At 31.8% G+C, this 72,089-nt stretch overlaps 5 protein-coding genes across 6 annotated transcripts; 1 reads left to right on the top strand and 4 right to left on the bottom strand.

The window, feature by feature from the left end:
* Positions 1–12,642: 12,642 nt before the first annotated feature.
* On the bottom strand, positions 12,643–17,605 carry LOC124911953 (E3 ubiquitin-protein ligase RNFT1-like). Its single transcript, XM_047452497.1, has 9 exons — positions 17,317–17,605; positions 16,564–17,225; positions 14,887–14,963; positions 14,600–14,768; positions 13,764–13,852; positions 13,362–13,526; positions 13,188–13,265; positions 13,005–13,108; positions 12,643–12,899 (listed from the first exon to the last, which is right to left on the bottom strand). Exons 2-9 carry the CDS (start codon positions 17,192–17,194, stop codon positions 12,794–12,796), a joined length of 1,419 nt encoding a protein of 472 aa, XP_047308453.1. The 5' UTR covers positions 17,195–17,225; positions 17,317–17,605; the 3' UTR covers positions 12,643–12,793.
* A 5,275-nt stretch (positions 17,606–22,880) lies between these two features.
* LOC124912185 (NADH dehydrogenase [ubiquinone] 1 alpha subcomplex subunit 1) lies at positions 22,881–24,389 on the bottom strand. 2 transcript variants are annotated; one of them, XM_047452748.1, is made up of 3 exons: positions 24,214–24,389; positions 23,988–24,090; positions 22,881–23,183 (listed from the first exon to the last, which is right to left on the bottom strand). In XM_047452748.1, the coding sequence occupies exons 1-2, from the start codon at positions 24,319–24,321 to the stop codon at positions 23,998–24,000; spliced, it is 201 nt and encodes a 66-aa protein (XP_047308704.1). In that variant the 5' UTR covers positions 24,322–24,389; the 3' UTR covers positions 22,881–23,183; positions 23,988–23,997. The 2 variants fall into 2 exon arrangements, with proteins under 2 accessions (XP_047308704.1, XP_047308703.1); XM_047452747.1 differs by having other exon boundaries at positions 22,881–23,123; positions 24,214–24,388.
* Positions 24,390–30,396: 6,007 nt separating this feature from the next.
* LOC124913056 (KH domain-containing protein At2g38610-like) lies at positions 30,397–31,655 on the top strand. Its single transcript, XM_047453679.1, has 7 exons — positions 30,397–30,446; positions 30,513–30,610; positions 30,716–30,849; positions 30,919–31,017; positions 31,106–31,222; positions 31,308–31,451; positions 31,566–31,655. Exons 1-7 carry the CDS (start codon positions 30,397–30,399, stop codon positions 31,653–31,655), a joined length of 732 nt encoding a protein of 243 aa, XP_047309635.1.
* Positions 31,656–49,993: 18,338 nt separating this feature from the next.
* On the bottom strand, positions 49,994–51,106 carry LOC124913055. The gene has a single exon (XM_047453678.1). The coding sequence runs from the start codon at positions 51,104–51,106 to the stop codon at positions 49,994–49,996; it is 1,113 nt and encodes a 370-aa protein (XP_047309634.1).
* Positions 51,107–64,925: 13,819 nt separating this feature from the next.
* Positions 64,926–70,290, bottom strand: LOC124911532 (putative zinc transporter At3g08650). Its single transcript, XM_047452032.1, has 6 exons — positions 69,997–70,290; positions 69,207–69,799; positions 68,052–68,336; positions 67,357–67,485; positions 66,848–66,945; positions 64,926–65,995 (listed from the first exon to the last, which is right to left on the bottom strand). Exons 2-6 carry the CDS (start codon positions 69,657–69,659, stop codon positions 65,179–65,181), a joined length of 1,782 nt encoding a protein of 593 aa, XP_047307988.1. The 5' UTR covers positions 69,660–69,799; positions 69,997–70,290; the 3' UTR covers positions 64,926–65,178.
* Between the last annotated feature and the right edge of the window lie 1,799 nt (positions 70,291–72,089).

The raw sequence follows: 72,089 nt of genomic DNA, 5'->3' as shown, positions 1-72,089 counted from the left end.
ATGATTTTAGATCTAGGATTTACTTTATATGATTGTTTATTAATATGTTAATAGCATAGTTAGGAATTTTAAATTTAGTTTGGGATCTAGTTGGATCACCAATTGATTAAATAACTAAGAGTAGGTCTAACACAAGAAAATTAGTGCGTTTCTACTAAATAGAGACACTTAGGACCGGAAAACTAGCCCTGGGATGCATTAGAAGAGCATTTGACTGATAAAACTACACTCTAGAGCGTACACGGGTGTCAATCGACCTAGGAGTTTCTCTACATGTAGAGCTCGACGCCTTCTCGACGCTTCGAGCGCTTCTGGATGCTTTTGTGCACATAAGACCGAGAAAGCTATTCTGGCTCTGCGCCTATGTTGGTTTTCATGATGCTCAGAACTCTCAAATTAGACCCAAGCCTCTTTTCTAATCGAGAAAACTTAGCCCTGGATTAACCTTTTGTCGCACCCGGTTCCTTTAGAAATCCCTAAGATTATTTTCTGTATTATGTTATTTTATTTCTTTTATTAGCCTCTTTGGGCTATAATTTGCACCCAAGAAGGACCTACTGCATGTTTAGGACCGAAAGGGGAAGTTGTTGTTGGCAAAGGACCGAGGTTGACTGCACATGGCAACCGAAGACCGGCATTTGTTGCACCTGGCAATCAAGGATTGTTGTTGTTTATTGTCACTGACCGAAGACCGACACTTACTGCACTTGGCGACCGATGATTGCTGCTACTAGCTGAAGACCGATGTTTGTTGCACCTGGCGAGCGACCGATGACTATTGTTGTTTGTTGTCGCTAACTGAAGACCGACGCTTACTGCACTTGCCGACCGAGGATTGATGCTACTGACTAAAGATCAACGCTTTCCGCACCTGGCGACCGATGTTGTCTGCATCCGACCGAGCCGGATCCAATTTTAGACCAAGGGATAAGTCCTCGACCGTAGAGGCTTAGCCACAAACCATTTTTTTAATTTTTTAATTTTCTGTTTTCTTTAGACTTAGGTTTGTTTGTTTGACTTTTTTTTATTTGCTTAGTTAAGAGTTTGTGACTTGCTTGATCCTAGGTTATGATAAATTTTAAAATTAAACCCCTTACTAAAATTGAACCTAACCCCTAACTTAGACTTATGATTTTTCTTAGACTTAATACTTTTTTCCTCTTGAACTACAATTTTTTTTATAAAAACCCAAAAAAAAAAATTTAGAGTCTTTATATAATTCACTAAAATTCCTAAAAATCAATCTATATTTAGGCCAATTAAATTTTGATTAATAATTTGCTTAGTTTTGGTTTTTAGAATAACTTTATGTGTGGATTATATGCTTAGGTTTTCTTGTTTTTGCTTAAATTTTTGTCTTTGTTTATTACTTCAATTTTTATCTAATGCAAACCCTTAAAATGTTAAAATTAAAAAATCTAAATTGTAAAGCGTAAGGAATTTAAAAGAAATGTCAAAATTAATTAGTAGAGACCTTAGGAGAATTGTGGGACATAGCGTCTAAAAAAATATTTCCCACACGTAACCAAATGTCGAACTCACTCTCTTAATTTCCTAATTTTTAAAATTAGGTGGAGACTCTCTAGTCGTAAGGTTAATTAATATTAAAAAAGTTAAAGTGGGCATATAATATACTTCCTATTAAAAAACTCTCAATCTTTTCTAGATTCGACGGAATGGTAAGATATGGAGTTGTCTACAAAGGCTCGTTTTATAAACTTAATTTTTTCAAACCTTAAAAATAATTCCCCTCACATTTTCAAAATAATTTTTTTTAGATCATCCCAGATTTTTCAAAGCCGTCGATTTTAAAAATGTTTTTTTTTTTAAATCGATCATAGTTTTTTGGCGACTCTACTAGGGACATTCGACATTTAGCTCCAAAGTAATTTTGGCAAAGTATTTAAATATTCTTACGCTTTAATTCATACTCCATGATAATATTATTTGACTATTTGCATGAGACTTGGAGCTCCAACATGGAGGTGTATGAGTATACATCGTCGGATGAAGCTCACACATCTATATTTTATATGCTAAGGGTAGTCAATGTGGATGACACCCTCAACCAATTCCTTGAAGGATTTTGTGAGATTTGAAAGTTGAGAAAAACTCTAGGAAAAACTCGGATTAATCCTTTATTCTTTTCAAATATCCCCTACTATTGAAAATGAGGGATTTTGAAATAGATGTGAGGGGGACGTCCAATTGAGAGTTCCTCTTACATCGAGAGATCCCTTTTAGGATAGTAACCTTATCGGTGGAACAACTATCTCTTAAGCCATTCCCAACTTTAGAACAAAAAGCCAAAAAGCCAATTTTGCCAATTCGTTGCCTCGTCACCAAGTCCTTTACTTGACTACTATCTATATGATAAATACATGTATGCATATAGATATATCTAAGCCCTCAGTTTATCCATTCAAAATTTTAAAATGTCATTAAACATGTGTACAATTTCGAAACTTTTAGGCTAAATCTAATCATTTTAAAGGAGAGAAAAATCGAGGAAACTTAGAAAAGCTAAAAGAAGAATCTAATTTAACTAGTTTTCTTTCTTTGTGTCTTTATTACTCAGATTCTAGGCATAAGAATGGTCAATAAAAATATCATCGAGAAACATAGACAGAATTTGAGCACTCAAAGGGAACTCGAAGTCATGAGATCCAAGTAATTAGCAATAGCATCCAAAGATCTCGAAGCATGGAAAAGAGACGCAAGACTTGCTCGGAGAAATGCCAAGAAAGATGAGCGAGGCATGATGAGATCTTACCCACTCGGAATAGTGCGGGATTACATCTCTCTATTTAAACATTATCGTTCTTGAGAGCGAAGCTAGTAATGAGAGGATGAGGGGTGCTTGTTTTCATTTTATGTCTTGAGTTTACAATTTTATCCACACACTTAGGATTTTAATAAAATAACTCATTCTTTTGTTAATCATCCTTTTCTACATGTTATATAATGTGAATGGGTAAATTGGGCATCTATTGCGTGTTAGGAATTATGTGTATACGAACAACGCATTGCTTGTCTTATTTCTCTAAAGGTTTCAAACTCATTGTATTCCTTTGAACATAGATCTTTAATCTATGGCCACTTCACGTGATCCAATCACAAATCGGTTACTCTATACGTGACCCAGTTTCCAGACGCTACGCAAGAGCTATGTTTGACTCGGAGGAGCAACCCACGCTAGGTCAAAAGACAAGTCACTTTACTAGCATCCAAGCAGAATCTATGGCCACCAAGGATGATTTGAAGGTTTTAGATCACAAGATAACACTTCTAATAGCACGAGTGGAAGCGATGGTTCCTCCTATTGATCCACAACCACAACCCCATCACCATACTTCTAACCTAAATTCCTCTAACAAAATATTCCAAACCCTAAGAATGATGAAGGAGTGAAGGCGGAAGATTGATATGATTCTGATGAAGAATCTAAGGCCAATGTAGATAGACAATTGGCATGGATCACCTAGATCAACAAAGGGAAAGCGCTAATAGAAGAGTGTGATGCTTAGTTTAAAGAGGTCAATAAAAGAGCAAATGCTAGAAAGAAAATGAGAAGAGATAGTTGGGTACCTCGGTCCTCTAATGGACAAAATGGTTCAATAGTTGATGTTGTTCTCAATCAAGCTAAGGAAATGAACGACATAAGGAAGATACAATCTGAAATCCTAAAGAAGATAAGTGATCAAACTACTAGAGGTACGTCCAGGGCCATGGAATCCTAGAGGTATAGTATGGAAGCTGCGAAAAATGCTTCCATACCTCATGGACTGAAATTGTCAAACCTTCCAAAATACACGTGAAAGAAGGATCATACGACCTTCATGAACGAGTATATCATAAATATGATGTCGCACAATTTATGAGAGCTCACGATGACTCAAATATCTCCTAGATACTTGGAAGATATGGCTCTAGAATGGCATACACATCAAAATATTGCAAAGTACCAGACCATGGAAGAATTGGCCAAGGTGTTCATTAGTCGGTTCGCTATGTTTGTCAAAGTTGACAATCCCGAGCAAAATCTACGTCAGATCCGCAAAGAGGCAAATGAAACTTTCAAAAGCTACGTGAACAGATGGAAAGAAGTTGTGTCTGAATTGGAAGAACTACCTAGTGAATAGGCACAAGTCGACATTCTTTATGTTAATATGACGTACAATATACAAAGAAACTATCAGGTCCAAAATATCGCTTCTTGGAAGACTTAACCAGTGTTGGAGAGGGGTATGATGCCCTTAGAAAGGAAACTGAAGAAGGGAAAAAATCATACTCGACGCCCCCAAGTATAATCCACATAAGAAGGCAGAAATTGGTAATATTGCCAGCATTTGGGAGGAAAAGAACAATGGAGTTGTGCGTCCTTCAAAACAAATGTTTCCTCAAAAACAATTGTTTCCACCGAGGCAGGCTCACACGCCACCTCAAACAGGAACTAGTGCTGCTAAGCCTCGCAGGACGTTCGTTGATCTAGGAATATCAGCATCCAAGGATCTAGAAGTGTTGTTGTCGAGAAAGATCATCCAAGTATTGACCCCTAAACTAGGGAATGAAATAATGAGAACATTTACTAATGAGTGGTGTAAATACCACCAAGCGAAAGGATACTCTACTAACTTCTATTTCACCCTCAAACATAAGATTCAGGATCTTATCGACGATGGTACTATCCCAGCACCCCAAGTGAAGTCCAACCCTCTACCGAAATACAATGTCAATCTTGTGGAATTAGACGCGGAAATAGAGAGGATGCTAGACTTTCCTTGTAAGATCAATAATAATAGTTGGATGATTGTCGCTTTCGATTTTGGTGATTTTGAATAACTTGACCAAGAAAATTGGTGGGAAGATGAATTGTTCAAGACTAATGAGAACATCCTGAATGACGGGTAGAAATATAAGCCAGTACAAGAAAATGTGGAATCTACAAACGATTGGTGGTCTCAAACTGACTAATGTGAAATTGTTGTAAATATGAATGATTTTTGGAAGATAGATGAAGATGTCAAGCCCAATGAAACTAAGGTACATGCGATACGAAGAGGCACAGACTATCAACCCACGTTCATGAAAAGAGAGCCTCTGGAGAAGCAAACTAAAACTAACAAAGAGAAGGGTAGAGAAGTTGATGTTTCACGCGCTCAGAATGCTGGCGACGATTTACTCACCCAACTAAAGAAGATAAATGACAATGTGTCAATGTGGGAACTTGATGTATTCTACTAAACACCGACAGGCTATACTAAACGAGCTTTCCCAAGCTAGCATCACAGTGAATACTTCCCCATAACAGTTGGTTGGAATGGTATGTGAAGTAGCAATAAAACTGAAAATAGCTTTTGATGATTGAGATTTACCTTCATACGGGGCAAATCATTCTAAAGCGTTATACATTTTCGTGAGTATGGAAGAGAAATCTATTCCGATGGCATTAGTTGATAATGGGTCAGCCTTGAATATTTGTCCATGGAGAACGTTAGAGAAGATCAGTGTTCACAGAGAAAGTGTTGTACCTTAGATATGTGTTCGCGGTTTTGATAGCGTGAAGAAAGAAATCATTGGTAGCTTTAAAACAATTGTGAAAATAGCAGGAGTATCATCTGAAGTAGAGTTTGTTTTCATTGATATGAAGTTGTCATATAATATCATTTCGGGTCGACCGTGGTTACACCATATGAAGATAGTAGCGTCAACTCTACATCAGAAGGTTCGATTTGTATCACGAGAAAAGTTGATCACGATAAATGGTGAGTCGTATATCACAGTAGGCACTAGCTCATCGCATGCTACATCTAAAGAGGTTCACCTCAACGACTTTACTGTGGGTATGATATCAGAGAAAGGTAACGATCCGTACAAGATATCAGTGTTTGATTATTTCTCTCCTCTAATGTTATATTTAATGAACAAGATGAATTATTTTTCGAATTTTGGTTTAGGTCCACAAGCTTCAGGAATACTGGGTTTAGTGCAGATGGTAGGAAATGTGAATCGTCATGGTATGGGTTACAAGCCATCTGGGCTCCATGAGGGAATCAAAGGTAAAATTCATACACTCAACCTTCAAACGTCGATTTCCAGGTTTGGAAATCTTTTCTAATTGTCTTCTTACTCAATTCCCTTTTTCCTTCGTGATCAGGGGGAACTAGACAATTAGCGGAATGCATGAACTATTTCGTGAACGTGAGCCGAGAACAAGGAACGACTCTGAAGACGGTGCATACACAAGACCTTCTGAGCCATTCAGGCCAGAAGAATTGATTCACATAGATTCTGACTGTGATGACATTATGGATAGCGAGGAGGACGATCCTTACCTGACGAAACATGCATTCACTAAAAATAATTTGAACTTACAATCTATCATTTCTGAATTCCATTCACATGCGGAACATTATTTTAATAACACTGAGTCCGTGGACACTTTGAACAATGTTTTTAACAATGAAGAATAAACTTTTGATTATATGCCCTCTAATGAAGCGTACAAGATATCGGTGTTTGATTATTGCTCTCCTCTAATGTTATATTTAATGAACAAGATGAATTATTTTTCGAGTTTTGGTTTAGGTCCACAAGCTTCAGGAATACCGGGTTTAGTGCAGATGGTAGGAAATATGAATCGTCATGGTATGGGTTACAAGCCATCTGGGCTCCATGAGGGAATCAAAGGTAAAATAGTTGACACTTACATTATGATCTCACCTACCTTGAATGACCAGTTTTTAAAACAAGGAGAAGGTATTCCTTATTTCTAATTCCCATAACCATTCATACACTCAACCTTCAAACGTCGATTTCCAGGTTTGGAAATCTTTTCTAATTGTCTTTTTACTCAATTCCCTTTTTCCTTCGTGATCGGGGGAACTAGACAATTAGCGGAATGCATGAACTATTTCGTGAACATGAGCCGAGAACAAGGAACGACTCTGAAGACGGTGCATACACAAGCCCTTCTGAGCCATTCAGGCCAGAAGAATTGATCCACATAGATTATGACTGTGATGACATTATGGATAGCGAGGAGGACGATTCGTACCTGACGAAACATGCATTCACTAAAAATAATTTGAACTTAAAATCTATCATTTCTGAATTCCATTCACATGCGGAACATTATTTTAATAACTCTGAGTCCGTGGACACTTTGAACAATGTTTTTAACAATGAAGAAGAAACTTTTGATTATATGCCCTCTAATGAAATGTACAAGATATCGGTGTTTGATTATTTCTCTCCTGTAATATTATATTTAATGAACAAGATGAATTATTTTTCAAGTTTTGGTTTAGGTCCACAAGCTTCAGGAATACCGGGTTTAGTGCAGATGGTAGGAAATGTGAATCGTCATGGTATGGGTTACAAGCCATTTGGGCTCCATGAGGGAATCAAAGGTAAAATAGTTGACACTTACATTCTGATCTCACCTACCTTGAATGGCCAGTTTTTAAAACAAGGAGAAGCCCTTCCTTATTTCCAATTCCCATAACCATTCACACACTCAACCTTCAAACGTCGATTTCCAGGTTTGGAAATCTTTTCTAATTGTCTTCTTACTCAATTCTTTTTTTCCTTCGTGATCAGGGGGAACTAGACAATTAGCGGAATGCATGAACTATTTCGTGAACGTGAGCCGAGAACAAGGAACGACTCTGAAGACGGTGCATACACAAGCCCTTCTAAGCCATTCAGGCCAGAAGAATTGATCCACATGGATTCTGACTGTGATGACATTATGGATAGCGAGGAGGACGATCCGTACCTGACGAAACATGCATTCACTAAAAATAATTTGAACTTAAAATCTATCATTTCTGAATTTCCATTCACATGCGGAACATTATTTTAATAACTCTGAGTCTGTGGACACTTTGAACAATATTTTTAACAATGAAGAAGAAACTTTTGATTGTATGCCCTCTAATGAAGTGTTTAAATCAGAAATAACCTATGAGATGAGGCATTATCTAGATAAACAAAATGAGGATTTGTCCATGGCAGAAGAAACAATTAAGATAAATCTTAACACTGAAGAAGATCCTCAGATTTTATTAATCCGTAAAACTTTAAATGATTTATAATGAGAAAATCTAACTAAACTTTTGAAAACGAACAAAGATGTTTTTGCATGGTCTTATAAAGATGTGTCAGGTATCGATCCAGAAATCATCCAACACCGCATACCACTTTACGAAGACGCAAAACCATTGAAGCAGAAGCTCCGAAAAATGAAGGAAAACATCGTTGACAAAGATCAAAGAAGAAGTTCAGAAACAGCTCGACGCGAGATTTCTCGAAGTGGTAGATTACCCATAGTGGATCGCCAATGTAGTCTAAGTCGCAAAGAAAGATAGAAAGATTTGAGTGTGCGTAGACTATCGGGATCTCAACAAAGTAAGACCTAAAGACAACTTCCCACTGTCACACATCGACGTGCTAGAGGATCACGCAGTAGGCCATCAACTCATATCATTCATGGACGGATTCTCAGGTACAACCAAGTAATGATGGCTCTAAAAGACAACGTTCATCATAGAAGTCAGAACATTTTGCTATCAAGTTATGCCTTTCGGGCTGAAGAACGTAGTAGCAAAATATAAACGAGCTTCCACGATGATTCTTCACGATATGATCCACAAGGAAGTAGAAGACTATGTCGATAATATGATTGTCAAGTCAAGAGATCGAGAAGGGAACATCCAAAATATTTACAAGTTCTTACCGCGCATCCAGAAGTTTCAACTTAGACTTAACCCAAAGAAATTCACATTCGGAATAACGGCTGGAAAGATGATTGGCTTTCTAATCACACAAAGAGGAATTGAGGTTGATCTAAGTAAGATATAAGCGATCACGACAATGCCACCTCCACGAAGCGAGAAAGAAGTACGAGACTTTTTAGGCAAGATCCAGTATATAAGTCGATTCATAAACAAGTTGACTATGACATGTGATCATTTGCTTAAACTTTTAAGGAAAAATGAAAAAATTGTCTGGGATGACGCTTGTCAGAACGCATTCGAGAAGATAAAGGGGTACCTCAAGAATCCTCTTATTCTACTGCCACCAAGACCATGCGTGTCGCTAATCCTATACTTCACAGTCACGAAAAACGCAATTGGTAGTCTACTAGCCCAAGAAAACGAGGAGAAGACGGAAGTCGCGGTCTATTACATACATAAGTGCATGACATGCTACGAACTTAATTACTCGCTAGTAGAAAAGGTGTGTTGGGCCCTAGTTTAGGTCACCAAGAGGCTAAGGCATTACATGCAAGCTCACACAGTCAAGTTGGTATCAAGACTTGATCCAATTCATCAATTATTCCAGAAAACGCTTTTATCGCTGAGATTAGCTAAGTGAATGATGATGATATCAGAGTACGACATCGAGTACACGGTTCAAAAATCTATCAAAGGAATCGTTGTTTCTCGCAGACCAACCAAATGAAGTTAAGGACAACGATGAGTTAGCATTCTCAAACGACGAGGTGATGACTATCAACCCTACAACCTAGAAGTTACTATTTGATGGAGCTTCAGGAAAATAAGGTTACGGCATCGGAATAGTACTCATCGATCATGTGGGAACATACAACCCAATATCAGTCAAGCTCGAATATCCTGGGACAAACAATGAAACAGAGTACGAAGCATGCATCTATGGCTTGAAGATTTTTCACAAAAAATGAGCGAGACGCATATAAGTGGTAGGAGACTCAAAAAGAGTCATTTCATAAGTTAATGGTGAATGGAAAGTCAAGGGAGAGAACCTCAAACCCTACCATCAACACTTATCGACTCTAATGGATAAGTTTAAACATGTGACATTCACACACGCTTTGAGAAGTCAGAATTGATTCGCAGATGCTTTGGCCACGTTAGTAGCCATGACGCAAATCCCAGAATGAATCAAGATCAATCCTTTGAAGATTCAATAGAAACAGAAACGAGATTTTGAAAGAAGGATGATAGTCAACACCAAATTGGCGCCCAAACTGTGGTTCGAATCTATACAGAAGTACGTCGAACATGGAGAGTATCCTTTACACTTCCATAAGAAAGAAAGGAGAGCTCTATTTCAATATGCAACCAACTACGTGCTACTCGCAAAAATCTATATCGACGCTCCTTTGATGGTCAGAACATGCTATGTATCGACCAACCTCAAGCATTCCAGATTATGGAGGAAGTACACGCAGGAACATGTTGCCCACACATGCACAAATCAGCACTCATTAAGAAGATCCTTCGCTTTGGCTACTATTGACATAACATGGAGTAGAGATGTGTAGAGTATGTTAAGAGTGTCATCAATGTCAAGTTTACGCGAACTTGAAGCACACTCTAACATCTCTACTATACAACATGACTTCACCATGGCCAACATGACTTCACCATGGCCATTCTCGACATGAGGAATAGATATCATCGGAAAAATCTATCATCACACTTCGAACGGACACGAGTTCATCCTTGTAGTTATCGACTATTCACAAAGTGGGTCGAAACTCAATCATACAAGGTGCTCAAGTCATCACATATTGCCAAGTTCATACGCAACAACATCATTACACGCTACGGAGTTCCTCAAGTCTTGATCTCAGACAATGGTGGACACTTCCGAGGAGAAGTACTCAAAGTACTAGATGAATACAGGATTGAACACCATAAGTCCTCACCTTATCGTCCTCAAACGATCGGCGCGGTAGAAGCAGCTAACAATAACATCATCAAGAAGATGAATTAGACGTACAAGGATTGGCACGAGAAGTTGCCATAGGCCTTCTAGGGCTACAGAACGACCATTCAAACATCAACAGGAGAAACGTCGTTCGCATTGGTCTACGGAATGAATGCAGTGCAACCTATCGAAATCGAAGACCCTACTCTAAGAGTTCTACTCGAGACACAAGTAGTGGAATAAGATTGGTGTAAGTCACGGTACAATCAACTAGCTCTTATGGAAGACAAAATGTTAGACGTGTTATGTCACATGTAAGCATACCAAAGAAGAATGACTATAGCTTTCTACAAGAAGCTGAAACATAGGAACATTCAAGAAGACAATCTAGTCCTAAAGAAGAACTTATGGATACTGGACCCTAAAGGGAAATTCCAAACACCATTGGAAGAACCTTACCTCGTCAAGAAATTATTTTCAGGTGGCGCCACGAGATTGACCACCTTGGATGGAGAAGAACTCTCAGCACCCTTCGACGTCGACATGCTCAGAAGATACTTCGTTTAAAACATGTGTGTTGAAATCTATACAACTAAAGTTCATAACTCACAAGTTGTGAACTACGTGAGACCTGATCTCTCTCGAGAGTACGTAGGCAGCCCATCTAGGGCGCGGTCACCACTATCAATTATCGAAAGAAGTTGATAGACATTTCACATCACATGCATTCATTGTTTATACATCAAAAGGGGAGTTAATCACACTCTGAGTTGACTCATAAACCAAAAACTCATAGTCAACACTAGGGGCGGTTTTATTAAAATAAAAATGACCACAAGATCCCCATAGAGTCCAAAGCTAAAGTATTTTTTTTCTTCGACTTAGAATCTCAAAAGATTCACACACAGGTACATTTTTCACAAACAAGTGTATGAATCTACGTTGGACCTGAATTCTCCTAGTTATGCGATAAGTGGGAAGCTTGTATGAGTCCGGTCCTAAACATTTTCAAAAAATTAAACCCATGTATCGATACTATGGGCATTTTATAAAAATGAAATGATTGAAAGATCCCCACAGGGTTGGCTTAAATGATTAAATATGACGCCTAACACATGGCTAAAACACGTTATTCTTCAACAGCTTAGGATCTTAAAATATTTGTATCTTAAGTCAATTGTCACTCCAGCAGACACTTAAGGAAATTTCCACAACTTAAGTCAATGGTCATTCCAGTAGATACTTAAGGAAATTCCCCAACTTAAGTCAATTGCCACTATCAACATACCCTTTAAGAAATTTCTCCAGCTTAAGTCAATTGCCACTCCAATATATACTTAAGAAATTCTCATAACTTAAGTCAAGTGTCACTCCAGCAGACACTTAAAAAATTTCTCCAACTTAAATCAATTCCCACTCCAACAGACACTTAAGGATTCCCACAACTTAAGTTCATGGTCATTTCAGTATACACTTAAGAAATCCCCACAACTTAAATCAATGATCATTTGAATATACACTTAAGAAATTCCCACAACTTAAGTCAATTGCAACTCTAACAGAAAACTTAAGAAATCATCCTCAATAAAATGCAAAATTTCTCGCATTTACTTTAACACTCATTTACATTTTCTATTTATGTTACCCAAAAAATAATTTATTAATATAATATCCACCATTAATGGCCAAATAATAAAATAAATAGAACTTTTATAGTTTATAAACATTTCTTATACATGTCAACCATTAACATTAACATGCCCCCATATATTATTTCATTTTTAACATAAATATATATTTGTAAATACAACCCCAAAAAATTGTAGTTGCAGACCATTTTCTTAAGTATTTAATATTTGAACATAATTGTTGGTTTTAAGAAAAAATAATGAACAAAGAGTAGCTAACAAATGTTATAATAGAAAGAAAAAAAAAGAAATGTAGTTGAATTCTCTCTATTTTGTTTCTTAAATTTAAATTATAGACGCCCAAAATACATACAATTGAGTTTCTCGATACAAACCTACCAACAACAATAGAAACAACACTTCAGTTCAATTTGGTTTGAAAATATAGTACTAATGTCCCCGTCTTAGAAAAACTGGAAAGACAGAGTTGTTGATCCGTCCCCAAATGACCTCAGATCCGCTGCTTTCACTAGAGCCCTACACAGGGGGCATGTTCTTTCCCTCTCAAACCTACAAAATAAAATTTTCAAAAAAACCCTCAAATGCTTTGTATTCATGCTTATAACCTATTCAATTATTAATATACAGCAAAAAATAAAGGAACAAATCACTAACCATTCTGATACACAGTCTTCGCAAAATATATGTTTACAACGCAGCATAATTGGGGCATGCATTTTCTCCTGGCAGATAGTGCACAAATCTCCTACAGCATTTACCTGTATATATATGGATCAAATCAATATCATTTTTCAAATGATTTCCGACGATATACCAAATGAATCAACTGGGTTTAACCTGTTCCATTGTTGCGTACGACCCATAATGGATCTCTTTATGAGACAATGCCTTTAACGCAGTAAAGAAGCATTGGACCTAAACATCACCATCCCAGAAAGTGTAACAGGTTAAATTAATAAATAAATAAAAAATAGAAGTATACATATATATATAAAAAGAAAAGAAAAGCACCTTCTCAACAATTGACGTTAACTTGAAAGTTAGGTAAAGCCCGGTCATCAACGACGAAAAGAGACTTCCGTATTCCTTGTCCAAGAAGAAACGATACCATATTGGTGCAGGCAATAATGCTCGATAAAGTAGTATTGTGTACTCAACCAAGGTTAACATTTGACCCTATACATTTAGGCCCATTTCAAATCGTCAACTAATATACCAAAATACCCTTAATTTATCTTTTATAACATTTTAAAGTATTAAATATAAAAGATCTATAATCATTTAACCAAAATAATCCATCTTTTCACAAAACAAGGTTTTACCAAAGAAAAGTACTCAAAAATAACCCACATCAAATGAACTCTTACAAACAACACCTAAAGTCTGAGAATTTTACAAGTAATAAGAACTCACCTGCTTGCGATATTTACGACCTTTGCTATTTTTATAATACATTAACAGGATGCACTTAATAATCATTGTAGCCTGACGAACCAAAGTATCTGTCACAAAAAAACAAATCAACACCAATAGAACCATTATGTGGTATCAAGAATATAAACAAGTAAACAACTGAATTGGACTTCTGTCTCGACACAATCCACAACATTTAAGGCAAATTTGAACAGTTGTGGTGACAGTTGTGCAAAAACCAAAAGGAATTGACCAAGGATGAGACGGGATGGTATTTACATGCCTCGTTCAGCTCCCCCATGTCACTTCCTTCAGGACACACATTCAAATTCCACCATTTTGATATACATATTTATAACGTTACCATTAAGATTTATATAATAGTACATCATTATTAACCATTATTAGTTTAATTGGGTCATTCCTGATTCTAGAAATTTCATTAGAGCAGCTGGATATTTTAATATAAAAGGAAACTCTTGTAAAATAATAATTTTATTCTTTTTAAATTTTGTTAAATAAATGAATTATGCTTCAATTATCACTATAGATATTGAAAGATTGTATGAAATTGATATAATGGTGCCCTATCAAAGGGAATTCAACAAGAAAAAATTTGGCAAATTTAGTGCCCTTTATTTTCCTTAATGAAACAATTCTCTTCTACTAAAACAAAAATCTTCCCATGAAAGCAAAAACTAGAATTAAAAAAGGCATTTTACCATGTAGAAGTTACACCGGCATACTATAAAAAAAAGGAAAAAGGAGAATATGTGGAGAAATATATGCCAAATTAAATAGAGAGAAATGGAGTATAATTTTGTTAAGGAACAAACCATTCACCATAATGATGAAGACAGCATGCCAAAACGGTGGAATAGATTTAGGAGGAATCATGACGAGTGGATAAAGAAGATCATCATTCTGATACAACCAATAGACCCCAAAGATGTGCAGAGCAAACACCAAAGAAATTCCAACGAGAACTATTATCTTTCTCTCCCCCTACAGACAGAGAAGAGAGTATTGCAAAAAAAATTATATAATCAGAACTTTTTATAAGTGTAAAAAGTTGACTTCTAACTGAGAAATAATTTCCTTAACAAAGCTACAAAAACAATACCTTCAAAGCTGTCTGCTTTTGTACAATACCATTTGATTTGAACAGCACAGCAGCAACCCAAATTGTGACAAAAAACCCTGCAAGTGATGGAATACAGTTAGAAATGCAAACCCAAAAAAGTATGCACGAAACTTCAATTTCTGCTGCAATGCAATGTCTAACCTTACAATATAGGAGGAATGTATCGGTGTTAGCAACAAAAACTACATAAACTGGATTTATTTTTTATCCAGACTGTGTAAATATATATCTGACACGACGTCACATCAAGCCACAAATGTGTTTGGCGCTAATGCAATACACACTAAGCAGCTTGTTTGATGTAGAGTGTTTTTTAAATAAACCAGTTTTTAGGAAAAACAAAAAACCTTGTTTGATGAAAAAATGGATTATTTGAGTTAAATGACTAAATATCTTGTATTTAATATTTTCAAATGTTATAATAAATAAATAAATAAAATAAGTGTATTTAATTGACTATTTGATTGATAATTGGATAAGGAGTTATTTGGATATAATCAAAATAACCCTTCATCAAACAAGGCCTAGGTTTTCATCAATGGAAACTGCTCTAGAGAACAAACAAGTCGTTGAACTGCAACTCGAAGTGATGAAGGACAAGTTTTTGTCAATCCCAGGTTATTGGAAGGCCTAGAAAATAAAACATAAGGAACAAGATCCTAATGAGGGGTTACAAGGAGGAGAGCATTCAAATGAAATTTTCTTTTAAACGATTGCTAAGAGAGTATGAATATCTTACGCTCAATTCACTTCTTGTACAGCTTGGGACAAAAAAAAGTTATTTAGAGATCATATTGTTGGCAATGGAAGGATTCAAGAAATTGAGTGTGAAGAACTTCTATGAATTAATTATTAACAAAAGCACAATAAGAAGAGCTTCAATGGGAAAGACTTTGGATCCAATTAATCATTCAAGGTATCTCCTCATTCATGATTTGTGTCGCATAAAACTATCAATTTGGACAATATACTACAAAAGAAAGGGCTTTGAATGTCAAGTAGATAGCCCCTATGTTAGAAACAAGAAGAGAATGAGTTGCATATGTGTCTAGGGTGTCAGAATTGGATGGATCATGGATGTTTGGAAGGCGGCATCAAAGGCTATGGGTTTGAAGTGCCGCTATTGTATCTCTAGAAGACTTCTTCAAGACATCGTTTTCTTTATCAAATACATAAAGGGAAAGAAGAAGATTTTGTGTGTACTTTATAGCATATTTGGCTTAAGAGAAATGAAAGAGCCATCGATGGCACTGAAAAAATTGAAGGAAGCGAAAGGATATCAGACACATTTCTATCTTATTCTTTAAAACATTATTACACTAGATTAAACTTGTTGCTTAAAATATAAGTAATGTTCCTCATAAACCTAATGAGAGACTAGCTATAAACATACTGAAATAGGTGAAAGACAAAACCAATAAAAATTGCATATAAGAATTAATCATCATTATTTAGTATGTGGATGCAGGACCTGTAGCTGATTGGATACGATGTTTGTTGTTTAAGCAGTAGGTCGTGAATTCGACCCCTATCATTCAAAGTAATTTTGTAAGTACAAGACCCTAACTACAATAATCCCCTTAAACTATATCCAAAGTAAAGAGAAACACTAAAGCAGCACATAGACATTCATATCAATAGAGAATAGAAGTATACCTTGCAGGTGCTGCCGGATGAAGACTATTAGCAGAAGCAATGAGAACGGAAGGACTTGTTCAATCATCCTAGCTGCTTGCTGTATATCATATCTTTGTGAAGAAGAATCCCTACTATTAACCCCAGACCCATCCATAGAATCTGCATCAACCCCTCCATTTAGTGACTGAGGATCGAGACTCTCTCGACCCCCAATATCAGTCCTTAAATCTCCCTGAGCTTCCAATGTCGACGATACAGATGAGGTCGATGCTGTTCGGCTCATGGACTGAACAAACACTTCATTCTCTGTGGAATCTAAAATTGACCCAGCTTGATCCCGTTCTTGTTCCCCAGCACCAATTATCCTAATAGAAACTTCCCCATTGTTGTTGTTCCTTGAAGCAGATGGATATTCATTTGAAGGATGATGATCTGTGAAACCAACTGATATACTATTACCTAATAAACTATCAGAATCCTGATGATTTGGCCGCGTTCTTAAGATACCAGCATATTCCAACAATGAAGTAACTGGAGAACGGAAGAAATTTGATGCAGATAAATTCATTCCATATCTTCTTGAATTACTAATTATCCTAGAAGAACCTCTATTATATGTATCAGGATTACCACCAACAGACGCTTCCATTAACGCAGAAGCCCTGGACCTAGGCCTAGCCCTAATCATCAATCAATCAATCAATGAATATTGATCATAAGAAAAATGAAGTCTGTGTAGAAAGAAAAGGAAAAGAAGTTGTTGGGTCTTACCTTCTGGATCGAAACTCCGTTGAAGAGATGGGATAAAAGGATGAATCAAGTAAAGAAAACAAAACCCTTATCTTGAATAATCAGCTATGAGAGGAAGAAGTAAAGAACAGAAGAGAAATGTAGAGAAGAGAAGAGGTGAAGAAGAGTGTGAAGGAGGCAATCGGATGAAGGAAATTGCTACGATGATGGACAATTATGGATTCCTGTTTCTCGGATTTGCTGCTTTCATTCTCTTTCTCTCTCTATCTGTCTCAAGAGGAAAGGTCCAAAGGCGCGAGAGAGGAGAGAAATATACACAAAAACAAATACACACATAGATATCAACTAAATCATTTTTAAATTGTATTTTTTTTTTAAGATTTTAAATGAAAAAAATTTTTGTTTTTATTTTTAAACAAATTCAAATTCTCATATTTTTATTTTTAAATAAATTTGTATCAATAGATTGTGGCAATCAAAACAAATATTTAAATAATTTTAAAGGCCTTTTTCGAATTCGGTTATTTAAATGATTTGTGATAATTTTGAGATAAATTATTTTTTGATAAAAATATTTAAAGGGTATTTTTTTTTAAAAAGACTTAATGTCATTTCATTAAAATATCCAAAAGTATTGGAAAAAAAAATTAGACAAACTATAACATTGATCAAAGAACATGACACACAACAAATAAAAGAGTACATAAACCAGAAACAGCATACAAACCCTATTAGTAACTATATCAAACGGAATATTCTAGTTTTGATCTAACCTTTTATAATAGAGGATATTTTAATATATTGATTAATGAATGAAGTGATTTGATATAGAAGAAGGAGAATGATCTGATATATTTTAGTTATACTTATTCAAATAAGTATAATGCATTCAATGTTAAAATGAAAATTTGATATGCATAAATTTTTATTTTTATTATTGTAACAGTGTGTAAGCAAAATCGATTGATCTTATAAAACCGAACATTCGAGTTCAATGATGGTCGAATTATTGTCAAAATTAAAAAATGTACCAAAGTTGAAACCAAAATTATACTTGTAAACAAATCAAATATAATATATATATATATATATATATATATATTAAAATATATTAAAATATATAAAATAATAGTAGTCCTTGTACTTTATTTATTTTTAAAAGACATTTATGTGAAACTAATTTAGATTTAGTTTATTATTATTTTTTTAAAGTAAATTTAGTAATAATTTTAGGTAAGCTAATAAATCAATTGAATTGATATAACTGAAATATAATGGAGATCAAACCAAAATTAAAACTTTCTCAAACAAATTGATTGTGATCAAATCTTATGAAAGAAAATTAAACATAAAATCACTTTAAACCTAAATATATATAAAAAAACATTTATTTTAAATCAGACATCTTATCATGAATTTAATACATCTCTGAGCTGTTGTGGCCTCAAAATTTGATTTATAATGTTTGTAGTGTTAATGAATCTTGAAAATATTTTTTTAAGCAAAACTATTTATAGTATTAAATTACAATCAGACCAAAATCCATATAATTAATTAAAAAAATTGTTTGATCACCTTACATTCCTCCCTCCATTGTTTCAATATACTTTTTATTTATAGATTAAAATGTATCAATTTTCATATTAAGATATAACCTAACAAATATATTTTTATTGTTTGTATGTTGGACTAAAAATATTTTATAAAAAATAATCACCATTCATTTATATTACTAAGTAAATTATTTACACACAAAATACTAATAATAAACTATTTATTCAATAAACTTAACTAATATATAACATTGAAATACAAATTGGTGATACATTAGAGCATCTCCAACGCATGACCTGTGCCCGCATCGGACAGTGTGGAAAAGGGCAGGTCATTGGTTTTTTTCATTTTTTGCATTGTAGATAAAAGGAAAAAGAGGGCAGTGCCCTCTATGCCGGTCATGCCCTCTTCTGACTTTTTCATGATTATATAATATAATATATTATATAATATAGGAATATTAGTTATATATTTAATTATAATATTTTTTTCTATTATTTTTAAGTAATATTATAATAATATTAAATAAATATATATTCTAAAGTTTTACTATAAAATAGGAATATTAATTATATATTAAATTATAATAATATTAATTATATATTAAATTATAATAATATTATAATATATTTTAAATTATAAAAATATTTTATATTTTATTATAATATAGAAATATTAGTTATATATTCTCAAATTTTCCTATAATATAGGAATATTAGTTGTATATTCTCAAATTTATTTAATATTAGTTATATATATATTTAATTAATAAATATATATTTCAAATAAATTAGTATATTTTTCTATTAATTATATTAACACGTTTTAAAGTTTAAATTCTTAAATTTTCCTATAATATAGAAATATTAGTTATAATAGTATAAATTAGTTATTTATTTAAAACACCTTTAAATTATTTAGATAAGAGGGCGGGCAGAAGCATTGGAGTGTTTTGCCCAAGTTCAATATGTGCCCGCTTTATGCTGAGGTGGAACATTAATTTGACAAAATAAGAGGGCAGAGGTCATTTGCGCTGCGGATGCTCTTATGCCTTATTCCATAGTGGACTTTTTGTTATTTTTTTTATCAAAATTAATTCTAGGGAAAATGAACACCATTATGTATTCATTTTATTCAGATATATTTAATTTGTTGTTACACTAAAGTCTTTCTTTTAAAAAGCAAATAGTCATTTATTTATGTTAGTTATGATTTATATTACATCAATGTTGATTAGTACTTCTTAAACTATTTGCTTAGTAAAATATTTTATCAAAACTCAGTCAATAAGAATACTTCTTAAATAGACTATTTGTTTAATAAGAATTAGTCATTTGTTTTAATATACATTTTTGTTAACAAAATTTATTTATTAAAGAAGGCTAACATGCACTAAACATCTTCTTTAGAAAATAAATACAAATAATAATTCATTTATGTTAGCTCTCCACAATATTGAAACTTCTTGAATAGACTACTTGTTTAATAAACTTGGAACTAGTCATTTTCAACATTCAAATACATATAGTATATATATTCACCTTTTGGAAAACAAATTTACCACTATTTATTCCAAAAAAAAGTTGAAATAATATTATATTTTTATATATATATAAAAATTAAAATGTATTCATTTCAATATTAAGATCTAACTAATGAGTGTTACTTTTTGTTTTTTGTTTTTTTATGTTTGCAAAAGAAATCTTTCTTTAGAAAAACAAATAATAAATATTCATTTATGTTACTCTTTAAAAAATCAATCAAATTGTCTTACATATATTATTCAATAGACTACTTGAATTATTCATCTTCCTAACATTCTTGAATTAGTCATCTTCCTAACATTCAAATATAATATCATCATATGCAAAGATATATTCAAAATTAGACCACATTATACCTTTTGTTTTATAATTTGATATTTTTTTTTTACATTAAGGTTTTATTTCTTAAAGTAGTACCCACCCCATATCTGCTATTTCAGATTTGGTGCTCCACCCTACACCACTTTCCCAATATATGTTAGACTTTTCATTCTCTCTTTTCATTAATTTTGACTTATCCCATAAAATAACTATTTTTGTGAATGTGGTGTAGGGTGGAGCACCAAATCTGCAACAGGAGATATGAGCCCATCTTCATTTTTACTTGTTTTTAATTTTTCTTTTTAATTCAGTCATTTTAGACCTTAGAATTTTAAATATTTTAGTTGAGGCATATGACATAAAAGATTGAGAAGAAGCTTCCATCACTCTTTAATTGACATTGTTTAGTTTAAATAGGGGCGAATGGCTGTCGTGGGTTCAAGCCAAACCCCGAAAAATAAAAAATAAAAAATTTTACTCAAAATGTAGCATGATTACCTAATTTTTTATTTTTTTTATTTAATTCAATATTTATTTTTATAATTATCAAAAATAGGTAAAAACTTACGATAATCTACCTGTTTCATTCATAAGTTTTCTAAAAAATTTAGCCTATTCCAATTTTTTTCAAACGCACCCCGAACTTCAAATCATGATCCTATGATAAGAGTTTTGCATAAAGTAAGTGTAGTGTGGAAGTTATATAATCATTCTGACTAATTAGATTATATGAGTGTGGACATAGTCATTTCGATATTGCTAATTGTAAAACAGTATGAATTCTATGGATTTCCAATTGTAAGTTTTTCTTGCAACCATAAGTTTGATGAAAAAATCTTAGGGTTAGTGTTTGATTACATAAATATTTAACAAATAAGCTGAATAATTTTAAGTTAATAAGAAAGATAAGTTTAACAATTAAGTGTATAAATATATTCAGAATTAAAAATTAAAATAAGTTGAATCATATCAAACTTATATTACCGCTTAAAGCATAATTTTTTTTTTTATTTCTCACTAAATATTTCTCTTTTCATAAATCAACAACATAATCAAACAAGCACCTGGATGAAAAAAAAAATTGATAAATTTTTAAATTAAGCTGCATAAATATCTTTATCCAACTTTTTTTTAACAAACATGATTTATTGAGTTTTTACCGAATGAAAAAATTATTGTTGCGCGTATGAGCTGTCACGTTGGATTTTGGTTTTTGTCACGTGGAATCAAATTGTTTTTATTTATTTACTTGTTTTATTGAACAGATTCAATTTTTGTTTAGAGACAAACATAGGTCTACATTAGACAGACAATCATTGCATTAGCATTGTCTGCTTGTTCTTGGTTAGCATTGTCTGCTTGTTCTTGGTCTTTAGTTGTTTATTTGGGTGGGCATCATTCTTGGTTGAGACTCAAGAAGAAACAATCTTCAAATTGACACTCTAATAGGGAGTTTATTGAAGTTTGGCAGCATTGGAGATAGCTATTCATTAGATCCTTCTTCCCTCATTCTGAATATTATATATCAAGATTGTTTATCATATAAATCAAGGAAGCTCCAACCGCAATAATGTTCTAAAACATAACTTAATTAGACGTACACTTATAAATTTTGTTGAAGTTTTCTAGTCCAAACCTAGCTCCTGAAAATATTTTCAAATGAGCACAGATGTGTAACAAAACAACCATTTTTACCATAATTTAATTTATATCATTTGTAACTTTTAGCATAACTTGACTAATTCCTATAAGATGCTAACACAACAATCTACTACCATAACCTCACAATTCAATCGGATATTTCAATGAAAAGCAAACCTTAGAACTCAGGATAGTAAAATCGTTGGTCAAAGTTTGGTAAGCGACCTAAGAACATGATATCTATGCATGTGATATGTTAATTTATCATCAGTCAAACAAGCTTTGATGTATGTCTATATACAAGTGTAGATTCTCACCAAGTATGATCCAGTTTCAAAACACAAAGAACTTTTCAACAATTTCATTTCTGTTTTTGCTCTAAGACATGGACAAGATAGATGAGTAATTATTCTTGGCACAAAGCTTGGCAGCCACCAAAAACACTCAAATTAGAATACAGCTCAAGTAAACAACTAGTGACGCAGTTTTGCATATCATTTCTAAGAGTAAAAGCTTGATATGATATCTTAAATAATCAAATGTATTTATTACCCACAAATGGTTACCATGTCATGTGGTAATAAGCATACCATCTGACTAACAACTCAAGCGATTTTATCAGAAAGAGGAATTACAATCTTGACAGGAAAGAAAGTGCATTACTTTTCAAAACACATTCACTAAAAATGTAGCAGCAATGATAACATGAAAGAAAATCAAAACCATCCAATGGGCACTTTATTCTTCACAAATCCATCCACTAAGTCCCTGCAACAAGATGTCAATCATAGCTTTAATCACATGTGTCTTATGTTTTTGTATCCGGATCTGAATGAAAAACAAACAATAAATTTAAGAATTTGCCTCTCACTATGTTTAGTTTTCAAACATAATCTTATCAAGATACGTTTTTGGATCCAGCAAGTTTGTATTTGGTATCTGGGTCAACAACAACTAATAAATTTCAATATGTATGTGATTAAGTTTAGTATTGAAACATAATCTCATCCAAATACTTTTATGCATCCATACTTTTTGTATATTCATGAGTTTCCAAATAGTGTCTGCCTTAGTGTTTCAAAAGCCAAAAGATCAAATGTGCAAGTACCCACCTTAGACATGGTGGCAACTAAAACCTAAAATTTTCAAACACAGGTTTTCGCGGGGGAATGTTCTTTGTTTTGAGATGAAGTAAAAGAAACAGGAAAGAATAGAAGAAAGATGGGAAAGGAAAAAAAGCCTGGAAAAAATGAAGATAACATCAAATCCGAAGAAACACATGAACACTGCCCCCACTTTAGACCAACTCAACAAAATCATAAAGTCACAAACTCTAAATACTTAGATATTTGACAATCTCTTGATATTATTAAGTATACATCAGTATTTTTTGGCTTCAAACTGTTCTTTGTTTGCATTCACATCTACATCAGTGTACACAGAATCATCTAGATCCATCTCACAAAATTTTAAACTAATATCAAAATTCTAGAATAGAACAAAAAAAGAATTATCCAAACTGGAGAGGTGATAAATCTCCAATATTTCATTGTTTTGCAAAGCGATATGCAGATAAAAAAACCCTAACTTTGAGCGATAAACAGAAAAATGAAAGATTTCAGTTTACATTACCAGAACAAGACTAGTTAGATGAAGGAGATGTAGCTTTCTCCGTTATCACCTTATCGCGTCTCTCCATAGCAACATCCCAAACATCGTTTCCGATGTGCTTCGGCTGCAATAAACGATTGAAACAAACAATAACAGACTGATTTAGTAAAGAAAACAAATCATAATCCAAAAAAAGTAACGGATCGTGAGGATTATCAAACTAAAGAGGGAGAGAAATCAAGGTTACCCTTCCATGGACCGATTTGTGGATGAAATATTGGGCATTACCCATCACGCACAACATCCCACCGATAATCCCCAGAGGCAATAATGCTTCCAACACTATCAATCCCATCCTCTCTCCTGGTGTTCTTCGTTCTTCTGAATCAATATATATAGAGAGAGAGTTTAACCCTTTGTAGTCGTCGAAATTGAGAACGAACACCAATTTGGGGATTTTTGGTTAAAACCCTAAGTTAGCATCTAGACTTATGTAAATTACTAACAATAACCCTTCAATGTTTTCATTATTAAAAATAATAACTAGACTTATATTTAAAATGTATTTTTAGTTTAAATTTTATTTAACAACATTACTTTATTTAATGTTTCTTTTTCAAACAATAAAATTTGTTTGAAATTCTTATTATATTGATATTTTTTTAATTTTTTTTATCGATAGATTAAAAATGAGTTTAAAACATGTTCAAATATGAATTATTAATATATATAATAAATAATAAAAAAAGTATGACCGAATTTAAATTTATCCAAAAATAAAATCTAATCCAATTGTGACAATAATAAAATTTTATTTTTTTATTTGGTATTATGTTTTGAATTATTTGGTAATTCTTTACTAATAGAACTAACTTGAGATAGTATAATTCACAATTTAATGTCTCAATACAATTTAGTTAAAATTTTGATTTATTTGTAAAATTTATTCTACAATTTCAAATGAGTTTAATCATTATGATTTAGGTAAAATTTTAATTAAGTTCAACTCTTATAATTTTAAATTAAGATTTTTAAGATTTTACATTTTTATGAGTTTATAAATTATTTAAATTTTATAATTTTCAATAAATAAAGTGAATTTATATATTTACAAAAAAAATAGATAACTTGTGTAATTGATTTAATAATTATAAATTTTATTAGTATTTGTTTATAATATAATTTTTAAAAAATAATAATATTATAACTGATATTATATTAAAATAAACTCTTAACATTTTGAATTTTTGACTCTATACACTATGAATAAAGATAAGAGAGCAAAGATTTAGAGTTACAACTTACAATTTTTTTAATATATATTAATGTATAAATTGTGACATTATCTTTAATTTCTTAAAAATTTTAATTTAATATATTATTTTTTTATTTATTTAAAAAAAAAAACAAAACTTACATTTTTCACTCTCTTTTTATTCATAATTTTCTCTTTATATTTTTAAGCATATTCCTAACTATTTTCAAGTCCACCCAAACTCAAATTACGGATCCTAACTATTATAATTGGATAGATTAGATCACACTAAGAGTTGATTAATATTAATCAGATCAAATAAAATTATTGTTGTTTATTAATAAATATATTACACATTATTTATTAATAAAATAAAAATATATATATAATTAAAGAGATTTAATTATAGAGAAATAATTGGGGGAAATAAGTTGGGTGAAGGACGTCCAATTATTTTCTCTTTTTAAATTCCCTCTCTATATCACTCATATTAATTATATAATTAAAATTTTAAAAAAACATTATTTATTTTTAAACTAAATAATTTAGTTATGGTTGTAACTCCAGAAATTAGTTCCCCTTTCGAGGCGTCCCCGTAGCTTAGCACGTGTCGAGGGAATTTCAGGGTGGCTCGAAGTTCGATGCGTTTCAACTTTCGTTTGCGTGTCATGTATCTTTTTAAAATAAAATATTATTTTAAAAGATTTTGAAAGTATATGATAGATTTTGAAATTAACTATGTATAAATAATTAATTTTATTCAAATTTTAATAATATAGGAATTTGTTATAATCAAATAATAACTGAAATCTAAACCCACCAATGTAGCCCAATGGTAAGAGTCATCTTAAGAGATCAAAAGATCACGGGTTCGATTTCATCTGAAAGCGCTTTGAGTTTAAGCGGTGGGTCAAGCCTGTAGGGTGTCATGCTAGTTCTCATTCATTCAAAAAAAATGATAACTGAAATCCGATTTAAACTAATCAAACATAATTAATTTAAGAAAATGTTATTTATTTGAAAATAGAGTCGCCAACTGATTTTAGAAAAAAAATAGTAAAATATACGTGTATAAACGTACTTTATACCAGAGTTTCCATAAGGGTTCGTTATTTGGTTACATTCGGAAAATGACTTTTGCGCTGTGTCCTCCACGCCCATTGAAGACAGTTTTATTTATAAAGTAAAAGTCTGGCTATTACAAGATTTATTTATAATATTTATTTTCTTTAATTAATAGTCCGGAGGACCTAACCAATGATATGTTTAGATTACGTAAATAATTCTACAAAATTATTTAAAATTGCGTACCTGCAATTTTGTTGATATAAAACTGAGTATAAGACTTGAGAAATATCAGAAAAGTATTAGAATTTAAAGATAAATTTCAAATGGGGCCTTAGTCAAAATATTTGTTTGGAAAATATCTCAAAAATATATTAAAAAAATCATTTTCTAACCTTTCAGGATTATTTGAAAATGAGTCGGGGTTCCAAAATTACAAAAATAATTTTAGATTTTGAAAAGTGGAACCGAATAGGCCTTAAGACCGAAGTCCTAGGGCTTGGGTCTGTTTTTACCGATCTGGGTTCGGCCAGGCTCGATCTAGATCGGGAGTGGTCTAGATTGGGGCGATTAGATGGTTCAGCCGTAGGGTTCGGGAGGCTTGGTTATGAATTTATGTTGTTCGGTCCTAGGTCTGGGAGTCTTAGTCCCAGATCTAGCTTCCTCGGTCCTGGACTTGGGAGTCTTGGTCCTAGGTTAGAATCATCGGTCGAGTTTCTCGGTCCTTTCTCAAGAACCCGATCCTTGGTCTTGGTCCTAACTCAAGAACACCGGTCATTAATCTCGGTCCTATGTCAATTTTCTCGATCCTTGGTCTTGGTCAGGACTGAGGATTTTCGGTCCTACTTCTCAAGCCCGATCCTACAAGACTTAGTCATCGAGGACCAAGTGTTCTTCATTTGGTATGAAGAATTGAGGTTTGTATCTTTTGATACAGATCATAAAAACATGATATGTTGTTGAAAATGACTCATATGAATGCAATGATGATAATCTCTAATCCTAAACACGATCAATCGAACTCTATAACAATTAATTTTTCAAAATGGTTTTTAGGGAAAAAATTGGAAACTTTTGATTTAGGTCATCTCATGGCATAATTCTTGTTTCAATAGCTTTGAAATGATGTTTATAGTCGAACACAATAAAAACAAGAACATCAATCAAGCTCTGTAACAACTTTTAAAATTGAAATTCAATTTTTTTTTTAAATTCAGTTGGATCAAACATGATCGGGATGTTGATTTTATGATTTGGAAATCATCCTAACATGTTTAGAAACATGTTAAGCAACTGAATAAAAAATTCAAGCTTAATCTCAATAACACGAAATTCAAAATTTCCAGATTTTCAAATTATTATTTTTTATTTAGGTTGAATTGATGAAATTTCTTTCGACAGAAATTTTAGAGAATACCTAGGGATTGATTTCAAACAAAGAAAACACATAATTGAGCCCTAAATATGATCAACCTGGTCAAACTTGGAAAATATAATTTTGAATCCTAACTTGAATTACAGTAAGTCTGAAAACTTACTAGCGATTGGAGAACACTCCAATAATGTGTATAAAACTTTCCTAAGCCTTGGATCGAAGCTTAAATCGTCGGAACAATTTCTTCAAAAAGTCAGTCCCCAAAGTTCTTTACAGATCTTCAATCAAACTGTAATGTTCAGATTTTGTTTGATGGATTGGAAGAAGATTACCTAGAGACTATTTATACCCAATCTGAGTCGGTTTCATGGACGAATTCAACTTCAATTTTTCTTCTGAAATTATTTTCAATGTTTCTATTTTATCCTTAGCAGTCTAGGTATAAAGTAGGATTTGACTTTTAAACTTAGGGGAAATGATGGCGAGGAGAAGACGTGCACATGGGTGAAAGAATGGAAGGATAAGGTTGAGAAACGGAAGAGATAAGCCTTTCGAAAGATCAACGGCGTCGAGCGCGGCCTCCGGCGTTAGCGAAGAAAAAGAACAAAACGCGTTGTTGCGTTCCGTCAACGATCAGACGATCATGCTAACAGGGGTAACGTCCCGTTAACTGATCTTGTGTGGACCTGGGGGCGCGCGTGCTTCCTTTACAACCGGATGCGTGGCGTGTTCTTGGGCGCCGGATGAAAATCCAGCACTGATCCAATGTACAAAATTCTCGCTGCAATGAAATTTTTTATTTTCGGCCACATAGGATTATCAGTTTATATTTTTAATAAAAAAGTTATTTAAAATTGAAATTTTAATCATTTCTTACATTTTTCTTCACCAAATTAATACACAAAAGTATTTTTGACAACTTAACAAAAATTATGTTCGTTTATTTTATTTTTGAGTATTTTTGGATAATTATTTAATTATTTTAAAACATAAATTATACTTAATTTATGTTTAAAATCATAATTAAATTATTTAAATTATTTTTTAGGTTTAATTTGGGTAAAATAAATATAATACAATATTTTAACCTCAAATTATTTTAAATTTTTTATTTAATTTTTTTAATTAAAGTTTACTTATCACAATAACTAATCCTAATTTATTCTTAAACATGATTATTTTAAATTAAAAAATTAAAAATAAGATAGTTACAATATTTTGAATCTTCTCTCTTCAAATATTTTAAAGATTATTTATATGATAATGATGTCAAAACTTTAAAAAGACAAACAGATTTTTCTCAACGATCTTAACTCCCCCACCCAACAATGGAATCGCCTTCTTCTGATCCTAACTATAGTCTTTGTTTGTTCGACTGCCTTTTATATAAAGGGATCTTCGTTCCGGGTAGTGTTAAAACTATTTACAGCCACTTATGAACCGGAGCTAGGAGTCTTTGTTTGATATAATTACCAATATTCTACGTTTGTCGTTCCCAACAGCTGAGTCTGAGTCTGACCCTGCTTCACCTTACTTGTTATTTGAACAAGTAAAAGTCATGATTTGATACAAGTGGGGATAACCTTTTTTTTCTGCTAAATACAATACTTACTTAAAAATACAAAAACAATCATTTTCCCTATAAAAGTATTGTAAGTTTATCATGCCAAATAATGATGGTTGTTATTGTTCATTCGTCTTAAAAGTCGAAGTTTTAATCGAGCTCGTGTGGACTGGTTAAAAGAGCTACAAGTGTGGCTATAATCTCTTTTGATACAAACATGACTAAACCAATTTAGTCATCAACATGTTGTATAGATATCATGAGACTAGGTGTTAGATTTAGATTTTAAATTCTACTTAAAAAATCTAAACTTTTTACAATTAATTACTATATTAAATAAATAAATTACACAATCGATTTAAAGAGTACGAATAAAATATACATACTAAAAAACATACATTCAAATGCAGTTCAAAAGTGTATCATCCAACCGCTTTATTTTACAAAATCAAACAATATAATCATAAATTATTTTTAATTATTACTAAATCCTAGTTTTTCATTAGTCTTTCATACTCAACATCATTTTAAATTTTATATTTATCAGACAAATTAGAAATAAAATATAAGTTAAAAGAAAATTAATATAATTTAATCCTAAAAAAATTTGTTTAAAACATAATAAATCATTTTTTTTTGTAGCATTTGTAAATGACTTTTTCATAATATGTTAAATAATATTCTTTTTCTTTATTGATTTATTCAATATTATTCTTAAAATATAAAATAGAGAAATGATAGGGAATGAAAATATATATTACAAAAATGGTAATAAATTGATGTGTCATTTTTCATTGAATTGAAAATTAAATAGGAGACATTATTTTCTTACAATTTTTTTCATATATTTCTAACTATCTATCATTTTTAATAAAATAATATATATATATACTTTATTATTTAATTTATTTATTTTTATTATTCTGAAAAAGTATAACAATAAATAAATGAATATATAATTTACAAATTAATAGGTATAGATTGAAAATTTATTAAAAAGATAATAATAAAGATAGACCTTTTCAATTATGGTTATTTGTAAATTTTTCCCTTCCCTATTATTTTTCATGTAACAAACAAAAGAATATATAAGCTTCTTCATTCTTTCTTATGCTCTCTCTGCTTTCTGTATTCACTGAAAATTCTTGATTCATAATTTATCGGCGGAGTAATGTCGGGTCCTTATAACCCTAATCTCTTTCCCACCCACGATCTTCAAACGTATGTCTCTTTTCTTTTTCATGATTTTCATTTCATTTCATTTTCTTGACTTTCTTCATTTTGTAGTACACAGTATCAGTATGTATCACAGATTGTGTACGAGTATAATAAGATTTCACCCATTTTGCAATCTCTACCAATTTGCAACCGATTACTCAATCAAGGTTTCTTTCTTTTTAGTTTTTTCGATCTGGGTATTTTAGTTTTACTTCATTTCTTGCATTAAAATTTGGTTTTGTTCTTATTCTTGTTCTTGCTTCTTCATCAAGAGTTTTCTAGGGTTTCAGGACAATCGGTAAATCAAGTTTTGGGTGAACATGAAATATTAAATGATATGAGCTTCTTTTCAAATGGGCAAAATCCTATGGCTAATTCAAATGATATGAGCTTCTTTTCACAACAGGTATTTATGATTTTGATAATGGGATACTAAGTTTATAATTTTCTTATATCAAGATTATTCACATTGCAGAATCTAAGTAGACCATCTGGAATGTTACCACCAAATCCAATTCCTGTAAATGTGAAGAAAGGCTTGCGTTTATATATTCCTGTAAATGATGATCAAAATGTAAATTTTCGATCCTATTCATTTTGTGTATTATATAACTTATAAGGGTAATGATTTTATGAGCCTCTTTGTTTTCTATGGATTTTAGAACCAATTTATTAGGAGCATTGGGGGATCAAATAACACTATTGTGAAAAGGTTAGAAGAGTTAACAGATTGCAGGATAAGAGTTAATGGAACAGGCTCATTGAATAATCCTTACATGGTCAAGTTCTTATCTTGTGAAAAGTTTTCTATGGATTTCTACATAATGTATTGTGATTTGAATGTGTTTTCTTTCTGGATTCTAGGAAGATCGGTTGAGGGATAAGCCCGGTTTTGAACACTTGAACGAGCCTTGTAACATCTCCATTGAAGCCGATTTACCAACAGATATCATTGATTTGCAAATAAGACGTGCATACAATATGCTACAGGAAATGGCCAAACCAATGGTATTTATCATTACATTTTCGTGTCCTATCCTCGCATACTTTGATGAATTCAGATCTAGATGAAAAACTGTCACTAATTTGTTCTTTTTTTGTGTGTTAAATCTTGACTGGCAGCAATTGCAAGTGGGGTCTTTCTACAATCCAAGTCCTAGCTGCGATGTACCAATGATTGAATACACCAATCTTTACCAAATTGGACCTTAAATCTCCTTAGTCTCTTTTGCATCATGTGAAAAAATAGAAAAATAATGTTTTGACCGATTTATTGATTGAATTTCTTTACTACATTTACAAATTTCTTTTTGGTTATAAAAGTGTTATAAGTTTTGTGGTTGTTTTACTACATCAATAATCACTATTAGAATAAAGAAAAAAAAAGAATTTGAGGATTAATTATCTATGTGATATATTTTAGCAAATAAAAAAAACATTATCCCTTTAAGATAATTATTAATTAATTGAAAAGTAGGACTTATCGAATATCAATCTTGAGATGAACTTTATAAATCAACACATTTGTGGGATAATATGACTTTATGACACCAATTATAATCAATATACACCCGTTGGGTAACATGATTATATAGTACCAATTATAATCAATACACACCCGATACACCCCGTTGAATATTACGTGACGCTATTATAATGATGACACCCGTTGAGTATTATGTGACGTTATTATAATGATGAAGATATAAGAGAATCAAGAAAGGTTGGGTATTACGTGACGCTATTATAATGATAAAGATATAAGAGAATCAAGAAAGAACAATGAATATTAATTAATACACATTTAGTTAAAGAACTATATGACTTTTGATTAGTGACTTTGAAAACCTAAAAATGGATTCTAGATTATTATGATATTTTCTTTTATAAACATAATAAATCTTATTTTTTAGATCACATCAATATTATTTTCTAGATCACTATGATTTTTTGAATTATAATCTAAATTTTGTTTTGAAAATCAAGTCATCCAAACAGAGCCTTAACAAATACCAACAGAATAAACCGCTAAAAGTAAAGAAGATAAAAGAATATGTTAGCTTTCTCCATTCTCTTGCTCTGTTTACTTCTTTCTGCATTGACTGAAAATTGCATTCACTTTTGAAGCTTTCCACTTTCGAAAATGTCGGGATCTTTTATCCCCAACTTCATTCCTGTCCCCGATATGCAAACGTAATGTCTATTTAATTTCTTCAATTGATCTGTTCTTGACTTGATTCTAAGTTTTCTTTCTCAATCTTGGTTTTGTAGACCGGAATATGCCATGCTTGTTTTCAGTGAGCTTATGAAGATCCAACCCTTTTTGCAGGCTCTACCGATTTGCTCCAATCTATTGAATCAAGGTTTTGTTCTTTAGAATTTCGATCTGGGTATTTGAATTTTAGTGCATAATTTTGTGTTTTTCAGAGCTTACAAGGTTTCCAGGACTTTGGCATAATCAAGGTTTTGGTGTAAGCCCATATTATATGGCTAATGGTATGAACTTCTTTCCACAACCGGTAAGCTATGAACTTCTTGGGTGTACTTGAAATGGAGTATTGAGTTTTTATGTCAAATTTGGTCTTAATTTTTGAAATATCTCTTTCTTGGTATGAATCTTGATTTGAGGTGTCTCAAATCACATGTCTCCTCCTTTATCCTTATGTGTCTCATTATGAGGGATTTGATCGATAATTACGTTATTTATTTCTATTTTTGATGTATACTTTGATTCACATGTTTCATTTTGAACCCACGAGATCTCGTAAAGTAATTAGAACTGTGTTGTTTTTCGACAACCTCACTTTAAATGTTGTAGCATCTTGAGTTTGCGGGGATGTTGTAACTTGTAACTTGTAAGTCCATACCCTTTGTCTCTTATTTATACATGTCTTGTATCTATTTTGCTAAGTTTCTAGATGAAATAGCAATACCCATATGAGATTATAAGATGAAATGGTGTTTCCACATTAACTCAATGACAAACAAATAATCTAGTTTAGTGAATTATTAGACTATTTTGAGGAATGTGTATTGTTTATTGAAATTAATTGACCAAAATACTTTTCTAAGATCAAATAGTGTTCTATGAAGTCACGACAAAATCTATTTTGATATTTTAATTAATGATTTGAAATTGATGTCACAAGTTATGTAACCTAGGGAAATTTATAAAAACATTTGAAATTTGTCTAATTATTTTGTTAGCATTTTCAAAATTTGTACATTTAATTTAAAGTTTTCTCACTTTTTCACATTGCAGCAATTTGTTGGACCATCTGGATTCATTGTACCACCTGGATATAGTGACCTACCTGAAGTTAATGGGCCATTTGAAATTAGCCCACCTGAAGTTAATGGGCCATTTGAAATTAGCCCACCTGAAATTAACGGGCCATCTGAAGTTGATGGGCCACCTGAAATTAGCCCACCTGAAATTACCCCACCTGAAATTAGCCCACCTGAAATTAATGGGCTATCTGAAGTTGTTGGGTCACTTCAAATTAGCCCACCTGGAATGAATGGGACATCTGAAGTTGGTGGGCCACCTCAAATTAGCCCACCTGGAATTAATGGGCCATCTGAAGTTGGTGGACCACTTGCAATTAATGGACTATCTGGATTTAGTGAACTACCTGAATTGAATGGATCATCGATTAATAATGTGAAGATGACTTTGCGTTTATACATTCCTGAAAATGAAATTGATCCAAATGTAAATTTTCTACCCTATTCATAGTATACTATATATTAAAATTTTCCTTAACTTGTTTTCTATGGATTTTAGAACACGATTTATGATCGCGTATTGGGACCGGAATGCCAAAATGCTAGAATGATCGAAACTAATACAGGTTGTCGGGTATTCATTAAAGGACGAGGATCGATTAGGGGTCTTAACATTTTAATGGTAAAGTCCTTATCTTGTTCAATAACATGTTGATAATGTCACAAATTCTGCATGATTGTTGATTTATAAGATTTGAATGTTGTTTTTGGAATTGTAGGAAGATTGGTTGCGAAATAGGCCTAAATTCTTGCATTTGAATGAGCCTCAACATTTTTCTATAGAAGCCGATTTACCAGCAAGTATCGTTGTTTTTAAGCTAAAAGAGGCACAAGCAATTATAGAGGATTTGGCTACACCATTGGTATTTATCGGGCTCAATTTTTTTTAATATGATCCAAATCCCGTAACATCCAAATCCCGTAACATCGTTTCTTTCTATAATGGAATTTCAATTTTTTAATTTTTTTTTGTGTTTAATCAGTGTTATATGGTTTGTATCTTGACTTGCAGATTTTTCAAAGGAGTGTTCTTGTTGATGGATGTGATACCTGGTCTTAGTGGATTCTGTGATAAACAAAGGATTGACAAATTTGGAACAATTAAAATCAGATATATGATAGTCTTTTATATAGCATACTTTGTTTTTTTTAACTGATTCATTGGATTTGTTCTTGGGCAATACAGTTTTTAGTTCTTACTTGTTAGAATAATGTGGTAAGTTTTGTAGTAGTTGAGTTTACATTCTCATTCATTTGGCTATAAAAATGTTACTTTGAGTAAAAATATATAAAAAGTTGATTCTCAAATTGATAACTTTACAATATCTAACACATTTTTTAACCCACTAATCTATTTATTATTTATAAACTAGTCGTTAACTCGCGAGTTTTACTAAACATTGCAGCAGGGTCACTTACATTAAAAATAAATAAATATAAAATTAAAAATGAATATAAAAGTTAAAACTTAAGAATTTTATTAATTGAACAAATCGATCGGAGATCGATTTGATAAAATCTGTAGCAAGAGATTGAGAGTGAAGAGATGACAAGAATAGAGGATTTGCACAAATTGAAAATAACCCGATAAAGGGATTTCTCATTATTCAACCTTATTTATATTGTCTCAATTACAAAATGAGTAATGAACTATTATCTCTAGTCTAAATAAGTTCTTAGACTTATATTCGTTATAATGTCAGAATGAAAGTTAATTATTCTAACTAATCAATACCAAAATAACTACTGCAATTAATTAACTGCCTTAACAAATATTTATCAGTTAATTAACTCTAACAAATTTACTCAAATCATAACAACTTTGTTAAACAATAATTAGAAATAAAATAACTTTATTATTTTATTTCTTCACTCCTCCCTCAAGATGGAAGTCTTTGAGCTTTAGCATAAGCCTTAAATCTTGAAATTGTTTAACATCAAGAGCTTTGGTAAATATATCTGCATTTTGAACATTAGAAGCAACATATGTTAAAGTAATAAAACCATCTTTGTATTTGTTTCTTACCAAATGACAATCAATATCGATGTGTTTCGTTCTCTCATGAAACACCGGATTTTGCGTTATATGCATCGCTGCTTTATTGTCACAATACAAAACAATAGGCAGATTAACTTTGATCTGAAAATCAGCAAGTAAATAAGTCAACCATTGTAAATCACATACTGTGACAGCCATAGATCTATATTATGCTTCAACTGATGATCTAGATATAGTTTGCTGTTTTTTTGTTTTCCATGCTACTAGAGCATTGCCAATGTAAATACAATAACCTGTAAGTGATTTTCTAGTATCATAACAAGAAGCCCAATCACTATCAGAATATGCTGAAATAACAAAATCATTCTTAGATGCATAAAAAATGTCTAAGGATGGTGTTCCTTTAAGATATTTAATCACTTTGATAGCAGCCTCAAAATGTGATTTATAAGGTTTATTAATATATTGACTTAATTGTTGTACTGCATATGCAATATCTGGCTTAGTGAAATTCAAATATAAGGATGGTGTTCCTTTAAGATATTTAATCACTTTGATAGCAGTCTCAAAATGTGATTTATAAGGTTTATTAATATATTGACTTAATTGTTGTACTGCATATGCAATATCTGGCCTAGTGAAATTCAAATATAGTAAACGACCAATTAATCTTCTATACTTTTCAACATCACAAAGGGTATCATTAACTGGTTCTTGAACCAATTTGGTATCTCTAGTCATAAGAATAGATGATGGTTTAGCAGTAATCAAGGACATATCAGAAACAATGTCAAGAATATATTTTCGCTGGTTAACATAAATTTCATCATCAGTTTGTATAATTTCAAGACCTAAGAAAAACTTAGCTTTACCCAAATCTTTAATAGGAAATTTGGTATTAATCATATTTTTTAGTTCATCAATTTGCTCTATTGAATTCCCTGCTAATAGGATATCATCAACATAAATAAGCAAACAAACAATATTAGATCCATCATTTTTGATGAATAAACAATGGTCATTCTCAGATTTTTTAAAACCACTTTCAATAAGGATGTTACAAATTTGAAAATGCCACTGTCTAGACGATTGTTTCAAGCCATATATGCTTTTGTTTAATTTACACACTTGTTTTGGTAGTGTTCCTTTTAAACCTTCTGGAACTTTCATATATAAATCTTCTTCAACAAAGCCATGCAAGAAAGCATTATTTACATCTATTTGATGTAAATGTCATTTCTTAGCAGCTGTTAAAGCAAGAAGTAGTCGAATAGTCGAATTTTTAGCTACAGGGGCATATACATGATGAAAATCAATTCCATCCTTTTGGTTATACCCCTTTGCAACTAGTCGGGCTTTACATTTATCAATACTGCCATCAGCATTCAAATTTGTTTTCAAAATCCATCTACAACCTATTGTTTTCTTTCCTTTAGGAAGTTGTTATAACCCAAGTATTATTTTTATGAAGAGTAGTAAGTTCATCATCCATAGCTTTAATCCAATCTGGATTTAAAATTGCCTGTTTGTATGAAGTTGGTTCAACAAACTGATCAATGTTGCCCAAGAATTCAATATATTCTTCATTGTTGCAAGTTGATATAAATGGAAATGATGGTGGTAAATAACTTTGTTTTTTATTTACATTTGTCTCAACTTGACTTACAACATAATCCTTCATCCAAACAGGTTGTTTTATAAATCTTGAACTTTTTCGAGACACGTATTTTATTTCATCTTGAACAGGTGAATGATTAACTTCATGTTCATCTTGAGAAGCAGAAGTTATTCCTTCACTTGTATTCAATTCAGGTTCAGAATTAGAATTCAAATTTTGATGTTCTGAAATTTCAGTTTGAACATTTTCAAAATCATTATCATAATCTAAATTATTTAATTCTGTTTCAAAGAAATATGGAAAATCAGAAGATTTGTTTCCTTGTAAAATTTTTTTGTTTTGGATAATTTTATCAGAAAATGGAAAAATATCTTCATGAAAAATAACATCTCTTCAAATACTAACATTTCATGTTTCAATATCATAAACTGTATATCCTTTTTTGTTTAAAGGATATCCAATGAAAACACATTTGTTGGCTCTTTTTGAAAACTTTGATTTGTTTGGATAAACATTTGTAGAATAACACAAACAACCAAAAACTTTAAAATAGTTATAATCTAGTTTCTTTCCCGATAGCATTTCAATTGGAGTTTTTCCATTTAAAATGTTAGTTGTGATAGGATCGGCTTTATCGATAGAGACGGGGGTCTGGCTAAGGATGAAGGCTTATGAAAAACAGTTTGAAAGAAATCCTGTTAGGGATTTAATTCTCTTTCTACTCTACGTAAACTTGTGTAAACACTTGATACAGATTCAAGGTGGAATTGTTTACTTGGGTTTGAAGCACAAGATGAAATATGAAAAAGATGACAGAAATGAAGAACACAACAGTTTGTTTATGGATGTTCGGAGAAACTCTCCTATGTCACCCCTTCTTCCAACCACCAGAAGGATTCACTATAATATGATGAGAATCAAATACAGTTTACACACACTTAGCTCACTATTGAACAGAACACTTTCTGTTCAATTACAAGATGAAGAATATCACTCAGCTAAAGGTGTTTTGATTCTAGCTCTCTCTCTCGATTCACACACAATACAATCAGAAAGAAGCTTCACACAATAAGTTCAGTAAGCAAGATGATTGAGTAGTTTCTCTCTCTACAAAATCAGATTGCTTGTTCGTTGTGTAAGGTAAAAGTTCGTGAGGTGCTTCGTCCGTTGCTCTTAGGATTTGTTAAATACTGAGCAGGAGCTAACGGTCGAATCTTCAAGAATTATACGTTGCACTCTTCCATTGGAAAGCCTCCATTGTACACAGTAGGTTCTGAGCACAATGATCGTGGCCGTACCGAACTGGTAGTGCGCCGAATATTCCATCAGGGATGTACCTGCAAAACGGGTAATGTGAGGAAAAATCTCTTACGTGGCATTCCTTGATTGGATGCATATAGTTTTTGTACTAATCTTCACTGGAAAGTGGAGCAGGAGTAGGGTACAGCTATAACACGTGAGTAGGAGAAATGCTAAATTTAAGCGTACTGCTTAAACAGAGCATTAGCCGTATTTCAATTAGACGGATTTGTGAAAATCAGTCTAATGAAATAGGTCAACTCCTTCTAATGAGAAACGTCTATTAGACCGCATGGTCTAATAGAATTAGACTCGCGTCTAATTACAATAACCATTAGACTGCCACGTCTAACTCCACTGAGTTAGACCGGCACGTCTAATTCTGGTTCTACCTCAGACTAGTCTGAAGGAGTTAGACTCACGTCTAACTTTCACTAATTAGACCACCCGTCTAATTATTAAATAACCATTAGACTAGCACGTCTAACTCCACTGAGTTAGACTGCACGTCTAATTCCGGTTCTACCTCATACTAGTCTGAAGGAGTTAGACTTACGTCTAACTTTCACTAATTAGACCACCCGTCTAATTATTAAATAACCATTAGACTGGCACGTCTAACTCCACTAAGTTAGACTGCACGTCTAATTTCGGTTTTACCTCAGACTTGTCTGAAGGAGTTAGACTCATGTCTAACTTTCACTAATTAGACTACCCTTCTAATTATTAAATAACCATTAGACTGGCACGTCTAACTCCACTGAGTTAGACTGCACGTCTAATTCCGGTTCTACCTCAGACTTGTCTGAAGAAGTTAGACTCACGTCTAACTTTCACTAATTAGACTACCCGTCTAATTACAAATATATTAGACTACACGTCTAATTCCAATGAGTTAGATTGTACGTCTAATTCCGAATATATTAGACTTACGTCTAATTCCATTAGACTCACGTCTAATTCTTTACATTTATTAGACTACACGTCTATCTCCGATGAGTTAGACTGTCCGTCTAATTCTATTAGACTTGCGTCTAATTCCGTGTATTCATTAGACTATCAGTCTAATTCTATACATCTATTAGACTACACGTCTAACTCCAATGAGTTAGACTGTACGTCTAATTCTATTTGACTTGCGTCTAATTCCGTGTATTCATTAGACTATCAGTCTAATTCTTTACATCTATTAGACTACACGTCTAACTCCGATGAGTTAGACTGTACGTCTAATTCTATTAGACTTGCGTCTAATTCCGTGTATTCATTAGACTATCCGTCTAATTCTTTACATCTATTAGACTACACGTCTAATTCTATTAGACTTGCGTCTAATTCACACGTCTATTAGACTGCACGTCTAACTCCGATGAGTTAGACTGTGCGTCTAATTTTATTAGACTTTCGTCTAATTTTATGCGAATGAAAATCAAAATCAGTCTAATGACCCTCATTAGATCCAAGTCTAATAACTTGTTGTCTTAATATACCTGTATCAAAACTCATAAGTTATTTCATCATCAAAATATCAGAGGGTAAATTATTTCAACACTTAGTCAAAATAATTTGACCCAACAATTTCCCCCTTTTTGATGAAGAAATTGCAAACCTGCATACATATATCAAGACATGCATTCATCCAATAAATAAACAAACACTTTGTTCACTTACACCATTCATCCAAAAAGAACCAGTATTCGAAAAACTATCATGAAACCATGTTCAATAAAGTTAAGCAGAGTAAAAGAAGAGAGATCATTGTTCTTCCCTTTTCACTCGAGGATCGGTTGGACTCATCTCTTGCCCGGGAAGCATGTTCATGAAGTGAGGATAGCCGCGACCACCACGACCGCTTGCACTTGATCTTCCTCCACATTCAGCAACACTAGCACGTCCACCTTGATCAACATTTGATAACCTACTCCGGCCACCACCACTTCTTCCTCCACGCTCAGTACCACTTCGACCACCACCTTTCTTGGTTGGCCTAGGATTGTCATCAGTACTTGGGGCCCGCCTGGATCTTGTCCCGGTTGACACACCATCATTCCTTCTACTTGACTCACCTTGAATTGGTCGAGGTCGAGTACCTTCAACATTGCCCATTGCATCCTCCTTCGCTTGAAACTTCCTAGCAATGGAGTCAGCAAATTCTTGGCGTTCATTGTCGTTCCTTCTCATGCAGCCCTGCATCTCTACCATTTGGCTCTTCACCAGACTCAATTCCTCCAAGGTTTCCTTGTGGCGTTCGTCATTGATATGCCTCTCAATGTCAAATAATTCACTTTGGCGACTGAAGCTTTCCTTTTCAAACTTTGAAAACTTTACATTCGAGACTTGAGTCTCATAAGTATTCATCTTCAAGGTCTTATCCAGCTCAGTGAGGATCTTGAAAATATTGTGAAAGTTCTCTCTTTCTTTTTCTCTTGAGTTCATTGACTGACACATAGTCTTCTGCATTGAGGAGAGCATAGTTCTCATAGATCTTAACACTTTATTTCCTCCAGCAGATGATCCTTCGTGAGACGATACTTCTTCAGATTCTTCTGCCATACTTTGAATAGGCTCAAAGTTTGTATGAACCTGCAAGGATTGCTCCGGCTGATTTATTTCAGCATTTTTAGCAACTTTATCTCGTGCCTCTTCTTCAATTTCTTTTTCTGCTCTTTCAAATCTCTCGAGCAGATTTCCAGAATAGTGACGGGGAATGTTGATATTTCCGTGAACACTTCCCACAACGCCATCGGGAAATAAGCGGGGCTTCACAAACGTTGGTTGCTCATCCTGTTCCTCCTCAAATGAAGAATTTTCTTCTTCATAATTTTTCTCTTTAGAGGGTTCCCCCTCAGTTCTTGCAGTTTCTGGCTGAGTGACCTCAGCCAGTTTCTCTTGAACAGCCTCTATTCTTGCAATAGGGGTTATAATCGCATCTTCTTCAATAGGAGCTTTCAAAGCCTCCTCTGTTACATCTTCTATGATCACTTCTTCAACATTTGTCTCAAGAGATTGTTCAGGCTCTTGAACATTCACCATTCCTTCTTCTTCATTCGGAATTCCTTGGACAGGATGATCTAGAATACGTCTCTCTTCGGCAGAAAGATTCCCGAATTCGATCAGGAGAGCAACATCTGATTCATCAACATATGGAATATCCATTGCTTCTTCTTCGTTGAGAGGTTCTGCGCCAGAGCAGTCGGCGCCATGAATATGTCTGGAAGCAGCAGATACATAGCTTTCCAAGATATCATTCAACTTTTTCAATACTTTTGCTTCAACATCAGCTCCTTTTGCGTCAGGGTTGAAGTTAGCTTTCCTGGTTTCATAGATTGGAAACAGAGCTTTTCCAAGAATGCAAGCTTCCAGAAGTTCTCTTTTATTTAGAGCTTCACCCACATCTGAAGTTCTTGCCCATTTCAGGACTTTCTTCTCGTTTGCTACCATTTTCTTCCATTCTTTTCTTATGGCAGCGTTATATAGAGAGTCGTTATACTTAGAGGACAACCTCTCAGTACACCAGGAATCATATATTCCTAACCTTTCAGCGGAAAGAACTTTCACTTGATCCAGAATAAGATCAACGATGCCTCTTGCTTTAGATACCTTCTCAGGAGCTTGAGTTGCAATTGATTTTCCTTTTCCAACAACCTCTACGGGTTTTGGAGCTGGTCTGGGTTCACCAATTACAATTCCAGTTGTCCCTTTTCTGGCCCACAACAGTTCGAAGGCAGATTGAGGTTTTAGACAAAACTCGGCAGGAAGCTCTCTACAAACAATCTTTCCGACCACCAAGGAATCCTTGGGAGAAGGAATATTGGGTTCACCAACAACAAGGGTAGGAACAACACCTTGTTCTGGTTGCGACGAATCTGTAGCACAGGCGGCTACATGATCAGATTGCATAACAAGAGACTCCACCCTGTTAATAGTTTCAATATTTGGATCGGCTGACTCAACAGCAGGCCCTTCAACAAATTCTCTCAAAGGAAAGAAAACAAATTCAGCTTGTTCCACTTCGGGAACATCAAATTTTGGCACAGCAGCCAAAGATTTAGAAGACTTTACCTTAGCAGATTTAGACGCGCGGGGCGCCTTTGTCTTCTTCTCCTTTGAGGCACAAGACCTCGAAGGTTTCCTCAAATAAGTTGAGGGAGTGGATAACGATGTCATCAGGGTTACAGCAAGTACGCCTGGACCTTGCTTCACCCTTGAATCAACAGATTTTGTGTCCTTCTGATTTGGGCTTTTCATGCTGGAGGAACTGGCCTCCGATTCGTTCACAGTTTTGGTTCTCTTTGCCCCTATTGACAGAACAGAAGCAGAGGGCTTTGATCGGGTGGAAGGCTTTCCATCGGTCTGGTAACTAGAAGCAACAGATGCAGACTCTAGGTTGTTCTTCATCCTTGTCAGAGTGCTGGCCACCGTAAGAGCAGTAAAAACTCTTGGAGAGTTGATTTGCGCCGGTTCACCAACAGGAACCCCCAAATGCTTCAACAAGTGACTCAGTTGAGCCGCATACGTGATACTCTCCTTATTCGTCTGGCTGATAGAGTAACACAGATTCTGAAACAGAGTATGACCCCAGTTTACCTGGATCCCTTTTGAAATGGCACACATATAGTCAAAACGGTCTTGACTATAGAGATTGAAGGAGCCAGCCTTCCCTTGCAACGCCTTCGTCACCACGTCGTTTAGAAGAATGAAGTGGGGTTTGAATACCTTCTTGTATCCATTCACATGGATTTTAGAACCGTCTACAGAGAAGGTTGTCTTCATTTCCTCCATGATTCCTGAAGAGAGCACCAAGTCGAACAGATGACCCTCCGTCGGAAGTTCAAAGAACTCCGCATAAACCGCTTCGTCAAAAGAGATCTCCTTTCCGTTAACGGTTGCTACGATGGAATCATCCACCATAAGTGCCGTCTTGAAGAACTCGCGAACTTCGTCTTCATAGAAGATGAACGGTCCGCCCAGATACTTCCTCAACCCAGAATGTTCTAAGGTTTGGAACATCTTCACCACCTCCGGTTGATCAAAAGAGCACACCGATGGAAAGTCCACCTGCAGAGTACAGTGACCGAGAGTGATTTTCTTCACCATTTTGAGAGAATGTGAATCGACACGATATTTTAGAGAGATTTAGTGAGAGAAATGCAAGAAAGCTAGGGTTCTTAGAGATTTCGAGAGATTGAAAGTTTTCAAAATCATGTAGTAATGTCCTTATATAGATGAAAAATGGAAATACATAATAACCGTCTATTCTAGGGGTATGGCCCATTAATAAATGTTAGACGTCCTTTTTCAAGAAGTAATCATTAAAAATGAGGGTATATCAGTCATTTTCTCTAAACTTGATAGACACGTGTCTTCATGTTATTAAGAGATGACTGTTCGATATTTTGAGCGGGAAAAGTAGATAGCTCTCAGTGTGTGACAGCTGTCCCTAATCAGTCTAATCGGCACGTAGTTAGACGTTTTTCTTACTTCACAAATCCAATATAACACGACGTCTATTAGACGGATGAGTGTATTAGACGCATACGTCTAATTCCGTGTTTATAAAGATCCATCTAATGTTTATTAGATGTGTACGTCTAATTCCGCATAAACACCACGTGTTAGACGTGTGTTTATTAAACGTGAGCATCATTTTGCTCAAGACGTAAAAACGTCTAACGTCTATTAGACGTGTCCGTCTAATTGCGTAGGAACAACACCTCAACATATAGACTTAGATTTATGGATTGTGAGCAAAAATACGTCTAAGTACATACTGTTTCTTTTAGACACCCTTGTCTAATTAGACCGATTAAGGATATTCGTCTAGAGAATATCTTTAATTCTAAGGAAATTTTTCTTCTCACAATGAATATGGACATTAGAGTTTTATAAACAGTTTTTGTAGTCCAAAGACCAAAAATATTTTTAACAAATAAAAACATTTATTCTTCCAGAATGGCAAATGCCATTGTTGATCTTCCAAGCTATGTACTCAGAGGAGTACTCTTCTAGCTTCCTTCATGCTATCCTCTCACATCACCTACAAAATAAACTATTTACAAATCTTGGTACCCACACTCAATTGGGTCCTCGATCAATTAGTCCCTTAGGAATCCATATTTGAGTTATTCTGATGGATTTCCCATTTTATGTTGTGATTAATGCATAAGATTTTGACTTAGCAGATGACTTCCTGCTAGCCACTGATCCTTTGACTTTTGAAGAAGGTTTTCTTTTAAAACTTCTTGACTTAGAGTCAGGTTTTAAATTACCAGACTTGTTAGCTTTTTCTAACTTGTTCTTAAACCAGCTAACAGTTGGTGGAACATAAACTATTTCATTTTTGAAAGCAACTTCTTCATGAATAGGATCAGATTCAATGTTAGTCATACTTCCTTTGACAAAACTTATTGGCTTAAGTTTGTCATTTGAATTTGACTTTTTGCAGGACAGATTATGATCATTACTATCAAATCCCAATCCGGATCTAGATCCAGCAGGTTTCAACATGCTGATCTGATATTTGACAGCATCACCAGACCTTGTCCATGCACAGACAACATAGTTAAGCCTTTTGTTTTCAGATGAAAGAGTTTGAATCTTTTCCTTGAGCACCTCATTTTCAGATGAGATCTCTTCAATTTTCTTTTCAAAAACATGTGACTCTTCCTCTTTAGACAGATTTGGTTTATTTAAATCTGACGAAGATTTAGTTTCATTTAGAGATTCTGCTAGCTTTTTGTACTCGATGACCGTGTCATCTAGTGCAGCTACCAGTTGTTCCCTTGAAAACCTTTCAGAAGAGAAATTAAATACCTCAGTCTCCTGAGTTCCTTCCTCATCTTCTCTGGCCATGAAGCAGGCCACGTCTTCTTCATCACTTTCACTGGATGAGAAGTACGAGCCACAGCTGCTTCCTCTGTTCTTTCCGTCACCATCCATAAGAGCCTTCAGCTCTTTTCCATCTTCCTTGGCATCTTCACGCTTTGGCTTCTGACATTCGGATGCATAATGACCTTTAATACCACAGTTAAAACAAGTAACATTAGATTTAGATTTTCTATTATCATTAGAATTTGAAGAGTTTGAGTTAGAGTTGCTCTTCTTCATGAAGTCGCCAAACTTCTTCACAAAGAGAGACATGGCATCGCTGCTCAGCTGTTGAGCTGCCATCTTCACGTCTGGAGCGGTTGGTGGCTCTTTAGCGGTCACCAGCGCCTTAGCAATGATAACAGACGAGGGTTGATCTTCTTCCATTCTACAGTTCAGCTCGAACTCATAGGCCTTGAGGTCAGCGAAGAGATCAAAGAGAGAGATCTTGTTTAGATCTTTGGATTCTCTCATCTCCATAGTCTTTATGTCCCATTCCCTTAGAAGAGCACGCATGACCTTGATAGCAAGCTCCTGGTTACTATAAGTCTTGCCTAGGATGGACAGAGAGGAGACGATCTTGCTGAATCTGGTGTCGAAATTGTTCATTGTTTCACTAGGACGCATTTTGAAGCTGTTGAACTATTGAGTGGCAACCATGATCTTGTTTTCCTTGGTTTGCTCGTTGCCCTCACACAGTTGAGTGAGTCTGTCCCAGACCTCTTTGGCAGTGTCACATTCGATGATGTAGTTGAACATAATGTCATCGAGAGATCTGTACAGAACATCAAGAGCCATGTTGTTGAGGTTGTTTTGCCTCTTTTCATCAGCGGTCCAGTCGGCCTTTTCTTTGTCAATCTTGATAGGACCTTCTGTGACAACACTCCACATGTCATCATGAAGGGAAGAGAGATGAGCACGAACTCTTTTCTTCCAAACAATGTAGTTTTCACGAGAGAAGGTTGGAATGGCTATAGCACTAGCATCTTTGGGTATGTTCGACATATTTCAGAAAAGGCTTGAGAATAGAAACAGGGCTCTGATACCAATTGATAGGACCGGCTTTATCGATAGAGACGGGGTCTGGCTAAGGATGAAGACTTATGAAAAACAGTTTGAAAAAAAATCATTTTAGGGATTTAATTCGCTTTCTATTCTACGCAAACTTGTGTAAACACTTAAAACAGATTCAAGGCGGAATTGTTTACTTGGGTTTGAAGCACAAGATGAAATATGAAAAAGATGACAGAAATGAAGAACACAACAGTTTGTTTATGGATGTTCGGAGAAACTCTCCTACGTCACCCCTTCTTCCAACCACCGGAAGGATTCACTATAATATGATGAGAATCAAATACAGTTTACACACACTTAGCTCACTATTGAACATAATACTTTCTGTTCAGTTACAAGATGAAGAATATCACTCAGCTAAAGGTGTTTTGATTCTAGCTCTCTCTCTCGATTCACACACAGTATAATCAGAAAGAAGCTTCACACAATAAGTTCAGTAAGCAAGATGATTGAGTAGTTTCTCTCTCTGCAAAATCAGATTGCTTGTTCGTTGTGTAAGGCAAAAGTTCGTGAGGTGCTTCGTCCGTTGCTCTTAGGATTGGTTAAATATTGAGCAGGAACTAACGATCGAATCTTCAAGAATGATACGTGGCACTCTTCCATTGGAAAGTCTCCATTGTACACAGCAGGTTCTGAGCACAAGGATCGTGGTCGTACCGAACTGGTAGTGCACCGAATATTCCATCAGGGATGTACCTGCAAAACGGGTAATATGAGGAAAATTCTCTTATGTGGCATTCCTTGATTGGATGCATATAACTGTTGTACTAATCTTCACTAGAAAGTGGAGCAGGAGTAGGGTACAACTATAGCACGTGGGTAGGAGAAATGTTAGATTCAAGCGTACTGCTTAAACAGAACATTAGACGTATTTCAGTTAGACAGATTTGTGAAAATCAGTCTAATGAAATAGGTCAACTCCTTCTAATGAGAAACGTCTATTAGACCACTTGGTCTAATAGAATTAGACTCGCGTCTAATTATAATAACCATTAGACTGCCACGTCTAACTCCACTGAGTTAGACTGACACATCTAATTCCGGTTCTACCTTAGACTAGTCTGAAGGAGTTAGACTCACGTCTAACTTTCACTAATTAGACCACCCGTCTAATTATTAAATAACCATTAGACTAGCACGTCTAACTCCACTAAGTTAGACTACACGTCTAATTCCGGTTCTACCTCAGACTAGTCTGAAGGAGTTAGACTTACGTCTAACTTTCACTAATTAGACCACCCGTCTAATTATTAAATAATCATTAGACTGGCACGTCTAACTCCACTGAGTTAGACTGCACGTCTAATTCCGGTTCTACCTCAGACTTGTCTGAAGGAGTTAGACTCACGTCTAACTTTCACTAATTTAACTACCCGTCTAATTATTAAATAACCATTAGACTGGCACGTCTAACTCCACTGAGTTAGACTGCACGTCTAATTCCGGTTCTACCTCAGACTTGTCTGAAGGAGTTAGACTCACGTCTAACTTTCACTAATTAGACTACCCGTCTAATTACAAATATATTAGACTACACGTCTAACTCCAATGAGTTAGACTGTACGTCTAATTCCGAATATATTAGACTTACGTCTAATTCCATTAGACTCACGTCTAATTCCGTGTATTCATTAGACTATTCGTCTAATTCTTTACATTTATTAGACTACACGTCTAACTCCGATGAGTTAGACTATACGTCTAATTCTATTATACTTGCGTCTAATTCTGTGTATTCATTAGACTATCAGTCTAATTCTATACATCTATTAGACTATACGTCTAACTCCAATGTGTTAGACTGTACGTCTAATTCCGTGTATTCATTAGACTATCAGTCTAATTCTTTACATTTATTAGACTACACGTCTAACTCTGATGAGTTAGATTGTACGTCTAATTCTATTAGCCTTGCGTCTAATTCCGTGTATTCATTAGACTATCCGTCTAATTCTTTACATCTATTAGACTACACGTCTAATTCTATTAGACTTGCGTCTAATTCACACGTCTATTAGACTGCACGTCTAACTCTGATGAGTTAGACTGTGCGTCTAATTCTATTAGACTTGCGTCTAATTTTATGCGAATGAAAATCAAAATCAGTCTAATGACCCTCATTAGATCCAAGTCTAATAACATGTTGTCTTAATACACCTGTATCAAAACTCATAAGTTATTTCATCATCAAAATATCAGAGGGTAAATTATTTCAACACTTAGTCAAAATAATTTGACCCAACAAGTTGTTTATTAGATGAGTTGCAGTCAATAATGAATAAGGCCAAAATTTAGAATCTAAATTAGAATCAATCATTAATGACCTTGAAACTTGAAGTAAATGTTTGTATTTTCTCTCCACAACACCATTTTGTTGAGGTGAGTAAACACAAGTTGTTTGGTGAATAATTCCTAAGAAATTAAACATTTCAGAACATTTTTCATTTAAAAACTCAGTTCCATTGTCTGATCTAATTATTTTAATAGTTGTGTCATATTGATTTTTAACTAACATAAAAAAATTATGAAGTTATTCAAACACAAAGACTTTACTTTGCATAAAAAAAATCCAAGTACATCGAGAGTAATCATCAACAATAGTAAGCATGAAAGGTGTGTTAAGGATTGATTCCTCTCGATATGGACCCCAAATGTCAATATGAATAAGTTCAAAAATCTTTGACGTTTTAAAAATGCTTTGAACAAAAGGAACTCTTTGCATTTTAGCAACAGGACATGATGAACAATGAAAATTTTTATTCATAACAGCAGGAAATACACTTTTTAGAACATTTAAAGTAGGATGTCCTAATCGTTTGTGTAAAAGAAATGAATCAGAAACAACATTTAAAGAAAAATGAACGGCAGATTTGTGATTTTTATTAAAAATTGGACTGTCTTCAATGAAGTACAGATTCCCCATTCTCTTTCCCAGATTTACTTTGAACCTTGTCTCAAGGTCCTACAAATAACAATCAGATTTTGAGAAAATACAGTTCATTTTGTTATCCTTTGTAAGTTTTGAAACTGCAATTAAACAATATCTAAAAGATGGTGCATATAATACATCTTTTAGTTTCAAACAATCAAGAAGTTTAACAGTTCCTATTTCAGTTATGTTCTACTTGATCCATCAGCTAAGTACATAATTCTAGGTTCATCAAGTTGTCTTATATATGAAAATGCATTCCTATTATTGCATATATGACAAGATGCTAATGAATCAATAAGCCACATATTTGATATATTTGTTTGTTCATTAATACTGAAATCATATTCAAATGAATTAAGAATATAGTTAGGAAACTTACCTGCAGATGAAGAAGATCCATTTGCCTTGTTCTTGACATCTCTCATGTTCTTCAAGAACTGTTTATACATCTTGTATTCATCAATGGAAAGTTCCTAGAAATCATCTTTGTCTACAGTGGCATGAACAGAAGTTGACGGTCTTTTCTTGATCACATTATCTTTTGGTTGTTTCCACCATTCTGGATATCCAATCAACTTAAAGCAGCCATCCTTCATGTGACATTTGCCTCCACAGTGTGTGCAACTTGCACTCTTATTCTTGTTTGGAGGATGATAAACTCTTTCACCTTCTTCTTTTATCACTATTGCAGATTCTTGAAAATGCCTTTTCTGTCTGGTCCTCTTTTCGACATTCTGAAGCATTGTGAATGATTTATAAACGTCTGGCCATGGATCTTGCATGAGTATTTGATCTTTGACATACTCGTATTTATCATCAAGCCCCATCAGAAATTGAAGAAGCTTAAGTTCTTCATCATCTTGAAGCATTTCTGCTTCAAGAAAGCATCCATCACAATTAACTCGAATTCCTTTACATCTGCATCTTCTTAGAGGTTTTAACCCCATCATCTCATCCCACAACAATCTCACCTTTGAATAGTATTCTTCTAAGTCAAGGTCACCTTGTTGGACGAAGCTAATATCCTTTTTAAGGTTGTACCTCCTCGGACCATTGTTGCCTTCATATCTGGACTTGATCTCAAGCCACAGATCACGACTGGTTTTCTTGGATTGAAATCTTCTTCCAATTCTTGCCTCTATCGTATTCATAATCCATGCCCTAACTAAGGCATCAACAATACCCCATTGATTTGCATCTTCTTGATCTTTTGGTTCTGGATATGAACCATCAATAAAACCTATCTTAATTTTCGCTTGAAGAGCTAGCTTAATACTTAGACTCCATCCGTAATAAGTTTCCCTTCCAGTAAGAATGGCTGAGGTAATATTTAGGCCTGGATGATTGGCTGGATGTATAAGAAGAGGATCATTGTTGGATTTCCTTTTTGTAATTGGTTGGTTAGGGTTCTGGTTTGGATTCTGGATGTTAGGGTTAGGGATTTGAGTCATAGTTGGTGTACAAGTTGGAATTGAAACTCTATTTGACTCTAAAACCATCGGCCTAAGAGTAGTATACATTTTTGCTGGAATTTCAGGAAGTTGATGTTCAGAACTTACATTGTTATCTGAAGATCCAAAAGTCATTTCTTACTTTGATAGAATCAGTAGATCGTCTTCTTCTTCGCCTAGATTTGCTCTGATACCATAAACAAATCGATCGGAGATCGATTTGATAAAATCTGTAGCAAGAGATTGAGAGTGAAGAGATGACAAGAATAGAGGATTTGCACAAATTGAAAATAACCCGATAAAATGATTTCTCATTATTCAACCTTATTTATATTGTCTCAATTACAAAATGAGTAATGAACTATTATCTCTAGTCTAAATAAGTTCTTAGACTTATATTCGTTAAAATGTCAGAATGAAAGTTAATTATTCTAACTAATTAATACCAAAATAACTAATGCAGTTAATTAACTGCCTTAACAAATATTTAGCAGTTAATTAACTCTAACAAATTTACTCAAATCATAACAACTTTGTTAAACAATAATTAAAAATAAAATAATTTTATTATTTTATTTCTTCATTAATAATTTGTTTATTTTTTATTTTAAAAAAAAGATGTATTTAAAATAATAGTTTAAATTCAATATTAATAACCGGTACACATCCAACCCATTGATTAATTAAGATATAGATTCGTTTATTCAGTTAATTTAATTATTTATAGTTTTTCCTTGAAAATAAAAAATTAAAATAAAATTTGATAAAGTCAATATAGTTTTGTACCTTCTTTTGAAGTACATGAAAACAATATTTTGGATTTAAACAATTTATAATTTATATAAAATGTAATATTATTTTGTTAGCAATTATATAATTATTATTTTATTTATTTAATAGTATTAATGTTGAAAAACACACCTAACTAATTTTCACACTAACTTAAGACCTTGTAAATATATAATTGTTTGAATACGGTTGGAATGGAATTAACCAAAAAAGGATTTCTAAATACATCTCAGTTACATTTTGATATTTTGGTATTAACAAGTATAACTGAAACTTTATTTTTACTTTATAAATATTATTTTTAATTTATTAGTTTGAAATTTTATATTATTTATATTTATTTAATAAAAAATAATAATATTTGATTATAATTCAATTATACACTAAAAAATAATTTTAATATTAACGTTGTAATATATTATTTTAATTTAAATATATATTCTTATTTTTTAATTAAAATTTTTAAACATATATTTGTCAATATTATTTAATATACCTATAATAAAAGAATAATTTATAATAAAAAAAATTCTAAGTAACTCAATTAATTAACTTTATTCATTCATATTTTCATATTGACATTATGTTATGTTTTATAAAACATTATTATTATCATATTGTGTAGATAAACAATTTTGATTAAATATGTTAAATAGATCCTCATCTTCCATTTAAGGTTCTAATGGAACAGTTGGTAGTGTTAGCGCTTGTATGACATATTGTTGTTCAAGGAGTCATGACAGACTTGACATCCTATGATTGATTTAGAAAAATGAAAAAAAAAAATGTGAAAGAAAGAGAATTTTATTTTTTAAGTCAATCAGATTTTATTATCATTCTCTTTTTCAAATTTTGAAACTCAATTATTCTCTTTATGTAATTGTGTGAAATCTTAAATTAGAAAAAAGTTAAGGTTAGATTCTCATCTCTTCCGATAAGAGGTATAAAGTTTGCTTGTCTCACAAGCAATGTCAATCTATGTATCATACTTTCAAACTTAGTTTATTTTATAATTAATGTAGGTCTCACATCCATATTTAATGTGTAACTTTTTTCAATTTTAAAAGAAAAAAAAGCTTACTTAGACGTATGTACTTGTACCACTAGCTCACTTAAACTTAAACGTATGTATTAATAAAAGGTTATTTAAACCTATGTACTATCAAAAATTGGCTCATTTAGCCTATTTTAATAACCATGGTTAACTTTTATTTTTAAATTTAATTAAATATTAATATATTTTCTCTATCTTTTCTTTTTATTTATTATTTCATTTATTACTAATAAATAAACTCTTTATATTTTTTTTTTATAATTTTTTATTATTTTTATATGAATATTTATGATTGATTATTTTAATTTTATTATATATATATGAGCATTCATTATTAATTATTTTAACTCTATATTTCTTCTTCTTTTTTATATATATTTTTATATTTATATTAATTATTAATTATTTTAAATTTGTTTATCCCAATAATTGAATATAACAATAAAAATTCTTTCAACAATAAAAATCCTTCAACACAAAAATAAATTAATTAATAATTAAGAATTGAATAATAATAAAAACTCATTCATCAAACACCAAAAGAGTAATAATTAAATATTAGACAAAACAATTCATTTACTACTAATATAAGTCGTGAATAAAAATTAAATAAAAAATTATTAATTTCATTTTTATTTATATTAAACTAAATAAGAAAAAACCCTTTTTTATTTTTATTATATTAAATTAAATAAGAAAAAATCCTTCAAAAAAAAATATTATAGTAAAACATAAAATTCATAAATAAGTTGTTAATTTTTTTTATAAAATGAAAATTTAAGAAATATGAGAAATAAAAACTAATAAAAATAAATAAAATATAAAAGAGAAGTTAATATTAAAATAATAAAAAATTTAAGAATAAAATAAATTATCTAGTTTAATTAATGAAAAAAGAAGAAAGAGAAAATATATCAATATTTAATTAATAAATATATAAATTTAAAAATAAAAGTTAACCATGGTTAAAAAAAAATATTAAATGAGCCAATTTTTTATAGTACATATGTTTAAATGACCTAACCTTGTTTGTCGTTCACTTTCCCAAACTAACCTAGTTTGTTCATTTATTCCCAAACTAACCTAGTTTACTATTCAAACTCAGTTTATTATTTTTTTTTTTACATTTCAAATTTATTATATATATATATATATATATATATATATATATATATATATATATATATATATCTTTAAATTATTATTTATATAAATTTAATTATTTATATTTTGATATATAATTTAAATTATTTTTTTTATAAATTTAATTATTTATAATTTAATATAAATATTTAATGGTTCATTAACTTAAGACATATTTTTTTACAACCTTAACTTAGGAATACAACACATTAAAATTGATAAAAAATTTATTGTGAAATTATATCAAAATGAAAAGTTGTCAAAATTATTTTAATAAAAAACAAACCAACAAATATAAATAATAATTTGAATGAAAAGTTGTCAAAATTATTTTAATAAAAGACAACCCAATAAATATAAATAATAATTTGAATGAAAAGTTTTCAAAATTATTTTAATAAAAGACAACCCAATAAATATAAATAATAATTTGAATAGTAAAAAAAATAAATTTATGAGGATGAAAATCATACTATATATATATATAAATATATATATATAATAAATTTGAAATGTAAATATATATATATATATATTAAAATATAAATAATTAAATTTATAAAAAAAATAATTTAAATTATATATCAAAATATAAATAATCAAATTTATAAAAATAATAATTTAAAATATATATCAAAATATAAATAATTTAGTTTATATAAATAATAATTTAAAATATATATCAAAATATAAATAATTTAGTTTATATAAATAATAATTTAAATATATATATCTATATATATATAATAAATTTGAAATATAAAAAAAAATTGAGTTTTAATAGTAAACTAGGTTAGTTTGGGAATAAATGAACAAACTAGGTTAGTTTGGGAAAGTGAACGCCAAACAAGGTTAGTTTGGGAAATTGTTCTACGTCTAAGTGAGCTACTTGTACAAGTACATACGTCTAAATGAGCTTTTTTCCATTTTAAAATTTTAAAGTGTGCTATATACATTGACACTACTTGTGAGACAACAATCCCGCTTAAAAATGTTATTGGAAGTGTATCTCTGATACACTTCTTGTTTTTTAGGAAGGCTGGTTTTGGTGAGCAAGCGAGGTCGTGCAATTCGATTGGTGGATGGACAACCTCATGTGAGTTTTGGGGGTAAAGCATTGCAAAATATCGTGAGATGGATGGGGGAGTTGAAGGGTCACATCCGTTATCGGTCTATAGTCGACTTTTTCAACACTCCCTAAGGGCGCCTCATGCATTTGGGTTCGGGGAGGCTCCAAAAAGGGATTGGTTGTCGATTAGACTCCGTTTCCACAACTAAAAGAGGAAAGGTCTCCGGTTGACACACAACTTATGTAGCAAACTCGGCCCGGAGTGATGCAACCAGAACCTCGTGCAACTAAAGCTTAGTTAGACCTTTGTGGTGGTGGAATGCGTCGAGAGGCAGATTGTTTGGGTAGACTAGACAAAGGCGGTTCGTGTTAGACTAAAATATTTTGGATTTCAAACGTTGGAGGTGTGCCTCGGAATTGTAGCTATCTTAGAAATAAAGAACAGAAAAATAAGAGCAATTGAGGTATATTTGATCCAATTAAAGCTTTTATGCTGGACTCTTATGACGTCGGCTTAGAAGCGAGGGTGTTTTGAACCCAAACCTAATCATGGCGTCCTTTGGTATGAATTTAATTCTCAAGGAAGATATGTTGCTCTAAAGAACAAATTTAAAACAAAATTTATCATACCAATTGATAAGGGTATTTAACGGTTAGTCGAGGAAGGAATCTGACGACTCGTTAATGGTTGGTCGGTTAATATTGAGAATTCATAGGCGTCCGAACACACCAGAAGACCACAATATATAGGGAGGGTACATGGATTCAATTATTTTGAATATGTGTAATCTTGATCTTCGGGTTGTTAATAATCTTGGGAGATTTATCGAGCTTGATGAAAACACTCAATTATATGAGGAGATAGATTAAGTTAGAATGAAGGTGCATCACTCCAACTACATAATTGCTACTCGGAATCCATCTGTGTTGATATCGAAACACAAATATATAAGGTGATGATATGTCATGAACGTCTTTTTGTCATGTCTCCTTCATCGGAAAAACACATTGAATCCATATGTGTGTTTAAGTCATTGACTTCGTTTAGGCAACCGAGAGAGTCATATAATCTCATTTTATGTTGATCGAATCTAAATGGCTAACCTTACCGATGTTGAAAGGCTATTTGTTGAGATGAGAAATTTAGATAGATTTGATATGTACAAGAGGGATGTCATGTAGACTAAGAAAAGATTAAATGAGCCAAGATGTTTTCGTGAGGCTGATATCGAGTATCCATCTTCACAACCATCGGGTTGCGCACCTTGGATGTCGAAAAAGGGAGTGTGGGCAGGTGGTAGAGTATCAAAAGCTGATAACATCAACCCCATCCAATTTCGGATTTGTTGCCCGAATAAAAAGCGATTGATGATGTAGAAAAGGATGTTGGTCACATGTGGAAGACATAATCCAAGTCACCCCTATAAAAAATTATCCTAAAATTAAAAATAATGAATTGTCAGTTTTTATTCACGATGTGTCCGATAGGAAATCAGTGGATTCTGAACCATAATAAGATGTCAATGAGAATATCTTAACTAAATTCTTGACACATAATTTGACATTGAATGAAAATAAATCCCTCTTGACGGAGGTTCTTGATCTAGAAATTAAAGTGTTGCCTAATGTGCGCGAGATCTCATCCCTTCTGTATACTTTCACTCAACGTCCTTCTTCATCAAACCGCTACTAACATTGTCATTTGAAGAAATTAAATGATCTATCGTAGGGTTACATAAAAGAGGGAAGTCGTATTTTGAATCCAAGAAATAGTTATACCGATTAGATTTCATCAATGATTGAAAATTTTATTGTTTGAAACGTTTATGGAATCATTGATGGTGTGAAGAGAGTCACCATTAAGTCACTATTGAGAACTCTTAGTTATGGAATATATTATTTTAGTGAGACTAAAATTCGAAAGATTAATTAGTAGATTGTAAGAGATTTATGCAATTGACGATTGTGTGGTTGAGAGTCTCTTGATTCTATAGGCGCATCTCGTGGGATTCTTGTGGCATTGGGAAAAAATTGCATTATGGTAAGTCGATGTCTGCATTATGGCAAGTCGATGTCGTATGTGTCATAAGGAGGTGAAATCATCGACTTGTTTACTTTTGTATTGTCAAGGTGACTAGTATATTGAGTCTTTTGTGTAGTTTAATTGTGATTCACTAGGTGATTCCCGAGTTTTTTGGTAGTTAATTTAAAGTTTAGATTGATGTGACTAATATATTATGAATACATATTTGAGTTATCATCACAATTATTTTTTATGAACTATTTGTTTAAGAGAAGTCGTCGAACTTTCAATAATTGTAGTCGTCTAATGTGTATCATTCATAATATAATTATTATGGTTGTTTCTTATATTCGTTTTTAAGGATTTATGTAGGGCTGAAAATGAGTCAAACTACTCGTGAGCCACTCGCGAGTCGCTCGATCAAAGCTCGGTTTGAGTTTGACTTTGACCGAGTTCGAGCCTATTAAAGATATGGAGGCTATTAAAGATAAGGATGCACTTTTATATTCCAAAGAGACTAGAAAACATAAAGTCTCATTCATTTCCGAAAAACGTCAACACCTACCAAGGATCTGCCAATTAATAAATGACGTTGTTTCCCAACACATTGAATCTTGTATATCATTAGTGTTGTCATTTATTCTTTTAATCTTTCAAAGAATGTAATGTATATAAATAGTGTTGATGTAATTTCAAATACACATATAAAAAATATAATCTCCCTTCTACCATTATTCATATTATCTCTTTCTCTCTCATTCACTCATCTCTATTTGTCATTTATTATATTATCTTGTCTAACTAAGCCGAACTTGAGCCACTCGTTTAATATTCAAGTCGAGCTCGAGCTCATATAATGCTTGCTCGATGGCTTGTCGAGCTTTTTCGAGCCTCACAATATATAATATATATTTTTTATTTATTTAATATTAAAACTCAAAATTCAAATAATATTTTTTTCGTTCTCTCTCTTTCTTTTCAAAACTCATATGAAGGCCCACAACCCTAACGTATAATCCTAATTCCTAACATATCTACTTGACTCTTCATCTAACTTAATCTTCTTCATCTAATCTACTTCAATTTTTTCATTCTTCCTTCATTTTCTCTTCATTCTTCACCATTTCTTTCACTCACTCTTCACAATTTATTTCACTCTTTATCTTTTCTTTATTCATTTTACCTACATCATTTCTTTAGCTCTTCATCTATTCTTTTTTAGTCTTCCCAATTTCTTTCACTCTTCATCTATTCATTTTTTTCTTTTTTTCGTCTTCACATCGATCACATTCATTCAAAAGAGGCTTACAGGTAATTAAAATTTATTTTCACTTTTATAATAACTATTGTTTTTTTTAGATATGTTGATTTCTTTTTATTTGAAGGAAATTCAGCAACAATTATTTTATTGGTTAACACTGATAAGCTTATATATATCATTTTTTCCCATGTATTAAGAGAAATTTATGATATGATTATTCTATCCTAGGTTGGGTATAATATATAAAATAATTGATGATAAAAAGATTTAGAGATAAAAACAAAGTTTAATAAATTATATAAAATCATATTATATTATATATAATATTAAAAAAAATAAAAATAAGTTAATATATTATATATAATAAAAGAAAATATTAAAAATATAATAATTAGTTTATTAAAGAAAAAAAATGGTTAATATATTATAGTAAAAGTATATTATATATAATATTGAAACACATAATAATATATAATAAAAATAAATATTATGGATATCATAATTAATATATTATAATATATAATATATTACGAATAAAAATGGTTAATATATTATATATAATAAAATTTTATTATATATAATATTGAAAAAGGTAAAAAAAATGTTAATATATTTTATATAATAAAAGTATATTATATATAATATTTAAAGAGATAAAAAAAATAATATATTTATTATATATAATATGGAAAGAAAAAAAAGATATATATATTATATATAATATGTTTAAAGAAAAAATAATTTATAAGATTAATAATATATATTATAATATATAAAAAAATAATAATAAATTCTTGGATTCTTGTTATAATGTTAGATTCCTATTATACTTGCACTCAAATAATTCAATATATAATAATATATAATAAAAAATATATCAAGTTAATAAATTGAAAACACTACTCGTTATCTAAATCAATTAATTCTTTTTAAATTTTATGTTTGATAATTTTATTTTCAGTATACTGTAGCTAAAATTAAAATTGACATATTTATTAATATTAGGTATGTTTATGGAAGAGTTATCTATTTTACTTACCATAATTAGTGTCGTAGCTTAATCTGATGAGATTGAAATTGAGATCAACATGAAAACTAGAATATCTAGTCCAGAAACACAAGAGAAGGCTGAAGAAAGGGATGAAGAGATATTCCAAATAAAGAAAATGAAAAACGTTTCAGAAGTTTGGAATGATTTTGATACAGTTGATAGACATAAAGCGAAATGTAAACATTGTAATTCTCTTTTTACAATAGGTAAATCAGGATCCACATCAAGTCTTTTGAGGCATAGATTAAGTTGTATGAGAACAAAACTTATTTTGCGAGTTGCCTAACAACAAACAAAGTTGAATTTTGTGCCTGTCAATTCAGCTTCACCATCCATTTTTGCTTTGCATTATGGAAAATTTGACATGGTACAAATGAGAGAGGCAACTGCTCATTGGATTATGATGAATGAACATCCATTCACCATTCTTGAGGAAGAGTTTAATTTAATGATGAGGCGTGGAATGCCAGAATGGCGAAATAATTGAAGTAGGATACTCACTACCTGAAATGATGTGAGTGATTGTCCAAAAAGCCTATAACGATAAGCAAATCTTTTGAGCTTTATTCCATTCTTCATCATGAGGGCAACAACTATAAAATGGTTCGCGTTCTTTAAACATCTTAAACACTTCTTTAAACTTTAGTGCACAACTTAACATCTGAAAAGTCGAGTTCTACCTGGTTTTGCAATCACGAATCAATTTTTTGTCTTTCAATTGTAATTGTTGTACACAGTCTGCAAATTGCACACGTCTTGCCTCAGAACGATTTACACATTCTACACTTTCCCTTATGTTACTTATAATATCTTCAATCTCCCTCAATCCATCTTGAACACACAAATTTAAGACATGTGCACAGAAACGAACATGGAATAAATTTTCTCCACATGCTAATTTTTTAGACCTTTGAATGATATCTTTCATATATCGAATAGCCGAATCATTGCTGGAAGTATTATCAACCGTAAAAGTGAAAAACTTGTTTTTTATGCCCCACTCTTTCATGCACTTGAAAATGGCATCGGAAATTTGAAGACCTCCACTTGATGGTGGAATGTTAATAAAACTTAAAACTCTCCTTTGCAAATTCCAACAATAATCAATCCAATGTCTAGTGACTACAATGTACTCAATTTTTTTATTCTTTGACTTCCAATAATCTGTTGTCAAACTTACTTTATTTACACATTCAAAACTTTTCTTCAATTTATTTTTCTCCATCTCATAAATTTTCATGCAATCTTCTCTAAAAGTCATCCGACTAATCTTTTGTCATTCTGGCATTCCACACCTCATCATTTGTCATTCTGGCATTCCACGCTTCATCATTAAACTAAACCCCTCTTCCTCAAGAATGGTGAATGGGATGTTCATTCATCATAATCCAGTGAGAAGTTGCCTCTCTCATTTGTTCCATGTCAAATTTTTCATAATGCAAAACAGAAATGGATGGTGAAGATGATTCGGAGGGCGAAAAATTCAACTTTGTTTGTTGTTTGGCAACTTGCAAATTAAGTTTTCTCCTCACACAACTTAATCTATGCCTCAAAAGACTTGATGTGAATCCTGATTTACCTATTGTAATGAGAGACTTATATTGTTTACATTTCGCTTTATGTCCATCAACTGTATCAAAATCATTCCAAACTTTTCAAACTTTTTTTCCTTTTCTTTATTTGGAATATCTCTTCCTCCTTTTTTTTAGCATTTTCTTGTGTTTCTGAACTAAATATTTTATTTTCCGTGTTGATCTCAATTTCAATCTCATTAGATTCAACTACGACACTATTTATGGTAAGTAAATAGACGACTCTTCCATAGACATACCTAATATTAATAAATATGTCAATTTTAATTTTATATAAAGTATACTTAAAATAAAATTATCAAACATTAAATATAAAATGAATTAATTAATTAGATATAATCTAATTGATTAGATATTATTATATATATTTAAATTATTTGGGTACAAGTATAACCAGAATCTAACATTATAACAAGAATCTATTAATTTTTTTAATATATATTATTAATCTTATAAATTATTTTTTTCTCTAAATATATTATATATAATATATATTCTTTTTTTTCTCTCCATATTATATATATAATTAAAATAGTATTTTCATTTTATTAAGTCAATATATTTTTTTATTAAATATTATTATAACCAGAATCTATCAATATAACAAGAATCCAAGAATCTATTAATTTTTTTAATATATATTATTAATTTTATAAATTATTTTTCTAGAAACATATTATATATAATATATACTCTCCATATTATATATAATAAATATATTAACTTTTTTTTATCTTTTTAAATATTATATATAATATACTTTTATTATATAAAATATATTAACATATTTTTATCTCTTTCAATATTATATATAATAAAATAATATATCAACTATTTTTATTCGTAATATATTATATATTATAATATACTAATTATTATATTTATAATTTTTATTTTTATTATATATAATATATTATCTTTTTATATCTCTTTCAATATTATATATAATATACTTTTATTATAAATAATATATTAAAACTTTTATTTCTTTCTATATCTTTAATATTTATTTTTATTATTTATAATATATTAATAATTTTTTATCTATTTCAATATTATATATAATATACTTTTATTTTATATAATTTATTAAACTTTTTTATTATTTTTATCATAATCTTATTCTATATATTATATTTATTCTATATAGGATATCCAACCTATGTATATAAACCTATGTATATAGAACAATAAGTTTCTCTTAATACAAAATGATATATATATAAGCATAAGTTTCTCTTAATACATGGAAAAAAAAAAAAGATGAACAAGACTTACCTTAACAATGTTAACCAATAAAATAGTCTTTTCTTTTCTTTGTTGTTGGATTTCCTTAAAATAAAAAGAAATCAACATTATCTAAAAAGAAAAAAATAATAGTTATTATAAAAGTGAAAATAAATTTTAATTACCTGTAAGCCTCTTTTGAATGAATGAAATCTATGTGAAGACTGAAAAAAAGAAAAAAATGAATAGATGAAGAGTGAAAGAAATTGTGAAGACTAAAGAAGAAGAGATTAAGAGCTAAAAAAATGATGTAAAATGAATAGATGAAGAATGAAAGAAATTATGAAGAGTGAAGAAAAAATGAAGAAAAATGAAAGAATTGAAGAAGAGGCATGTAGGAGGCAACTTATATTAGATTAGATGAAGAGTCACTTAGATATGTTAAGAATTAGAGTTTTACGTTAGGGATTGTGGGCCTTCATATGGGCTTTAAAGAGAAAGAGAGGAAAGAAAAAAAATATTATTTGAATTTTGAGTTTTAATATTAAATAAATAAATAAAATATATTATATATTATGAGGCTCGAAAAAACTCGACAAACCATCGAACAAGCATTATATGAGCTCGAGCTCAACTCGAATATTTAACGAGTCGGTTCGAACTCGGCTCGAACTCGGTTAAAGTCAAGCTCAAACCAAACTTTGACCGAGCGACTCGCGAGTGGCTCACGAGTAGGTTGTCTTATTTGCAGCCTAATATATATATATATATATATATATATATATATATATATATATATATATATATATATATATATATATATATAAAAGAGAAATGATTAGGTAAGGGAATTTGGTGACGGAATGACTTGGCATAATCTTGTTCGCTAAAAAAATCAAATAATTTCTCTATTTTCTCTCTTTCCTCCTACTTTTACATTTTTCAACCAATGAAGGTGATGCCAAATCATTCCCTCACCAAATTCCCTTATTAAATTCTCTCCCTCTATCACTCCTCATATATATAATTACTCCACATATATTGGGTCACCAATTTACTCCAGATAGTCATTTAACCGTAATTCAAAAGTAATGAAAATCATTATTGAAATAGAATTTAATAGAAAATTTAAGATGTATTTGAATTGAAAAGATGAAAGTTGAAATTGAACTAAATAAAAGAATTTATTTTAAAATAATCAATTAAAGAAAAAACTTTTAAGGGTGCAATAAAAAAAAGATAGAGCAATATTTCAAAACAACAAATTATTTTACCTTCAATTTATAAAATTTAAATATTAAATTAAAAGTATATTTTATTTAATTTAAATTATTTATACTTCGCATTCGCATGAGCGACATTTTTACCTAAGACAAACTCAAGAATAAATGATTTCATTTGGTAATAGATGTATTCTTTGCGAAAGTTTTAAAGATACAATCAACCATATACTCTTGATTGTCCTGTGACAAAGGAAATTTGGTCTCTTATCTAAAATTTCCTTAATTTTTAATGGAATTTGCCATTAACTAGGAGAAATGTTAAGAAAAATTGAATTAACTAGGAGAAATGTTGAGAAAAATTGAATGACTGGAACACTCGAAACAATATTATACTCTAGAATTTAGATAAAGGGAAAATATTATTTAGATAATTAGTTAAGATTTACATGAAAAATTCATATATTTAAATAACATTGAGTGTAATAAAAGATAAAGACTGACAACACTTAAAATGTTGAGTGTAATAAAATATAAAGACTAACAATACTTAACATGTTGAGGGTAAACAAAGTAACATGTTGAGTACAAATAAAATTGCACATAATCCAAGATGAAGAGATAATTCAACCGATACAAATTGAAGTTCAATTGTTTCAATTATGTGGTGATCTATTTATAAATAAATGAATTGTATAATCTTTTTAAAGGAAAAAGCGTTACATTATATAATATTTAAAAAAAACATTACCTTGCTAAAATCAAAGAGTTCATTACTATTAAGAAGAAAAGTAGACTTCATATTCTTGGAAGAAAAGTAAATGTAATAATAAGACTTATTTGAATTTATTGGAATTTATTTTCATTTTTAATTTTGTTCACGTTTCATTTTCAGTTTTTTTTCTTCTTTTTGAAAGTTTCTTACATTCACGATCATTTTTTTAATCAAAAATTTACCCATAAAAATAAAATAAAATTATTTAACCTTCATCTAACAACATTTTCACTCAAAAATCAGATCTTTCCGAACCGAAGTGAGAGAAGGAGGGAAGGCGCGCAAGAAAAATTACGTCCCACAATATTTGTTAATACATTACAATTATTTTGACAGAATAACACTTGATTTATGAAAATATTAATATATCTTATTTTAATTTTATTAGATTTAAATTTTAAATATAAAAATACACAATAATAATTTATCTTATTAAAATCTTAAATAACTTATCATATATATATATTTTTTTTTTATCTTATTAAAATCTTAAATAACCTATTTTTTTTTTTTGTATAAACAAATCTTTTTCAAATAAAATTCAAAAATCAATATTAGCTTGGAAGACAAAATCATAACTAGTAGTACAATTGGGATTGGTCTTGGAAGCACATAAAACAAAACAAAATCCAACTCTATCTACAATCTTCATTATTATTCTCTTTTCACCAAACAATATTTGATTATTTTCTCACACAAATCAGATTAATAAAGAAAAAACAAACAAGCTTAAGGAAAGCCTACAACCTATTTATTGTCATCTTCTTCTCATCAAACTTCAAATTCAAACCATATATCAGCCTCCATCCATATTACATTATATCAAAGAATAACAAAAACATCAGTAGTAGTATTAGTAATACAGTTTAAAATTTCAAACCAAAAAAAAGTTACCAAAAATAAATCCAGAAATTATTATCCCTTGTTTGCTTCACTCTATATCTACAATCAATCTTCATCAATTGATAACCAGCATTAATCTTTTCTATCTACATCCTTCTTCCTATCTCACAGCCTCCGGCGCCGAATTACAATAAGGCGTATGCAAACACACGAGCTTAGTACCCGTCAAACAAACCACAGCCGAAACCATCCCAACAAAAATCCCAAACGCGCTCTTCCCCGCATCTAACTTCACCGCCCTCCTAACAATACTCCCAAAACAAGGCAACAATCCTCCACAAGCAAACACCATTAAATGATCAAGTCCGCTATAATCAATCCCTGCGAGCATTGCCCCTATAGCCGAAACAGGCCCCACGAACCCAATCAAGGCCGCAGCAGCGAGCGACCCATGCCAGCTGTCGGTCGCCCCAAATATACAGCTGGCAACCGCTGCTCCTCTTGGGAGCCCGTGGAGAGAAACAGGAAGGACCATGTGTCGCCCTAGCCCGTAGGCTTTGGGCGCAGCCACTCCTAATGCGAGACCCTCGGCTAGAGCGTGAAGAGCGATTGCTCCACATGATAAGAATGATTGGAGTGTGAGTGCGCTGAGCGAGAAGAAGCCGGGGAAGGTTGATAGGTTGTGAGAGGAGTTGGTTTTGCGATTCACTAGTTTCGAGGCTTTTGATATGGATATGTGGACGAATGAGAATCCGGATGATAGTAGGAGGATAACGGGGATGAATTCCATTTTGGAAGATAGAATTAGTTGTAAGGGACGCCAGGTGGCAAGAACGAAAGCGATGCCTGCAGCTATGCCGGAGAGGAGGGCGTGTTTGAGACGTAATGAGAGTGCGAAGGATACGAGAACAATGCCACCGAGTAGAGGGCCTAGTCCGAATAGGAGAGATACCAAGAAACCGGATACGTTTTCTGAACTGCAATGCATCAACAGAAGCATTATACAAGTTTTCAAGTTTTCTGAACACACACAAAGACTCAAACTTTTTGACAATTTTTTGTTTGGATCTGTTGTATTATTTTTAAATAGCTCTTATCATGTTACTTGTCTTTTCAAACATGAAATCACTTCATTTATTAACTAAAATATCCTTACTTTATTTCATATTAAATTTTAAATGAAAATAACACTTTAATAATTGAACCCAAATAATTAAAAAAAACACTTTTTCATCAAACATGACTTTCAAATAACCCCACATATCCAAAAAAAAAAAAAAGTGTTTCCATTTTGGGTAATTTGTGTTGTCTATAAGCATTCCACTTTTTTGCTAGTGGGGCCAAAAAAAAAGTTGGGACTTATTCTATTATTTGGTTTGGATTTTTATGAGTTTTTTTTTCATATAAACTTGTTTGATAAAAAGAAATTGGGTTATTTGGGATTTATTTAGGATGGATTACTACAATGTCTTAAAATTAAATTTATTAAAAGTAGAATAAGGTATTTTAGTATATTAGTTGAAGAATTAAGTCATTTGATGGTTAGATAGAAAGAATGATAGTGTCAAACAAGCTCTAGAGTAATTTGGGGAAAAACTTTGATTGATGGTTTGAATGATAATGGGATATGAAGAACCCTTCATCAAACAAGGCCTAAGTTGTTTTTGGTTACTGCATGAAAAGTTTTGGTAGTATCCCAATGGCAAAGAGATTTTATCAATTAATTATATTGGGATAAAGAATTCTTTTATGCAAAAGCAAATGAAGTTTTTCTTTCGTTTAAAAAACACACATTTTGAGGGTCGGATGAAGGAAATTGAAGAACTTACTCGTAGTTATCGGTAAGATTTTGGAATGCAACACCAAGAGCTTCCATAAAAGCTACTGAAAGTGTAGCTGCAGATGCAACATGAGATGGAGAAGCATCCTATAACACAAAAGAAAGCATGTAGAAGCTAATCAAAATACAAGAAAACAGTAAAATAAAGATTCTAAACATAGGAGAAGTCAAACGTTCTACTTCGTCCCAATCCGGACCAATATCGGTGATAGAGGCAAAGGTTTCATGTGACACTCTTGGAGCTAATTCAATTAGCTTTGAGAGTGAACACAATGAGAGATAAAATCTCACCAACCTATCAGGGGTGGAGTCTTTCTTGGAAATTATCATTTGTTCGTTGAACATATGCATTTGGTATTTTATCACAGTTTATTATTTACTAATTTATTCATATCGATGTGTTTCAGCAGGTATAACTAAAATGTTTCACCTCAAGAGTATGGGTTAATCCTTAAAATCAAATTTATTAAACCATGCGAAAAGGACTAGCTATTTTACCTTGAATCCATCTGGAAGAACTTCAGCAATGACTATCCAAATCATACACCCAGCAGCAAATCCAGTACAAAAAGGCAGGAACTTGTTAAATGCATCCGCACATATATATGAAGGAACCGCTACAATTGGCTGACATAAGGAAATTTCAATATTCTAGTAAATAATACATCATGTTTCTATTATTAGAAGCCACAAAACCATACACTATTAGGTTTTTCCAGTTCAGTAGAGTTAGTATGAACAAAAACATGCTGATGAACATCTATATAATAAAAACATGTTAATGGAATAAAGTTCATTTGATAACTGCTATCTAAAGTTACTTAATTATTTAGATTCAACTCAAATAAGTTTAAAAAATACGGTAAGTAATGAATACTTAATTCGGTAATATAGTTACAGCATACAAAAGACAATTTTCTCACTGAGAATAAAATAATTTTTTAAGTACTTACCGACACTAGCTCCAACTTTCATAGAATCAAATTACATATCAAATATTAAAATTCAGATATTTTCATTTAGTTTATTCAATATTTTATTCTTCACACAGTTCAGCGCTTAAAATTCAGTATATTTAACATCTAATGTATGAACAAAAACATACTAATGGAATAGAAGAACATACAATGAACATCTATTTTCTAATCTTACAACAAAATTCTGAAAATTATGTGCTTTAAGAAAAGTATTACCTGTGGAAGTGAAGTAATTATGCTCCACAACATAGCATTTTGAGGAGAAACCCCTCTTGAAGCAAGAACCATACTCACAGCTAAGCCCTCGGGTATATTATGTACAGCAATAGCCAAAGTTACCAATATGCCCTGTGAAAGACCTTTTGACCCAGCAAAAGACACCCCAACACCAGCGCCTTCACCAAACGAGTGCAGGGTCATTATCCCCACTACAAGGATGGCTCTAGCTGCATCTGCACCTTTTATGTCCAGCATACTAACTTCTCCATATTGTTCTAGAATCTGAATGACATAACTACTCAGTCAATAAATATGGCAAAAAAGATGATGCAGATGTAGACACAATTGAACAATAACAAAATTTTGAAACGCGCCAAGTAGATGTCAAACCAGCAAGCCTTTGTTTAAGGAGTAGACACTCTAACCACTAAACTACACTACATTGGAACAAAGACAATTAAAGTGTTGAACAAATGCAACAACCAGTAGTAACCAAGTAACAATACCAACCTAATTTTTTTATTCCATGGACATGCTAATTTATATCTTAAAAGATAATAATAACAATTCAATATTTAACAAGTTAATGCATAGCAGCTAAAAACAAACAAATGTAGCATGCTTCATCAGTTTCAAGTTGTAATTTGTCATCCCAACAGTAGTATATATTTCAAACTAAACCAATTTTCAGTACAAGGGGTGATCACGGTTTATGCTCTCATTACCCCATATTTGGTCCCAATAGATTTATCTATATTCTATCAAGACCATATATTAGGCGGATCAGATGTTTTACAGTTGGGATCAGGTAGGGTCAGGTTGAACGGTTGTGCTGTTCACCCCTAGATCCTTCTAGAAACTTGAGGGAGTGTAGGGAAGACAGGCACTTTGTATATAAAGTACATTAACATGAAAGGATTCCTATACAAATCTAGTTGACTTCACAGGCTCATAGCTAAAAGAAGCAACACAAACAAAGAGATAGAAAAGTGAAATAACGTACGAGGTTACAATGCAGTATTGACACACCAATGATGTAAACAAAAGAAGAAAAAAGAAAACAATTGATTGTAGTATTGACACACCAATGAAGTAAACAAAAACAGAAAAAAGAACACAATTGTTAAAATTGACGGAGAAAGGACAACACACCTTCTTACAGAGCCAAATAAAGATTCCACCAGACAAAATTCCAATTACAACCCAACTACCACTACCATGTTCTTGACCTTCCTGTACGAGATCAAAGCTGGCTGCCAACATCACACCAGCTGCCATTCCATTACATATCCCTGCCCACTGGGGATCAAGTTCTAGAAAGAAAAATGGCACAGAACCTAAACCAGTCGCAGCAGCCATTGCCAAAGTAAGGAGTGCAACCGTCGAAACTGGAACTCTTTCATGTACATCTCTCTTCCCATTCTGTCCATTATTGGATTCAACAGAATTATCAATCACATTACCCCCTCCATTAATCAATGGAGAAGCTCTAAAACCAGGTGGATTTACTTTTACTGGTTCTGCTGCAACATAACCATATGAAATCGCAAGACACAACAAAGACAAGATAACTACGAAGAGAACAGGTCTACATTTCAAATCCATTCTTGATTCTATACGTTAAAGATACAAAATAATGTTGCTTCCTTCACATAAATATCAAAAATCTCTGAAAAAAATAATGGGTCACGGCAGTCCTCCTAAAGTTAAAGCATTTAGCTAGCAGAGAAGTTAGATCACCACTCCTGCAACAAAATGTGAATTGAAATCAACAAAAGAAGATTAACAGTGTTGATTATCCAGCCTATATACTACATTTCTTAAGAAATGATAATGACCCAAAACCGAAGATCGTATAAGTTATATAACCCATGATTCAATAAAGGAAAAGATGATCGAACTAAAAGTGAATATATTCATTCGATCAAATACATCAACTTACCAGGAGAACTGCCCTCTCCCTGGAGAGGAAATCGCAACTGGGTTGATATGAGAAGAAATAAACCCTAAACAGTGATGTTTCTTTCCTCTATTTTTTTATATAAGAAACAAGGCAAATCTACAAAGAGATTACGGAATCTAATTGAGCCCCATCCGGACATAAGTTTCAAGGATATAGAAGGAAAGATAATCGGAGAGAAAAATATGTAATTCAGACTGAATGGGATACACAAAATTCCAGAATTATTTGCGCGGATTGACTTTTTGACGATCTTCAGAAATGCAGAAGAGAGAGAGAAAGAGAAACCGGTGGGCGCCTGAGTTTTGAAGATGGGGATCATATTAGGACTACTATGAGAAATTGGAGGACTTGTTCACACTTAGTAAAAAACGGTTCTAAAGTATTATTATTATTATGATAATATTTTAAATGGATATTAAAGTCAAAACATTTGGAAAGATAAAATTAAATAAAACAAACAAAATTAATTAATTTTTACTAAGAAAAAACACTTTAATTTAAGTGAAATGTTATAATAATCTAATAGGATAAACTTTTTATTAGTCATTTTTAGGGGTGTGTCGGTACAGTATATCTTAATATTTTATTCATACATTACCTAAAATTTCGGTGTGTAAAAAATGCATACATTTACCTTACCTTAATTTCGGTATACAAAAAAATTATATATTTACCTTACCTTAGTTTCAGTATACCTTAATTTAGGTACGGTATCAGTATTATACCTTTTATACATAAAAAAATATATTAACTTAAAAAAATAAATCTCATCGATAAGTTAGAGAGGGTATATATTGAATAATATTTCAGTATGATTATATTTTGATATTATTCAAAAAATTATATTTTTATAATTAAATTAATTTAACTTATAAATACTATTTCGTATTTCGGTATATCTCAATATACCAAAAAATTTTAAATCTCATACATTTGTCGTACCAATAATTTCGGTATGGTATTATACCTTATATTTTTTCGATATACCTTAAATATCGATATTTTCGATATATTACAGTATAATATTTTCGATATACCTTTAAAATCGGTAATTTTTCACCATCCTAGTTATCTCTTATTAATTGTGTTTTTCTTCTTATTTGAAACATTCACTTAAACTATTAAAACACTTTAATTTAAGTGAAATTTTATAACAATCTAAAATGCATTATTCTAAGACCGATTTTCATGATATCTAAACCTACATAAAAAAACATTATTTATTGTCCATGAAATGGACATTTAATGATCAACCGAGGATGTTGTTAGCATATATAGATATAGTTATTTAGGGGCAAAAATTATAGATACTTTTTATATATAAAAATATAGTACAATAAAATATGGAAAATGTTAATTTTTAGGATACTGAAAATATTATCGATATCAAAATTATTAATATAAGGTAAAAGTATGAGATTTTCAAAATTTATGTATCAATAAATCAACGAATTTTAATAAATTTATTTATTTTTTCGAACATATTTTAGGCTTAATTTTTAAGATAGATATTATATCTATATTTTTAACAACTTTATTTATTTCTTAAATATATTTGATATATAATAAAATATAATTTTTAAAAATTAAATCAAAATATAATTATATTATATTATTAATATATGTTATCCTTAAACATTTTATTTTATGAAATATAAAATTAATTTAATTTCACTATATTTTATCTTTTAAAATAGACTTAATATTGTAGTATTATAGGTTGTCAAATTCATATTAAAAAAAAAAAAAGCTTCAAAGCAAAACTCCAACTAAACATAGAGTATTATCAATTTGTTTTAAGCATCTTTATGCTAAGGAGTATTATGATAGGTGACCCTTCCTCAATCACTTATTTTCTTTTTCAAAAAAGTATTATCAATTTGTAAAAAAAAAATTGCAGTTGCAAAAGTAATGGAGGACCATTTTGAATCCCTCTTTCACTTTCATTCTAGAATATTATATTTATATTTAATATTTTTTTAGTTTTTAAACAAAAGTGTATTCTCACAAATTATATATTCATTAGTATATGTTTTTTCATTATAACATTATATTTGTACATAAAATAAAAA

This window comes from Impatiens glandulifera, chromosome 8 (assembly GCF_907164915.1).
Source record: "Impatiens glandulifera chromosome 8, dImpGla2.1, whole genome shotgun sequence".
In the NCBI taxonomy this organism is placed as follows: Eukaryota; Viridiplantae; Streptophyta; class Magnoliopsida; order Ericales; family Balsaminaceae; genus Impatiens; species Impatiens glandulifera.
Note: the sequence above shows the minus strand (reverse complement) of the source record. Positions and strands in the feature narration are given on the sequence as shown.

Bases quoted from the DNA above. Each gene is read 5' to 3' on its own strand.
- LOC124911953 (XM_047452497.1), bottom strand. From the start codon at position 17,194: ATGGAAGCGTCTGTTGGTGGTAATCCTGATACATATAATAGAGGTTCT. The intron at 14,769-14,886 runs GTATTGTTTTTG...CTCTGTCTGTAG, and splicing joins AAAAGCAGACAGCTTTGAAG to GGGGAGAGAAAGATAATAGT. The intron at 12,900-13,004 runs GTTAGTGATTTG...TTTATTTTGTAG, and splicing joins GAAGACTGTGTATCAGAATG to GTTTGAGAGGGAAAGAACAT.
- LOC124912185 (XM_047452748.1), bottom strand. From the start codon at position 24,321: ATGGGATTGATAGTGTTGGAAGCATTATTGCCTCTGGGGATTATCGGT. The intron at 24,091-24,213 runs GTAACCTTGATT...CGTTTATTGCAG, and splicing joins ACAAATCGGTCCATGGAAGG to CCGAAGCACATCGGAAACGA.
- LOC124913056 (XM_047453679.1), top strand. From the start codon at position 30,397: ATGTCGGGTCCTTATAACCCTAATCTCTTTCCCACCCACGATCTTCAA. The intron at 30,611-30,715 runs GTTTCTTTCTTT...TTCTTCATCAAG, and splicing joins CAACCGATTACTCAATCAAG to AGTTTTCTAGGGTTTCAGGA. The intron at 31,452-31,565 runs GTATTTATCATT...CTTGACTGGCAG, and splicing joins AGGAAATGGCCAAACCAATG to CAATTGCAAGTGGGGTCTTT.
- LOC124913055 (XM_047453678.1), bottom strand. From the start codon at position 51,106: ATGACTTTTGGATCTTCAGATAACAATGTAAGTTCTGAACATCAACTT.
- LOC124911532 (XM_047452032.1), bottom strand. From the start codon at position 69,659: ATGGATTTGAAATGTAGACCTGTTCTCTTCGTAGTTATCTTGTCTTTG. The intron at 68,337-69,206 runs GTGTGTTGTCCT...TATGTCATTCAG, and splicing joins TTATTTGGCTCTGTAAGAAG to ATTCTAGAACAATATGGAGA. The intron at 66,946-67,356 runs GTAAAATAGCTA...TTTGTGTTATAG, and splicing joins TTCTTCCAGATGGATTCAAG to GATGCTTCTCCATCTCATGT.